This window comes from Quercus lobata, chromosome 11, assembly GCF_001633185.2.
Source record: "Quercus lobata isolate SW786 chromosome 11, ValleyOak3.0 Primary Assembly, whole genome shotgun sequence".
Classification (NCBI taxonomy): Eukaryota; Viridiplantae; Streptophyta; class Magnoliopsida; order Fagales; family Fagaceae; genus Quercus; species Quercus lobata.
This window is the reverse complement of record NC_044914.1, coordinates 15,685,126-15,748,937: the sequence shown is the minus strand read 5'-3', so window position 1 is coordinate 15,748,937 and position 63,812 is coordinate 15,685,126. Positions and strand designations below refer to the sequence as shown.

Sequence of the window (63,812 nt, the reverse complement as noted above, 5' to 3'; positions counted from 1 at the left end):
TATACTAGCTTGTAACCCCATGCATATGCATGAATATACTTAAAAGATATACATTAAGATGCATAATATAATTCCTATATATAATTTAAATACTATTGATATATAGTCATTTTTATATTTTGTTAACTCTTTAAAAAAATCTTGTAAGAATATTATTAGGTAGAAAATGTAAATTGTTCATATTTTTTAAAATATTTTTTATTAATTCTTAATTTTTGATATTGTGAAGCACTTTTTATTTTTATTTTTATTTTTTACGGTTCATTAATTCTAGACTATTTGGTTTTTGTACTCAATCACTTACTTGGATGAATATTTATGATGTAACCCCACATTTGACTCAAAAATTAAGAAATAAAACTCTCTAAAAATAAATAATTAAGGACATGATACAAAATTGGTTTTTAATTATAAAATCTAATTGGATTTCCTCTAAGTTTTACCGATATATATATTTCCATCTTCTTTATCCATTCCTCAGCCTTAAATGGGTTAATTGTTCATCTTAACCCAGGTGGGCTAAGTTGACGGAATTTCTTGAACAAAACCTAGATTTGATCTCTAGGAGTAAGAGAAGCAGCAGGGCTAGCTCTACCCTGAGTTTGTCCTGGTTCAATAGCCTGTACCTGTTGCTCAAACACACACACACTTGATGTTTTTCTTCCATTTCTGTCAGAATAGCAAGCATTGGATGAAACTTTTTAAAACTGTCATCCTGAATCCGTACATCATGCTCTCCACCCCTCACTTGGTTAGGATTTCTTATCATGATCTCCTGAATCACCAAATAACTACTTATCTCCAAGAATATTAGATCATTAAGGTAACACAATGAAAATGGAGCTTAGCTTTTCAACTTGAAGTTACTTTCTTTCATCAAATTGTAACTGGATTTTGTGTAGTTGATGATATTCAAACACTTTTCAAGTTTAACATTTTTCTTTGAATTAAATTGTGAGCAGGTTTTGTGTTGCTAATGATATCGAAACAATTTCCAAATTAAGTCACAATTTAAGTGCATATAAGAATATATGTAATAGGGTGTGTGTACTAGTATTTTACCAATTGATTAGCGGTCACGGAACATTGGTGCACGTCATCCTCAATATAAGAATGATTTGGTCCATATTTATTTAAATCAAATGTTGTCTGGAAATGATTGAAAGTCCAAAATAGTCTCTTTATCGTAAGAATTGCTAGGTCCATATATATTCATGAAATTGAACTGGATTGATTCATTAGTAGGAGAAAAGATGAGGATTACATTTTTTCGGAGACGAGAGCCCAACTTTTTTTTTTCTTTGTCTTGATACCCTGCCGGGTGACTTGGTCTTGAAAAAAGTGAAAATGACCAAGCAATTGTCTCAGTGTTTGTTGCATTCTTGTAACTCAAATCTGAATCAGAACTCGATATTCACTGAAGGGAAATAAGACTGAGTAGGAGTTTTAGAAAAGTTAGGATTGCTACATCACTAAGAAAACTATCGGAATTAGACTTTCTTCCAGGAAAGAATGACTCTATAAGGCATGAAAATGTGGAACACTTAAGCTTATGACCAAATTGTTTGGCTGAGACTTGGTTTTAGTGAGAAAGCTCCTGAAGAAGCTGGCAAAGGTGGAGTTCTTTTCTCATTTTCCGAACTGTTTGTTTCGGACTTTGTTGGAGACTTGGAAGGAAGAGTGATGGAATAAAAGAAGAGAAACATCTTGATCGCTCAACTCGTCCACTGAACCAAGCGTTTTCCATAGCTGGTGAGATGCTGCACGATTTCCTCGATGCCCAGGATGAAGCCTCTACGACACCTCAAGTTTCAGTTCAGCCTCACTGGATTGCCCCGACACAGACTCGGTATAAGGCCAACTTTGATGGTGCTCTGTTTTCCTCCTGTGACGCTGCCGGCTTGGGTGTGATCATACGCGACAATGTAGGTGCAGTCATTGGTGCACTTTCTATGCGTATCCCGCTTCCTCAGTCAGTGGCAACAGTGAAGGCACTAGCTTGTAGACGTGCAGTCCAGTTCGCAGTCGAGATCGGCCTCCTTGAAGTGATATTTGAAGGAGATGCAGCAGTGGTCATCCAAGCAATTAAGAATAGAGAAGCAGACCAGTCAGCGCATGGTCACATAGTTGGTGACATCCAAGACCAAATTTCCCTTTAAGCATTTTCTGAATTTTGTTTTGTTCCTCGTTCATGTAATAGAGTAGCTGATGCCTTGGCAAAACGGGATAGAATAGGTCTTGAATTTCAAGTATGGTTGGAAGACTGCCCAGAGGACATAGACCATTTGGCTATGGCTGAAGTTTCCTGATTTTTTGGTTTCAATAAAGCCCAGCCCGGTTTTCGGGTCTGGTTTCTCAAAAAAAAAATAAAAATAAAAATAGAAGCTGAAATACCGGACCAAGAATTGGCTACTGGGAATAATGAGTGCACAAGTGGAGCTGAATGTGGAATTCTTTCTTCACTATGTTAAAGCATAAACAGAATTTCCACATAAATTTGGTAGAATAAACTTTATTAGCAAAGTTTGAACTTCTAATACATTGAGACTCCTAGAATGCCAGCTGAAGGAACTATAAAAACAATATCTTACGCTCTATTTCTTGGTCCTTTTACCTTTAAGCCTATCCCTGGAAGATTTGGTGCGAGCAAAATGGTTAGTTTGACCACACTGAAAACAAGCTCTTGTAATCAAGGGACATTTATGTGCTGGGTGGCTCCTCTTACAGAAGTGACAAGTGTCTCTAACCCCCTCAGTAGATCCATCACTACTATGTTGTCTCCCATTTTGGCCTCCTCTTTGCGCAAATCTCATCCTTTTCGACTCATGAACCTTATGAGTTTGATCATAATTTTTCTCTACCACCTTAGCTTGTTCAATTAGCATATTGAAATCCCTTAGCATTGAGGGAATAATTTGTGACCTAATGTCTTTCCTCAACCCCTCAAAAAACCTACGACATTTACTAGCCTCATCTTCTGCAACATGAGGGGCGTAATGTACTAGCTCTAAGAATTTCATCTCATATTCTGTAACTGTCTTGCTCCCTTGTATGAGTTTAAGAAATTTTGACTCTAATTGATCTCGAATACTATCAGGAAAGTAATGCTCATAAAATGCCTTTGAGAATGCCTCCCATGTTACTTGTGTCCCAGCCTCATGCAACAATCTTTGCTCATATGCCCACCAACGGTTAGCCTCTTCTCCCTCTAACATGAATGTAGCAAAAGTCACACGTTGATCACCTATGCACCCAATGGTAATGAAAATATTTTCCATCTTCTTTATCCATTCCTCAGCCTTGAATGGGTTAGTCGTTCGCCTAAACACAGGTGGAATAAGCTCACGGAATTGCTTTAACAAAACTGGGATTTGATCTTTAGGAATAAGAGGAAGGGCGGGGGAGGCTCCACTCTGATTTTGTCGTTGCTCAGTGTTCTGTACCTGTTGCTCAGACAGACAAGCTTGATGCTTCTCTGTCATTGTTTTCAGAGTAGCAAACATTTGACGAATCTCTTCAAAACTATCATCTTGAATAGGTACATCATGCAATCCAGCCCTCAGTTGTCTAGGTCTTCCCATCATGATCTCCTAAATCACCAAATAACTACTTAGAATCTCAAAGAATATTAGAACATTAAGGTAGCACAATGAAAATACAATGCCAAGAAAATATAAATCCAACATATATAAGGGTGAACTATAAATTTATATCCACAAACCGAGAAGCTGTGAGGGTTTGATTTGCAAAAATTTCAATAACTAAACCAAAATATAAATATCCAAAATAGGTACATTTAATCAATAAATTGAAATGTGTAATAATTCAACAACCTCCATGTAGTACACGGGCCAAATGCATCGTTGTCCCAAATCTAGAGATTTTTTTTATAGGAAAAATTCATTACCCTCTCCAAGTCTCTAAAGCAAAAAATTTCTTTTCCTTTTAGCTGCTTGCTTAAAAATCATCTGTGTGTCTGCTATTTGATCATGGCATGTCTTTTAGAGAGGAGACAAGGTGAGACCAATTGAGCTTCTTGTTAGAAGATGTTAAGATAGATCTAGTGAGACAAATCAGAATTGAGAGAAGTTGCTGGATAAAACAATTATGGTCAAAATTTAACCCAAATCCCAAATCTGATTATCCAAATTCCAGTCTGGCATCAAGTTCATTGAAGTCAACCTTGGATCATACTTTGGAAGAAAAAGAATAGTACATATGAATTCATGGATCTTGATTTGTACTGGGCTGCAACAAAAGATGATTGATGGTTTCATTGATGCCCTTGAACGAATTTCAAATATTGCTACTAGTGCTTGTGGGGTTATGACTGTATGTGAGAAGTGAATAAAGTGTACAGAGTTGTCATGACATTCAATCATCAGAATTTCTAAGGTGTGATTTGTCACTTATGTTTAATGGATTTAGCCAAATGTAAAGCTTAATTGATCCAACAGTCCTTTAAACTAAAGTGGGTCAAATCATATCTCAAATCAGAAGTATAAATTTGAGAGTTTGGTTACAAGTGCAGAAGATGAATGGCATAAAACCAAAACGTCAGTTTGATTAAAGATCAAAACTGATAGCAAATAGTGGCATGTCTGATTATTCTTCCTAGAATGATAAGTTAACATAAAATGGCATAATAACACTCCCCTTTCAGTATGGAATTTGGGACAGTCAGCTGATTTGACACGTTCCCAGATATATGCAAATACCCGCTTGTTCAATAACAAAGATAGATGATTTATCTTTCCCTTCTCATTTTACAGGCCAGTTGGGATCGAATCCACATCAAGGGGAGTAGATCCTCTTGGAAATGGTAGACCAAAAGGTGCCTATGGTCATCCACGACAATTTGTCTGTGTCTTCTCTATTCACACCACTAATGTGATTGGAGAGAGCATTACTTAGAGCATTCGCACTGGCACTTGGATATGCCAAATGTAAGCTCTAATTTCCAATTCATCCCAAAAGTAGCCCACAGCCGGACTGGTAAACATGGGATATGCCAAAGTTTTTTGGCATAGTGCTACAGTTCCATCGCAAATATAAGATGGCACTGTAGCAACTTTGCTATATCACAAATTATTATTTTAATGGTACTGTAGCTACTTTTTAAAAATATATGATGGTAGTGTAGCAATATTGGGTCCGTTTGGATATAGTTTATTTTGCTGAAACTGAAAACTGAAAACACTATAACAAAATAATTTTTAAAAATGTGAATAGTATTGTGGGACCCATTTTTAATGAAAAAGTTGCTAAAAAGTGGAATTTGTGGGTCCGTGAACAGTGCACGAGTGCACTGTTCATCGTGGAAAAGTTAACAAATGTGGGCTAAAAAAAAAAAAAAGAGGAAAACGCCCTAAATGAAAACGCAGACGCACAGACGTTGAAACCAAACGGGTACATTATATTATTTTAATGTGTAAATATATTATTTTAATGAGTAGAATATGAAAATAAAAGTTGGGATGTTGGGTATATTGTAAAATGGTATGGGATAATTGATAAAATAACTTTTTGAAATAATAAAATAGATTAGTCTGAAAATACCGGATGTGAATGCTCTTATAGAGTATTGAATAATTTTAGTCATAATCTGAAAAGTTACTGCGATAAGCACAACTCTTGTAATCTCACCTGATAGGGATAGAGTCTTAGACAGGTAATGTGAATGTTGTGAGAGTTGGAAGTTTAGAGTTCTATGTTCTCTTGCATAAAAGACAGCAACCTGATTCTTCTTTTGTGAGTGCGTGCTAAATCTTTCTTTACTTTTATGTCTATAATTAATAAAGTCTACACTCTTTTCTTGCGAGTGTTTACTAGTAGTTTTTCCATGGTACCCCTTTCAAGGCTTTGTTAAGTGAACAGAGCATCAGAGCTTACAGGAAAGACCAAAAAGGGAGGGGGAAGAGTGTAATCCCAACTCACTAGGCTAAGTCTATTAACAACAAACATGTATAAAAGTCGTTATCATAAAGAAACCCTTTTATGGTCTTAATACATATCTGATAATTCATTAATACATATTACCAAAGTCCATATTGTGAAATTCAAATTGTAAATCATCTAGTCACCAAAAAGAAAATTCTGTCGTCAAGCAAACCAATTTGAAACTCATCCCCCATAATTAGTACTAATCTCTTCACACCCACTATGCACATGTTCATTAAAGCAGAAAACTAACCTTGTTGATTAAATCCGTGCTCTGGAAAATCAGCTCTGTAGAGCCAAATTCCACAATGCCGTTTGCTGAGGGTATCCATACCATTGTTTGTAACCCGGAGACCTGCCCCATTCGTGCCCGGTTGCACGAGGAGCTCCCTAGACGCTCCAACCCGGCCACCCAGACCAATCTTGAAGTGACAAAAGCTTGGCCTGGGTGGCCACTGCCGTTCAAGAAGCACTGCATCTTCGACTTCAAAAAGAACCACTCAGTATTGCTGACATCTTTGTCATCAACATTAGATCTTGTGATCACTGAATTGAGCTCATTTTCTCCTTTGTAGTACCCATCAGCCCACCGCAACATTGAAGAGCCAGAATGGTCGTAAGATAAACCCCACATAATGGCATAGGTCCAGCTCTGGCGAGCCTCCTCTATAAGCTTTTTGAGTCCAGTTTGAAAATGATAACTATCTTCAGCTTGAATTGACAAAGGAGATCGAGCATTACCACGTTTAAAATTATGTTTGACTTCATTGAAATGAAGGTCTTGCAGTTCAGGCAATTGGGTTGAAGTAGACTGGTGTGTTGATTCATTGGTAGAAGAGTCTGACTGCTTTGAATGAGAACCAGAGGAACTGTTTGTTGAATCGGTTGGTGGGAAGATTAAAGGTATGGAATGAAAGCATTGTGGGAGTCTTTCATTGGATTCTGAACTCTCAGTAGACTTGTATGGTTGGAAGATTGATGATATAGAATGAGAGGACTGTGGAAGAGTCTCACTAGATGCTGATCCACCAGACCCAGAATTGTCTGGTGGGAAGATTAATGGAATGGAATGAGCAGAATGTGACATTCTTATTTGATCTTCACAAATTGGGCTATCTATGGGGTTGAGAAACTTAAAGATACAAACAACCAAACACTTTCTTTCAAATGATTAGCTCACGAATATGCTTCCAACATACAAGGTTTTTCAGACCAATTTTTGGATATAACAATGGTAGAAAAGATTGATGGAACTCAAGTAAGTGCCCGTTTGTTTCAGCTTTTAGGAGCTGAAACGCACGTTTTGAAGAAAGCTGGAGTCCAAAATGCGTTTGGTTCAGCTAAAAACGCAACTTTTTGGAAAAAGCTGCGTTTTGTGTCAAGACTGAAAACGCGCAAAACAATATGGAGCTCGAGAGGTCCATAAAACAAAAAGTTCATGCGCGTTTTGAACTATCCGTTGGGCTCTTCCTTCAATTACCAAATTACCCTTTTCTCTTCTCCCTCATATTTTTGCTCCTCTGTTACAGACCAACACCGGTCAAGAAAGTATCAACCAAATACAAACACAGCACCACCCAACAATCACTGGTCTACCACCACAACCCATTTCAACATTTGATAATCCAAACACAAAATCAATAAAATCAAACCGATTTTACACAATTTTACAAAGGAACCCAATAATGAAATCAGAACAAAAAAAAAAAAAAAACCGAGCTGACCCATTTCCTCCGCATGTCATTGGCAGAGGGGAAGAGATCAAGCAACAGTGGAGAGGAAGACAGGCAGCGGTGAAGGCAGAGATCAAGCACCGATCTGACCCATTCCTCCCTTTTGGATTTCCCCTCTATCTTCGTTTGATAAGAATCAAATGGTGTGGTATGTGTGACCTTTAAGTTTGTGTGTTTTGATGGGATAGAGGGAAAGAATCTTGCAGACGAAGAGCTTAGGAAAAAAAAGAGGAAGAAGGAGAGCTCTGTGGGACGTTCTGGAGCTTGGAGAAGTGATATGGAAAAAGTAAGGAAAGAAGGGAAAAATGGAAAAGAGTGGGTACGTGTGTGGACTGGAAAAAAAGAGGAAAAAGAAAAAAGAAAAAAAAGAAGGAAATGCGGTAAGTGAGTGGAGGAGAAAAAAAAGGAAAAATAAGGTAATGTTATCATAATATTTTCACAATAAATGTTAAGTAGTAGGTTCTTATTAGTTAATACTTATGAGAAAAAAATAATTTTTTTAGAAAGAAAAAAAATAATTTTAATAGTACATTCAAATTAAAATTAGTATCAATTTTTATCACAATATTTTCACAATACTTTTACAATAAATCTTAAGTGATAGGTTATTATTAGCTAATATTGGTGAGAAACAAATATTTTTTTTAGAAAGAGAAAAAAATAATTTTAATAGTACGTTCAAATTAAAATCAGTATCAATTTTTATCACAATATTTTCATAATACTTTCATAATAAATCTTAAGTGGTAAGTTATTATTTAGTTAATATTGGTGAGAAAAAAATAATTTGTTTAGAAAGAGAAAAAAAAATAATTGTAATAGTACGTATAAATTATCAAAATACTCTCACAATAAATTTTAAGTGGTAGGTTACTATTAGCTAATATTGGTAAGAAAAAAATAATTTCACAATATTGATTTAAGTATGAAATAAACTCCCTTGTATATACATTGCCCTTTTTGGTAATTTATCCCTCAAACTGCCACTTTTATAAGTGCTAGCCAAACACTTAACTTTTTCAAAAAGCACTTTTTAACAGCTTTTACCAAACACTCAACTTTTTGAATATGCACTTTTTCATTATGCACTTTTACAAAAAGCTGAACTAAACTCACCCTAAGAGGGACTAGTGTTAAGAGTTTTGAGTCACATGCGGATGGAATTTAGCCTAACAGTCAATTGGTCACATCTCTTCACGCGGGGAAATCAATAGGTCCATCTTTCTTGGGGCCACTCAGTGGGGTCCACACCACTAAAAGGATGGAGGAGTCCACGGGATATATTTTAATATAGTAATATACCTAATAATTTCTCCACCTCTGACGTGATATTGTTCCCTGTAATTTTATTTTCTTTTTTTGGGTCAACAAGTTCATTGAAGATGAAAGGAAAGGAAACTTAATGAATCCACAAAAGATTTATTAAATGACGAATCTCATGAGTCATGAATGCTCATCCAAAAAAAAAAAAAAAAAATTCCAGTCTATTTTTAATAAAAATAATAGTGTTCTCCCATGGCGACTGAACCTATAGGCCATTTAGGTCACCACCAAAGGTCCCAGGGCCCCAATAGTATTAATATATTATATTATGTTGCTTCCTCATTTGAAAAAATAATAATAACAATTAAGACCTGCCCAAAAAGATTTAAGGCCCGCCCAAATTATTTTAAGACTTTTTAATTAAAATTGAGAAGAAACAAGTTACTTTTAACCATTCTCTCGAAGTAAAAAAGTTGAAATGACATGAAGTCTAATCAAATCACCAAATCTTTAACTTTCTTAGAAAAAAAAAAAAAGTCACCAAATCTAACTATCCCCTGTATTAAACCTTTGTAGCACTAGTTCATTAAGAAAACCCACATTATTAAACCTTTGTAGCACTAGTTCATTAAGAAAACCCACATTTATTACTTGAGAGAGAGAGAGAGAGAGAGAGAGAGAGAGAGAGAGAGAGAGAGAGAGAGAGAGAGAGAGAGAGAGAGAGAGAGAGAGAGTAATGATTATCTCAGTATATAAATAACAAAAGGCAAAAAAAAAAGATTATAAAAAAAAAGCCAGAAAAAAGATTAAATAGACAAGTAACAAAAGGAAGAAAAAAGAAAAAGAAAAAAACACTCACTCTCTCCATCTGGATTATCAAAAAAAAAAACTCTTTTTAGTTGGCAAACTCATCAGTTGGTGTAGGCAATAGGCTTGGAGTGTTCACTCCTCTCCTTTGATTCTCAAATTTTCATTTCAGGTTCAATTTTTTTTTTTTTTCTCTTCTCTTTGCCTCTTTGGTCTTCTTTACTTTTCTTCATGTAATCATGTTTGCTTACTGCTAGGTTTCCTATTCCCCTTTTTGGCTTCTCTTTTGTTGTAAACTTTTTACTCTTGATTTGTCTTTACTCTTGAATCTTGATTGTCTTTAATATTTTCTAGAAGACTATGGAATGGAACCCACTTAGAGAATCCGCAACAATGGGTGTAAAAATGTGTATAATACATAAAGTGCCACCATTTACAGAATTTTCCTAAAAAACTACCCATATTACACTGTAACTGTGTATAACAATTTTTTTTTTTCTCTCACCATTCATATTCTCTCTCTTTCCCAATAGACACAACAACCCAACAAAAGAAACATAGCATCCCAACAGACACAGCAATCCAACAAAAGAAGAATAAAAGAAAAGGAGGGAAACACCTAACCACCAACCCAACACCACCTAACCACCACCACTGCAACCCATTTCAACAGTTGATGATCCATCACAAAATTGACCAAAAATCAACAGAAAATCAAACCAAACCATCAGAAATGCCAACTCAAAATCAAGCCAAACCCATTGGACTTGGCATCGTTTTTGTCGTCGGATCTGTCTTGATGCTACTGTCGCGGATCTGCCTTGCTGCTACCTGGATCTACTTGCTTCCACCACCAGATCTTCTGTCATGTGTGAGTTTTAGGTTTGATATATGAGAGAGGAAGAGAGTACCAGACGTTTTGGTTTGAGACATGAGAGAGGAAGAGAGTTGAGGGAGTCCCAAAGGCAGAGAAGAATTGAGAGAGAGAGAGAGAGAGAGACACGGTTGAGACGAGGTTAAGATGAAAAAGATATTAAAAAGATAGATATTAATAAAATAATAATAAAAAATATTAGTTAAATAGAATAGATTGTAAAATAGATAAACTGATGTGGATGCTTTGGAAAAGTGATAGTGTAAAATTGAAAAAGTAGGTTCTTAGTGTAAAATAGAAAGAAAAATTTGGCCGGACTGATGCAATTGCTTTAAGCATGGATCCTAGTCCTCCTACACGTATTTTACTTCTTCTTTTTTTCTTTTTTCTTTTTTTTTTTAAATCAAGTTTAGTGGATATGGATGGATAGTGGGCTGGCCATAGCATTCTTTTGGGAGTAGCTTATTTAGCTTTCTGCTAAAATTTTTTTGCTGAAATTGTGTTAAACTTAAATTATACTTGTACCTTATAAAATTTTGAAAAAGTGAGTAAAAACAAGAAAAAATGAGGTTTAAAAAAACTGTAGATAAAAGTTAAAAACTATAAGTTGAACTTATAAGCTAAATACCAAACTCACTCTCTGTAAATCAGGTTTAGTCCTACACGTTTTGCTAAAAAAAATAAAAAAATAAAAAGGTTTACTCCAACGGTCCTACACAGCACATGCTAATTCCTAATTTCGCTTGTCATTTAATTTTAATATTTTAATAATTGTTATCTTACTTCTTTTTATTAATAATAGTCAAATAAAAAAAGTATTGATAATAAAATTATAAATTTAGAATAATTTACTTTGTATTAATATTAATATTAATATTAATATTTATTTATGCAGGTTTAGATCTGTTTGAATTCTGCTTATTGTTAAAAACTGAAAATTTATTACTAAAAATACTGTAACAAAATAATTTTTAAACTATAAATAGTGCCCATGGAACCCAAATTTATTTCTTCTTGTTGTGTTTTCCGTATTTGTGGATTCATAAACAATACAAGAGACCTAAAAAAACACACAAAATGTCTGCTGCGTTAGCTACGCAAACTCACACTTAAAGTGTAAAGTGGACTGAATGGTTCTAACAAAAAGCGTAACAACAACAACAACAACAACAACCAAAAAAAAAAAAAAAAGGGTTGTGAATACGGAGCAGGCCTCTCATATGTGGTGTGTCTCATACACCACCTGTAGAGTGGAGCTCACAATTTGTGAAAAGCCCACTCCATAGAGTGAGTATAGGAGATAACCATCTCCCAAATAAGGAGTTATTCCAATGTTTTAAAAATCATTTGTACGTTCATGCCTGAATATTTGGTTCCGGTACATAAATTGGTGCACTAAAGCCTCTTATTATGTCTTCGTCAAAATTCCAACTTATACTGGTCATTCTAGTGGAATTCCGAAATTTTCAAATGGAATTTGCATTTAAGACTAAAACTGCTTCTATGGATTTTTTTTTTTAATATTTTTAAGAAAGAAGCTAGCTTTTGTTAGATTTTTTTTTTTGAATCCAACTACGCATGAGGTTTTACAAACACTAGTTTCAGACCTGTGATGCACAGAAAAATTTGATAATTTGTTTTCTTGTTAAGTGAAAAATGAAAATAGTAAATGAGACTTATAAGTGTTAGTTCCAAACATTTTTTAAAATGAGGTGATTGTGTTTTTAACAAAGAATATTTGATGCAATATATCATATTTTCTAAATTAAGTTATCTATATTTGTTACTTGAAACTATTTTAAATTTGTAAGTTTTCTTTTTCTTTTTAAAGAAAATATAATGCATTTTATATTCAATTATTATATATATAAGGCAAAATATTTTGTAAATAATGTAATGTGTGGTTGTAATTTTTTATAATATTTTTTACAAACGGTTCGTCCTCTATATGTCTTGAATAACTTCTTCTTCTTCTTCTTCTTCTTTTTTTTTTTTTTTTTGAGAAGGGTCTTGAATAACTTAAAGAGGAAGTAGATATAAGTAAATCCATCACTTATATTAGAAAAAAAAATACAACACATTAATAACATAAGAAAAATGTATTTATTAAAAGCCTATCAACATTACACTAAGAATGTGACATAATTTTCAATAAAGTATCTTCTCTTTTTACACAAACATCTCTCCCCAATGTATTACTGAAGTGGATTGAAATGGACCAAAGTAGACCGAAATGACCAAAATAGACTGAATAGGCAGAAGTGGACTAAAATGGACCAGTGTAAACTAAATTGGACCAAAGTGGACATAAATGGACTGAATAGACTAAAGTGTATCAAAATGGACAGTAATGGACCAAAGTGGACCGAAATGGATCGAACTAGACCGAATAGATCAATATGTAACATTGATGCGGCCAACAGGAGTATAGCAACAAAAAATTATATGCTTTACCTTTTAGATATTATATAGATTTTTATTTAAAAAATAAAATAAAATGACATGAATTATAAATTATGGACTTATATTGGAATTCTAAAATGGTACACCATTAAATACTCTACTACCAAAATATTAGGTCCCGTATACAATTTGAAATGGTCTCTAGAACAAAATTAAAAATTTTGGATTCTTTTGTTTAACCATGAGAGAAAACCCCTTTCAATTCATTTCCACCTAGGAGTATCCACAAATCAAAGAAGACACTGAGCCATAGTGTATAGGGCTTTTATTCTCCAACTTCACTTTTTTTACATTGATTATTTCACATCCACTTTTTTGTGTAAAATATGGACTTTTTAAAATGTGAACATTTTCAAATTTATTATGTATATGTGTGTGAAATAGTAGATATAAACAAGTGTGAAATGATATTTTATCTAGTGTCCTGAACGGTAATAAACAAACAACCAAAATGGTTTCATACTCAAGCTACAAGCCCGGCCGAAAGACCACATGACAAATATGTAGACAAATGTGTAATATACAAAAACACTATAACCATAATTCAACCTTTTTAGTCGTTGTGAGTCTCCTATATTGGCATTCACACTGTCACACATAATAACATTCGCCTTACCTTCCTTGAAAGAACTTGGAGTAAATGTTGAATCTAGCTTGTTGAAAATTCTTGCGCTAGTTGCTGCTGTACTTAAAACAGGATGATATAATAGGTTAAATATTCCACCTCTTGCCAGCTTCCTCAAGCAAAGGAGAGCTTTTATTTATAGGAGCAGGAAAGTGTAATTGATCATTAGACAGAAAACTGGTGCAAGTCATCTCCAACATAAGAACCATTTGGTTCATATTCATTTAAATCAAAGGTTTTGTCTGGAAATGATTGAAAGCCCGGAACATCTTCTTTATTCTAAGAATTTCCAGGCCAATCTTGAGGAAATTGAAGATGCATTGATTCATGCAGCTGTAGGAGAAAGTTGATTATTACCTTTCTTTGGAAATAAAAACCGGGAAATTTTAGCTTTGTCTTGATAACTAATAAGGATAATTCTGAAAGTTTGACAAACTTTCAAGGCAAAGCTGACGAACTTGATAAACCTGACGACCTTGCTGGTGCACCCGCAAACATCATAAAGCCGATGGATCCACTTCAAGGCCGACAGGTGTGCCTCGAGATCAATGACGCTTGAATGAGACGACTAGAAGGCATGGACGGGCTAAAAAGCTGACGGAAGGAAGCTGAAGGGGATGAGTAAACCTTTGATGGATCTGACGTGGCCTTGCTTGGCCTCCATGCATGAATATATAAGGAAATATCTTATGCTCCACGACTAACCCTAATCAAGGGGATTCCTACAAGGAAAGGATCCCGCAGGATGTGCGCATTCATGAAGATCTTCTCCATAAGGAAAAGCCCTCTATGCCAAGGAACAAATGTCAACCCTACCTACTATAAAAATCCCAAAACTCTCACAAATCAAGGTACACATAATTTCTCCCAGCTCTAGCATTCTAGAGTTGTGAAAATTCTCTAACTTGGCCTTTGGAGGGTATTTGGTCAGTACCACACTAGTACTCTCTTAAGGTTTTCTTTTTCTGTGTTATGCAAGTGTTGTCTCGAGCACGTAAGGACTATGTGACTTACTGACAATTTTCGACATCATCAGTTGGCACCTTCTATGGGAATGTGCGACTTGTAAGCCATATTATCGCTTTCCAGACAAAGAATTGCATGGTACTTACTCGCTCGATGGCGACCACCAACAATGGTTAAGGAGATGAACCACGCACCACCATTGCCCTTAAAAGACAGGTTCAAACCCTCGCCACTGCTATAGAGCGCCTGACCAAGAGGTTCAAACCCTCGCCACTGCTATAGAGCGCCTGACCAAGCAAAACCATGATCTAGAAGAACAACTGCGCTAAAAGAACGTGGGGCTTAACACTCAGGAGGAGGACTAAGAAGGCACCAACGTTGAGAGAAAGGACCAAGAAGGGTCGGAAGGTAGTAACGCTCCAAGCAGACCAGAGTGACAGGACACGAGCCATCCATCTGTCACGAATACGGCTCCACCCCACATAGTCTCAGAGATGCAGATGATGAAGGAATGGATGGACTTCATGATGAACGCCCTTAGAGGATGGGTGTTTAGCGATCTTGATGACCTGGTCCATCAAACTGATTCACCATTCATGACATCTGTCACTTCGTTCCCCCTTCCACCGAATTTTCGTATGCCATAGTTGGAGACCTACGAAGGATCTAAGGATCCACTGGACCACCTGGAGTCTTTCAAGACCCTGATGCACCTGCAAGGAGTGGCGAACGAGATTATGTGCAGAGCCTTCCCCACTATGCTGAAAGGACCCTTCTAGGATTTGGTTCAGCAGGTTGACGCCCAACTCCATTAGCACCTTCAAGGAGTTAAGCACCTAATTTGCCTCACACTTTATTGAGGGGCATAGGTATAAGAAGTCCACTGCATGCCTGATGAATATTAAGCAATGGGAGGATGAGACACTGAGATCTTACATAACCCTTTTCAACAAAGAGGCCCTCTTAATCAATGAAGCTGACAACAAGATACTCGTGGCTACATTCACAAATGGGCTACAGAAGGGTACCTATTTTCTTTATATATGAACAACCCAAAGACCATGTCGGATGTGCTTTACAGGGCTACTAAGTACATGAACGTGGAAGATGCACTATTGGCCAGAGAAGAGAAGCATAAGAAGAGGGAAAGACAAGAGGATGTACGGTAGGATAGGGGACGGAAGATGGTTAGGACCAGAGAACGGGGAGAGGACAGGCGCTCCAAGCCCCCCACAAGGAAATTCACAAACTTCACCCTACTGATTGCCTCGATTAACCAAGTCTTGACACAGATCAAAGACGAAGGAGCCTTAACATTTCCCGGCAAGTCGAAGAGAGATCCCAATAAGAGGTCTAGAGATAAGTACTGCCGCTTCCACCGTGACCACAGTCATGACACAGCCAACTGCTACGACTTGAAGCAACAAATAGAAGCTCTTATCAGACAAGGAAAGTTGCAAAGGTTCGTCAGCAAGGAAAAAGCGAACCCGCCACAAGAGCAAGTTCGTCGATGGGAGAACGATCGTCCTAGACCACCTATAGGAGATATAAGAATGATTGTAGGAGGCACTGTGACCTCTAGTTTGTCCAAAAAGGCCCATAAGACTTACCTCAGGATTGTTCAGAATGTCTAGCTAACATGATTCGTTCTAAAGATAGCGCGAATCGACAACCCTATCATCGAATTCTCAAAAGAAGATGCTCGACATCTCCACCACCGTATGACAACACACTCGTCGTTAGCATACGGGTAGGAGATTACAACACACCGGGTCCTGGTCGACAACAAGAGCTCTACTAACATCCTCTACTACCCGGCATTCCAGTAAATGAGGATCGGTAAAAAATGGCTAGTCCTGGCCAATGCCCCACTCGTTGGGTTCAGAAGAACTAAAGTATACCCCCTTGGTGTAGTCACGCTGCCTGTTACGGTTGGTGATTATCCTCAGCAAATCATTAAAGATGTTACATTCATCGTTGTCGATTGCTCATCCTCCTATAATGCGATCCTTGAACGACATACCCTCGACTCATGGAAGGCCGTAACTTCGACCTACCTCCTGATGATCAAGTTCCCCATCGAATATGGAGTAGGAGAAGTACGTGGAGATCAAGTGGCTGCACGCGAGTGTTATATAGCAATGTTGGAGATGGACGATCATATGCAGACAATGAACATAGAAGAGTAGCGAATGGCGGCAAAGCCCGTTGAAAGACTTGAAGAAATACTTCTCGACAACTCCAAGCTGGATCGAACAACAAGGATTGGCACCCTTAGCAGCTTGATGGTTTGCTAAGCACTCACAACTTTTCTCAAAGAGAGCCAAGATGTATTTGCTTGGAGCTATGAAGACATGCCGGGAATCGACCTTTCGGTCATGGTGCATAGGCTAAATGTGTCGCCTTCCTTTCCACCCGTCCGTCAAAAGAAGTGGGTGTTTGCCTAAGAACGAGATCGAATTATAGCGAAAGAAGTCCGCAAGTTACAAGAGGCAAGCTTTATCAGGGAAGTTTACTATCCCGACTGGTTGGCAAATGTGGTGATGCTCAAGAAAGCCAACGGGAAATGGAGAATGTGTGTAGACTTTACAGACCAGAACAAAGCACGCCTCAAGGATAGCTATCCCCTCCCGCAGGTTGATGTCCTAGGAGAAGACTTTGTTCGTTACCAGCCAGGGCCTTTTCTGCTACAAAGTGATGCCGTTCAGCCTTAAGAATGCGGGCGCGACATATTAGAGGCTCATGAATAAGATGGTCGCACATCAGATTGGAAGAAATGTCCAAGTCTACGTCAACGACATGTTGGTAAAAAGCCGAAGGGAGGACGATCATTTGGATGATCTCAAGGAAACCTTCGACACCCTTCGCTCTTACAACATGAAGCTCAACTAGGGCAAGTGTGCATTCGGGGTGACAGTAGGAAAGTTCTTAGGGTTCATGGTGTCTTAGAGAGGTATCGAGACCAACCCGGACAAGATCCGAGCCATAATAGAGATGGCACCCCTAAAGAACGTGAAAGACGTACAAAGCCTCAACGGTAAGGTAGCCATACTGAATAGGTTCGTATCAAGGGCGATGGATAAGTGTCTACCTTTCTTCTGTACACTGAAGAAATCTTTTGAGTGGATGGCCGAGTGTCAGCAAGAATTCGAGGATTTGAAGGCCTACCTCTCTTCCCTGCCGTTATTGAGTCCCTCAAAACCAGGGGAAGAATTTTTCCTCTACTTAACTGTATCCCCGGCCGCTATCAGTGCAGCCTTGATTAGAGAAGAAGATAAGGTGCAAAAACCCGTATACTACGCCAGTTAGGCACTTCGTGGTGCAGAAGAGAGGTACTCACCGATGGAGAAGCTCGCCTTCACTTTTGTTACAGCAGCCCGCAAGCTCAAGCCTACTTCCAAGCCCACACGGTGGTCGTCCTGATTGACAAGCCCTTATGACAAGCAATGAGCAATCTTAACGTCGCCGGACGAATGGCACTATGGGTAATAGAGTTAAGTGAGTTCGACATACAGTACCGCCTGCGTATTGCCATTAAGGGGCAGGTGGTCACTGACTTTATTGTAGAGTTCATTAACGTGGAAGACTAAGGGGCAGAAGAATATCCTCAGTGGAGTATACACATGGATGAATCGTCCAACAAATAGGCTAGAGGAGTAGGTATTGTACTTCATTCTCTAGAAGGGGACGAGATTGAATGCATGGTCTGTCACGACTTTCCTATGACTAACAATGAAGCAAAGTACGAAACTCTAGTAGCAGGACTAGATCTCACTAAAGTAGCCGGGACCACAAGTATGGTTATTCATTGCGACTCATAGGTTGTCACAAACCAAGTGAACGACGACTACAAATGTAAGAGTGAAAGGATGAAGAAGTACCTGGAGCAAGTAAGAAAAAGGGTGGAGGACCTACAGGCCAAGATTATTCAAATCCCAAGAAGAGAGAATAAGCGAGCCGACCGTCTTGCCAAGGCCGCATCAGTAGAGCACATAATCATCCTTGGCAAGGTACTTTCCTTTATTCAGTTTTCGCCATTGATAGATGTCATCAATGTGCTGGAAATAGGTTCTGAAAGCAACTGGACCACACCTTTAGTCTCCTACTTGAAAGACAGCACACTACCCGATAGTAAGGAGGTCGCAACAAAACTGAAGGTCTAAGCAGCACGATTCATCCTAATAAAGGACATCTTATACAAGAGAGACTTCTCCTGCCCTTTCCTAAGATGTTTAAGCCCTAAAGAAGTGGACTATGTCATGAGAGAAGTTCATGAAGGGATTTGCGGAAATCACTTGGGACTGCGATCATTGGTACACAAACTGATTCAAGCGGGATACTACTAGCCTATTATGCAGAAGGATGCCCAGGCATATGTCAAAGCTTGTGACAAATGTCAAAAGTTTAGCAACGTCATCAGACAGCTGGCAAAAGAGCTCACTCCAATGATGGCCCTATGGCCTTTCGCTCAATGGGGACTAGACATCATAGGCTCGTTCCCCATAGCAATATGACAACTGAAGTTCCTTATAGTCAGCACAGACAATTTCACCAAATGGGTCGAAGCCAAAGCTTTAGCTACCATAATAGAGAAGAACGTAAGAAGCTTTGTTTGGAAGAACATTATTTGTAGGTACGAGGTCCCTAGAGTCTTGGTCTCAAATAATGGGAAATAGTTTGACAACAACCCCTTTAGGGATTTTTGCTCACAATTGGGAATCAAGAACTATAAGGTTGAATTTAATCAACCATTATGTTGGCTTTATTTCATGCCAATTTTCTTGTAATTCAGCATTTAGAAACCCTATATTTAGGTGGGAATTATGTAAGGGTAGTGTGTGAGAGAGTGTGAAGAAAAGCTTAGAAGTGTGGATTCTGCAAAGACTAGCGATTAGATCTCGTGGCTGGCTCGAGATTGGCAAGTCACCAAAAGCAAGCACACGTGTGAAGCATGCAAAGGAGCTGAAGAGTCACACCAGCTGTTGCACTACAGGACAAAAGTCCCAGGCAGTTAGCTCACAACTTGAACTCGCGACTCAGTCCAATCGCGAGGCCAAGTCTTCAGACCACTTTGTTTGGGAAAATTGACTTTTCGCATTCCAAACACACATCAGTATATATACCCCTTATAGCAACGTATTGTAGAGAGCTCTCAGAGAGAATTTTGAGAGAGAAACCCTAGAGAAAAACAAGATTGACTCATCCATAATCTTAATCATTTGATTCTCCAAATTCCTCTACTCTCACCTTCTCCATTTTTACATCCTTGAGAGGTACATTGGCCAACTCCTTTTCTCACCATACTCATATCTGTGAGAAGGTTATTTGGTGCTTGGGAAGCAATTAGAAAAGGACCAATTGATATTGGTTGATGTTATGGGCTATAGCGGAATTCGGTAAGCTAAAGAAGGCAAAGGTTCGGCGTAACCTCGTTGGAGCAAAAAACTTGGAGGGCTTAAGTACACTGGGTAGATTAGGCTTGGAGGGTCTTCTGCTGTTCATGTATCCCAATTTCATTCTTTAGTGGATTATTGACTACTTGGAAGGCGGCGGAAAGGTTTTACGCCAAGGACTTCAGTTTCCTCTTTAATAACACATCGTTGTGTTGTCTTTGTGTTTGCATCTCTCTTCCTTAATCTTTGTCATTTAATTTTTGCTGTGGTTGTGATTTTATTTAGCTTAGATTGTTCTATCAATTTTGTTTTAGCCTTTTATCATATTCTGCACATATATTGTTTGATAATTAGCTTGAATTGGTAACTTCTAATTTGGGGGTCTAAACTTTCAAGGTGTTTTACACACTATTTGAACATTCAAGAACCATTACTCCTCCCCCATCCACCCACAAGCCAACGGACAGGTTGAGGTCATGAATCGATCCTTGCTTAAAATCATCAAGACTCGGCTCAATGCGACAAAAGGTATATGGCCAGAGGAGCTGCCAAGCATACTATGGGCATACAGAACAACAGCCAGAACACTTACAGGAGAGACACCGTTTCGATTAGCATACAGTAGCAAGACAGTTATCCCAACTAGAGATCCCACCCAAGGAAAGTTTGGTCCTAACTGGGAAGGACCCTACAAAATCACTTCATGGCAGAGGAAAGGTACTTACCACCTGGAGATGCTAGACGGACAGAAGCTGTACCATCCATGGAACACCGAGCATCTCAGGAAATACTATCAGTAGATGGCAGTAGGAAGAGCGACACTCCTCATTTCTAGTTTATTTCTTTTAGTTAAAATTTGCCTACAGTACTTTCTAATCCCAAAGGGCAGTTTTTTTTAATCCTTTTTAAGAACAATTTTATACTTATGGACGCATTTATCATAATAAGAGGAGTTATTCAATTATGGCCTCCGTATATATTTGTCTATACAAAACTACTTTTTCAAGTCCCTAAGTGGACGAATTCATTACTAAGTCCCTCAGTGGACGAGTTCATTACTAAGTCCTTAGGGGGATGAGTTCATTACGAAATCCTTAAGAGGACGAGTTCATTACTAAATGGACGAGTACAGAGGATGAGTTTATTATTAAAGTCCACAAGTGAATGAGTTCATCCCATTGGGATGCCTTAAATTTATTCAGGTCCACAAGAGGGCGGATCTATTACAATGTCCACAAGTGGACGAGTTCATCCTATAAGGATGCCTTCATATTCTTTAAGTCTACAAGTGGACAGGTTTATTACATAGTTTACAAGCCGACGGATTCCTCCTAGTTAGTTATCAAGTTCTTTAAAGGACAAATACATCCTAACATAGGCACAAGAATGGAGGAACATATGCATAAAGATCAAACACACACATGCTCAAAAGCGACGGATGTAAAATAATAAAAACATACCATAAACAAAGTAAAGTCTTTACAAACAAGGCCTAAAAGACAGAAGGGCACTAAAGCATTGTCTAAAAGTTGGACGAAATGCATAACAAAATTTTCATTACAAACAAAAAAAAGTTAAGCTAAGGGGTCCTTGACGTCTTGAGCTGGAGGGTTCTCGTCACCTTTGGAATGAGGATCTTGAGCGTCCTGAGTGAAAAGATTTTCAGCATCTTGAGCCTCGAGTGATGGGATCAAAGGAGTGACAGTCTTCTCCACTGCAGGTTGAGCAAGAACGACACCATCATTCTTTGGATCTTGTTCATACTCGATGGAGTTGTCGGTATCCTCAAAGACGATGTCACCAGCAGGGGTTGATAGCAGCAGGTCATCCATGGAGACCTTGGATAAATCCAAGTGTGGGTAGACAAACTTGACCTGCTTAAGACAATCCCCAAACCCGTCGCCATAGTAGACGGCGCAAGCGTCAATGAAAGGCTGTGAAGCCTTCAATTTAGTGACACCATCAACCCTTGCTGTCTTTACCTGCCCAAGAAGAGCCGTCAGCTCCCTCTCCAACGCCTCCTTGGCCTATTGCTCCTTTTCCCTCTTGGCACCCTCCTCCTTCATCTTTTCGGTTAACTCTTACACCTCCTTATTGAGAGTATGAAGGGCTTCCTTGTACTGCTCTTGCTTATTAGTCAGGGTCTCGTTGTGCTTGCACAGACAGCTGGTAACCCTTTCCTGAGTGACGCTCCTATCTTCAAGGGCCTTCATACAGACCAATGCCTACAAATAGAACAACTGTTAGTTACTGAATAGAAAAGAAGAAAAAGAGAAGAGAAAAGAATGGAAGAGACGTACCCGTGAAAGGTTAAAAAGGCCCAACGCCCCCAACTCCTTCGTTGTCTGCTCGGCACAAGGATCCATGTTCGTGTCCTTGATGATGTACTTCATCACCTCGATGGCATAATCCTTATGAGTAAGAAAATGACAGACAGATTCCTGAGTGATCGGACCAGTCAATGTCATCAAACCTTTGCCAACTACATAGCTAGGTTTGAGAGGCGAAGACTTCTTTGGCTTATGGTCTACAAGAACAACCGATCCTTTCTTAAGTGGACGGTCATCCTTCCCCTTGTTTTTTCTCTTAGACATCACTTTAGTGACGTACTTGGGAGTTGACGAGGAGGCCCCGTCCTTCTCCTTCTTCTTCTTGCTCGTAGTGGTAGCCCCTACCAAAGCTCTTTGCCTTGCTACCTCCATTTCTACAAAGGACAATAGATGGGCATTGAGTAAAGCTGACGCAAATAAAGACAATAGAAAAAGAAAAAATATATAACACACGTCAACGGGAATATGTGTTTAGTCTATGTGTTACTAGTGTCAGCTTAGGACCTCCGCGATAAGCGTGCAAATTGTCGAGGGTAATCAGGTCCTGGCACCTCTGCTCGTCCAAAGGGATCTTAGTAAACTGACGGATAAAAGCCTCTTGCTCGTCTGTGATATGTGGACGAACACTAGCTGAAAAATGAAAAAAGTAGATGATGTTAAAAACTTGAAACAAATGAATAAAGAAAAGGGTGGATGTAGACGGTACTAAACCTGAATCCTTGGCAATGCTCTAAGTATTGTCAAAACCATGAGGCATTGTTACCCACTCTTCTTGACGGCACACCCAGTCCATCCCTTGGACAAAAAAGTATCTGCCTTTACAATTCCTATTGGAATCAGGCATGTCTGACACCAACTTAAGCTCCTTCTTCCTTACCGTGAAGTGGTATATCTCCTGGGACGAGATAATGTGTTGGGGTCTATAGCACCAAAAGAACTCGTCAAGAGTTAGCTGGCAGTTCCCACTGCTAAGACAACCCCACAAGATCTCAGCCCCAATGAATATCCTCCAGGTGTTGGGAGCAATTTGGCTGATGGACAACCATAAAAAATTGGCCAACTGACGATATAAGGCCGTTAGTGGCAACCTCAACCTTGCCGCAAACATAGCGTCGTACATGCTGATGTCCGTGGTCTTCTCGGAGTAACATTTCTCAAACTTCACTGGGAGATGAATTGGGATGTGGTCAGGGATTTGATAACGGTCTCGTAGATTATTGAAAATATTGGCCATCATCGTTGGCTTAAAGTCATTAACGATCCAAATTTTGGGGAGGATGAAGGGACGAGTATGACCGCCCCTTAGGCTCCCTGAGCTTCCCTCCATAGAAGCTCCCCCATCATTCTCACCCTCAACTTTGTCATCTTCCACTTCTAACCCCCCCTCATTCTCTCCTTCACCTTTGTCATCCTCATCTCCCTCTCCTTCCTCTACTTCATCTCCATCAATGTTTTCCTCCTCATCAACAGGTGATCTAGCGGACGGTTTCCTCTCTGACAACCAGGATAAGCCCTTCTCAGGCCTATGACCTGACGAGAATACTTTGTCGTAGCCCGCTCTCTCACAAATTGACAACTGCTTACTTGTTGCTTCACCATGTCCTGACATTTATTCACCTACAAGCGATGGAGGTATTCTAAGAACCTAAAATTGATGGGTCCCTTAACAACTAACTAGAAAAGTGAAGACAAAAGATAAAATGAAATAAAAGGAAAAAGGACTTACAAAGTTAGTAGACGGTTCCTTGAGAAATGACGGCCTCAGCAAGATGATGGCAGCAAAAGCAACGAGATCAATAAGTTGACGGAAGCAAGGTAGTCAGAGATGACGAGTTCTCTCTCTTAAGATTAGCAAGGTTGAAACAAGAGGAATGAGGGGAGGAGGTGAGATATATATAGGATGAAAAATGCACGGAAGACAAAGCGACACCCTCATCCAGAAATGAGGCCAACTAGCTTGTGCCACGTATTTTGGCATTTAATAATGGCTACTCGAGGAATCATCCATAAATGCCCTTTCCTTTTTCCTTAAAAAAAAAAAAAAAAAAAAAAAAAAAAAAAAAAAAAAACCTACAAATCACACTTCATAACCCGTCAGCTCTAGCTGACGGAGCTATGGAGTAGGGGGTAACTAATAAGGGTAATTCTGAAAGTTTGACAAACTTTCAGGGCAAAGCTGATGAACCTGATAAGCTTGACGACCTTGCTGGTGCACCTGCAAACATCATAAAGTTGACGGATCCACTTCAAGGCCGATGGGTGTGCCTCGAGATCAATGACGCTTGAATGAGACGACCAGAAGGCATGGACGGGCTAAAAAGCTGACAGAAGGAAGCTGAAGGGGATGTGTAAACCTCTGATGAATTTGACGTGGCCTTGCTTGGCCTTCATGCATGAATATATAAGGAGACAACTTGTGCTCCACGACTAACCCTAATCAAGGGGATTCCTACAAGGAAAGGATCCCGCAAGATGTGCGCATTAATGAACATCTTACCCACAAGGAAAAACCCTCTATTCCAAGGAACAAATATCAACCTTACCTACTATAAAAACCCTAAAACCCTCACAAACCAAGGTACTCATAATTTCTCCCAGATTTAGCACTCTAGAATTGTGAAAATTCTCTAACTTGACCTTCGGAGGGTATTTGGTCAGTACCACACCGATACTCTCTTAAGGTCTTCTTTTTCTGTGTTGTGCAGGTGTTATCTTGAGCACGTGAGAACCGTGTGACTTGCTGACAATTTTCGGCATCATTAATAACCGGCAAGGTGATGTGGTTGTGAGAAAAAGGAAAATTTCTTAGCACTTGTCTCAGTGTTTGCTACATTCATGTAACTCAAATCAGAATCAGAACCCGATCTAACTGAAGGGAAATATGATCGTGTAGTCAAAGGAGGTATAGAATATTTAGGATTGCTATCATCACTAAATAAACTATCAGAATCAGATCTTGCTGCTGGTAGATTGACTCTATGGAGGGATGAAAATTTGGAACAGTTTTGCTTGGATTTAGAGAGGAAGACACCCAAAGAAGATGAAAAAATTGTAGTTCTTTTTTCGTTTTCGGAACTGTTTGTTTCAGATTTTGTTGGTGGGAAGATTGATGGTATAAAAGAAGAGAAACGCTGATATGTTTCGTTAGAAGCTGAACTACCAGACCGAGAATTGGCTGCTGGGACTAATGAATGCACCGGCGGAGCTGAATGTGGAACTCTTTCTGGACTATGTGGACTACCTGGCGGAGACTTGGCTGGTGGGAATAAGGAGGACATGCAAAGAGAAAAGTGTGGAACTCTTTCTTCACTAGCTAAACTACCTGACTGAGACTTGCTTGGTGGAGCAATTGTTTCCATCAAATATTTGACTGTTTGAATGTTGAAGAGTGTGCTTTATTGAAATTGTGTCACCATGAAGCTCATCAAGTTCTCAGCTTGTTTTCTTGCACCATATGAGAGGAACCATGATAGCCAATTTGTCTTCAAATCTGAAACAAAAAAATGTTTAACTTATTATTAGATCAAAGAACTGTGATGAGCAGATGTGCTTTGAATATTAATGTTCTACTTGAGGTTATTTTGGAAGGATCCTTTGGAAGATGAACTATTTATAATCACAGCTATCAGTCCAAAATGCTTTACAAGCTCGTGAGGAGTTGATGACTTGATGACCCTTTAGTTGGACTGGACATTGCTACTGATCCAATAGGAAACTTCCTTAAAATAACATGGTAAGTTAACTTGTATTATTGTTATTATTAGTATTATTTCAACCTTGTACATGAACATATATAATCTTGTCACGCGTTTGTACATTAATTAATTTTGAAGAACTAAAATAATTTCATTAGAATCTATCGTTTAATATTGAATCCTGAGTCATTCTTGACTAGGAATGGAAAGGTTTTAGAAAGAGTATCCAGTAACTTCTCAAACTTTCATTGCTTGTGTTAGGGTTTCGTAGTATAGGGAAGTCCACCAAATTTCGAAGCAACCTCTGTGCAACTTCTAAATTTTGAAGAAAATAGGGTGGAATATGAAGCAACATGTAAGTCAATAAAGAGTTTAGATTTTCCTTGAAGGAATTCTTTCCTTCAAGTTTTGTAACTTTTGTTTAGAAACAATGTACCGAGTTGCTATAAGACTTCATTAAATATTCATACTAAATATATGTAGAGATATTAAATTGCAACATAACAAAGATATAGTTTAAATAGTGGAAGTTTTTACACCAATTTTTTAAGTTTGATCCTAAAAAAAATGATGTTATAAGTGTAATCATAGCAGAGTTATGCAAAAAAGAAAAAGAAAAATATAATACATAATCACATAGAGAGTAAAATGATTTATATAGTTAAGCCTTATGCCTACATGCATCTATGGATAGCATTTAGAGCAACCACATCAATGGGTGCATAATAGAAAAAAGTGGTTAAATTTACACAATATTGCTCAAAACTCATCCATATCAGTGCTTGCATACCTTTGCATATATCCACACTTGCTACAATAACCTTGCATATATATACGGTTACTGTAACTTTGCAAATCATTATTTTATTATATTCTCTCACACACAGTCAGACTCTATCCCTTTTTCTTCTCTCTTCTTTTTCTTCTTCATCTCACACGCTTTCTTTTCATCTGCACAATCGATCGACCATCTGCCCACCACCACTCAATTGATGCAACCCACCACCACTTAACCAACGCAACCCACCACCACCATTTTACAACACATAAAAATCCAACCACAAATTCAATAGAAAATCAAAGTCAAAATCAACAAAAAATCCAAACCCACCTAATAGAAAAGTAAAAGAAAAAAAAAATCAAATAAAAAATCATTAGAGATCAAACCTAAAACCAACCCCAACATATCAAACGGAAAACCCAAACCCACCCGAAGTCCTCTCTGATCTCACTCTCACCGAAACCCTCTCCGAACCTAAGTCGAAGCCCTCTCCCATCTCACCCTTGCCGAAGCACTCTCTGAACCTAAGCCACTTGTTGCTTGCCACTACCACTGCCACCTCTATGGTGGTTTCACTTCTTCTATTTTTTCTTTGTTTGATCAATGGGTTTTGGGATTTTGATTTGGCTTGCCTGTTAAGATCTGATGTTGCTTGTATGTGCTTGGGATTTTGCTTGATTTCATATGTATTTTGGCCGGTTTGAGATTTCTTTGGATTTGGGTCTTTGGAGGCTAGTTGTTTGATGAAAGGTGGGTTGATGATGGTGGTTGGGTGGGTGTGGATTGATCATTGATTGTGACTAAGTGTTGGTGATTCTGGGTAGCATTGGGTCTGAGAGAGAGAGAGAGAGAGAGAGGTAGCGAGTGAGGAAATGATAAAAAATGTAAAAGAATGAATATTGTATTGAATAAATGTGTAGATTAGATAAACTGATGTGGGTGTTTTGTAAAAATGAGTGTGTAAAATAGAAAAAGTAGGTTTTTTTTTGCAAAATAGACAAAAAATTTTGCATTGACCGATGCAATTGGTCTTTAGAGAATGTTTTACCCATAAATTAAATAGGACGATAACAAAGGTTATATACATTTTTTCAAAATTCAAGAATGAGGTTACACCAAAAAAAAAAAAATGTTGCTTACCAATGAAGTAGTCATTGCAGGTTCAATTAATTGGCCTCTCTTTATATACATTTTTTTTTTCTAAAAAAAAAAAAAAAAGTTTTCAGCCAAAATTAAGGGGATATGAGTCTCTTTTTGGACATGTTATACCACGTGAAGTATGACACGTGGCATTATAAAGCTTCACTAATTATACATGCATTCAAATTCAAAATACGTATAGTTATTAAATTACATTAACAAATTTGAGGTATGATGTAAATAGATTTATTCTCGATTTTAAAGAAATTACACTTCACCTCTATTTAAAAATTATTTTGGGGGCACCACCGCACACTCTTGGTGTGATGGTCACTCTACAAGTATAAGTGTTTGTAGGGTATGGGGGGCAAGGGCAGAGGGGTTCAAGTCTCTAGGAGGGAGTTTCACACACACACACACACACACACACATATATATATATATATATACTTAGATTAGACTAGAGTAAAATTTCTATCTTGTATAAAATATATATATATATATATATATTTTGGGGGCTTAGTATCAATTATTTTATTTTGATCATTTAGGGGGTGGAGTATTATTTTATGAAAATTGAATACAACGAATTTAACTTTGTTGTAACAAGAGTGTAAAATGTCTCTTCGGCCCTCCAATTCACTTCTCCTAATTTATCCTTCTTAATTTATCCTTTTACTATGCGTCGGCCTGGCCTGCATAATAAAAGAAGAAAAGAGGTACCTTGGATCTAGGCCCATCAGAGGACCTTCAATTTGCTTGTGCTGGACTTTGTTGGCCCAGGTTGGTGAGTTTGGTGAGGGTAGCTCCTGTTGTAGATGTGAGCATTGGGCATGGTCCATCAGTGTGTGATTTTTTGTTGGGCCTTTGGTCTCTTTTAATTTATTGCCAAATTGCCCTTATCGCTATATATTATTCACTTGTCTTTGCTGTTGCTATGATGACTGATTCATCATGTACGTGAATCTGAATCAGTTTGCTGTTTATCCTAGATGGAATAAGAGAAAGCAGCCTTTTGATGTTGAACATATACTTGCGTTGGCTTAATGAGTAATATTGGCATAAATTACTGGAATTTGATTTTTATTTGGGGAATGGGATTCTAAAAATTGGGGAATCTGATACTTGAACTCTCTTTTCTCTCTCAAAGGCTCAGTTGTGTGAGTCCACATCTTGACTTCGGTTAAGAGACTTGAAAGTAGGAATCATACTGTTGTTGAAAAGTATGAGTAGAGATTGTGTGCATTTTTATTTATAAAAAAAATTCCTTCTTCAACTGCAGCTATGTCAACAAAGAAACTGGCACGATTAGTAGGCATTTTTTTTTTAATATATATATTTTTTGGACCTATTTGGTTCGGAACTCGACTGATCACTACTTCTTTCGTGGACTAAGAGTATTCTCTCTTGTGTTAAGTTGTAATTATGTTGGCTTTATTTGGTGCCAAAATTTTCTATATAATTTTTTGCTTAAATTTATTGTATTTGGGGACTATTTTGAATTAAATAATTTAAGAGTCTTCTCAAGGTGTTATCTCTCCAAAAGTAACTATCTATACATAGTGGATCGGTTCAACTTTGGAGTCGTAGAGAAATTTTTACAACAAGTACTCCAATTTTTCTTTTTAATAAGATATCATATGTTATTTTAAGTTTGTTTCTCTTTACTTACTTTCAATTACTCATTTAAATTGCTTTAATATGTTTATCTATGCAGTTGTTAGTATCCATGCTTAGTTAATTTACTCAATCACATATATTCCACATTAATTGTTAAATTAGCCTTAATTAACTTAATAGCTTATAACCCCATGCATATGCATGAATATACTTAAAAGATACACATTAAGATGCATAGTATAATTCCTATATATATATATATAATTTAAATACTGGTGATATATAGTCATTCTTATATTTTGTTAACTCTTTAAAAAATCTTGTAAGAATATCAAAAGGTAGTAAATGTAAATTGTCTATATATTTTAAAATTTTTTTTTATTAATTCTTAATTTTTGATATTGTGAAACACTTTTTTCTTTTTCTTTTTTTACAGTTTATTAATTCTAGACTCTTTGGTTTTTGTAATCAATAACTCACTTGGATGAATATTTATGATGTGGTATCACATTTGGCTCCAAAATTAAGAAATAAAACTCTGTAAAAATAAATAATTTAGGACACATGACACAAAATTGGAATTCAATTATAGAATCTAATTAGATTTTCTCTAAGTTTTACCTATATATATATATATATATATATATTTATATAGATTAGTTGCATGCCAACAATAACAAAGTTTTGACTCCAAGAGGAAAGTTTGTGAACACCTTGTATGAGAAAACTAATTTGGTGAAAACTGATTTGCTCAAATTCATTCATTGAATAAAATTCCTATATATACAAGCTAAGAAGGTAAGCAATTGCTCTATTCTATAACTAACTTAACAGACTCATACACATGTGAACAATAAATAACAGACTTAACAAACTAAAACACGTGTGTGACTAAACTAACTAACTCTATTAACAAAAACTATAAGTCGTTTACTGTACAAACATGAGCTAAACTACATTGTCGTTTAGATAGACTTAGATTCATCATTGATTCCTTTATCTCTAGAGCTCAAAGCTTGATCTCTTGATGACTGAGTTGTTAGTTCTTCACCAATTGAGTCTTCAAGTTCTGCACTAGCTGTTGCACTGTATGAATCTCCGAGCTTCTCTGGTGCAGTAGCTTGACTTGCTTCATTCTTTTGCCTTTGATACTCCCCCTCAAGATGGACCGAGGAAGGATATATATTGATTAGTCCCTCTTGGATATTAACTTAGAAAACTATTTGTAACTCAAAGCTTTAGTTAATAAGTCTGCCAATTGACAGTGAGTTCTCACATAATTCAACTTGATCACTTTAACTAGAACTTTATCTCTCACAATGTGGCAATCAATCTCAATGTGTTTGGTCCTCTCATGAAACATTGGATTGGATCCTATATTCAAGGCGGATTGGCTGTCACAAAATAGCAATGCTTCTCTATCATAACTAACTTGTAAGTCTCTTAACAAGTAAAGAATCCACACAATTTCACATGTTGACATAGCCATAGCCTATATTCCGCCTCAGCTAAAGATCTTGATATAGTGGATTGCTTCTTTGACTTCCAAGAGACTAATGAATCCCCAATAAAGATGCAATACCCTGTTATTGACCTCCTTGTATCTAGACAAGATGTCCAATCTAAATCACTGAACCCTTTGACATGAAGTGCTGAACTTGCAGAGAAGAAAACTCCTTTCCTTGGTTCATTCTTTAGGTAATGCAAGACCTTTAGAGCAGCTGCATAATAAGTCTTCCTTGGCTTTGCTATAAATTGGCTCAATCTGTGCACTACAAAAGTGATGTCAAGTCTTATGATGGTCAAGTAAAGGAACCTGCCTACAAGCCTTCTATACTGACTTGGATCATCAAGCAACTCACCCTCATACTTGCTGAGTTTCAAGGTATGATCCATAGGGACTTTAGCAAGCTTACATCCAAGTAAACCAACATCCTCTAATATTTCCAGAGCATATTTCCTTTGACACAAGGAAATTCCCTTTGCTATTTTAACCACCTCAAAACCAAGAAAGTATTTTAATTCCCCTAATCCTTCAACTTAAATTTCTAATCTAACAAGACCTTAAATTCCTTAACCTGCTTCTTGTCATTGCTTGCAATTAGGACATCATTAACATAAACTAACAGCAAAAAGAAAGACTCACCTTGTTGTCTGGTGAATAAGGAGTAATCTGCCTTGGATTGAACAAAGCCAAAACCAATTAAAGCAGCAGAAAATTTGGAAAACCACATTCTAGATGTCTATTTAAGACCATAGAGTAACTTGTTGAGCTTGCAAACCACTTGCTTTGACTGCACCCCCCCCACCCCCCCCTGTTGTGAAAGCTTAATGGAAGAGACATAAAGACTTTCTCATGCAAATCTCCATGGAGAAATGTATTATTGACATCAAGTTTGCTGAGAAACCAGCCTTTCACAATAGCAATAGCAAGCACACATTTGACAGATACCATTTTGGTCATAGGGGAGAAAGTATCAATGTAATCCAACCCCTTCTTTTAGGTGAAACCCTTAGCAATCAACCTGGCCTTATACCTCTCAACTGAGCCATCTGACTTGTACTTCACCCTAAACACCCATTTACAACCTATAGGTTTCTTACCAGGTGGAAGGGAAGTGAGTGTCCAAGTATTGTTAGCTTCCAATGCTTTGATCTCAGCATCCATGGCTTTTTGCCATTTGGGATTACCAACTTCTTGGTGATAGTAAGTGGGTTTTGTGATTAAGGTAATGGAACAACAAAAGGTTTTGTATGTAGGAGAAAGGTTATCATAAGAGAGATAAGCTTGAAGGGGGTGAGATGTACCTGAGGTTAAATTGGAGTGAATTGGAATGGAAGCTGATGTTACCTAGTTACAATGATAGGCCTCAAGGTATGAAGGTGGCCTAGAAAGTCTTGTAGATCTTCTAGGGGCAACATAAGGCTGATTAGATGCACTAGAAAGGGAATTAGGTGCATCAAATGCAGGCAATGGAACAGGAATATCAATAGCATTAGGAAAGACCTGAATATCCTTATCAAAATCATGATGAATTTGGATAATAGTCTTATCAAAAAGGGATGAGGATGATGAAGTAGTAATGGATAAAGGAAAAAAAAATAAAAAAATAAAAAAACTAAGGAAGGGACAGTAGGAATAGCAGGCAAGGGAATCAGATCAGTGGACTGAGGAGATATACCTGTGGAGAAAGGAAAAGTGTTATCATAAAACACTACATCCCTACAGATGAAAACAGAATGAGAATCAAGATCAAAAAGTTTGTGAGCACCTTGTATGAGAAAACTAATTTGGTGAAAACTGATTTGCTTAGATTTATTCATTAAATAAAATCCCTATATATACAAGCTAAGAAGGTAAGCAATTGCTCTATTCTATAACTAACTTAACAGACTCATACACGTGTGAACAGTAAATAATAGACTTAACAAACTAAAACATGTGCGTGACTAAACTAACTCTATTAACAAAAACTATAGCTCGTTTACTATATAAATATGAGATAAACTACATTGTTGTTTAGATAGACTTAGATTCATCATTGATTCCTTTATCTCTAGAGCTCGAAGCTTGATCCCTTGATGATTGAGTTGTTAGTTCTTCACCAATTGAGTCTTCAAGTTCTGCACTAGCTACTGCACTCTGTGAATCTCTGAGTTGCTCTGGTGCAGTGACTTGACTTGCTTCATTCTTTTGCCTTTGATACCTTGTGGAAATTAGATGATTTAATCATTTAAATCCTTAAATTCTCTCAAATTTAATTTTTAGCTAGATGTGAAATAAGTTGCATTTGATTATTAATTTTGTTTGGCTAACATGAATTTTTCAAATATCACATGCCTTACATTTGGATTAAAATTGAAAAATTGGAAGATTTAATTAAGAGGGGATCCTTTCTAACCTTGTGATGCTTGGGGTTTCCAAAGATAAAACTCAACAACCTTGCCATTGAATTCTTTGACTCCTAATACTGAGGCTGCTCAACCCCGCTAAAATGGTACTTAACTAGTTATTTTGTAATTGAATCGTTGACTAGCAGTAATTTCATTGTTATTATTGACTTTGACCATCCTTGACCTTTTTCATCTAGACCTACATTGCTCCATGTTTTGAGTAAGTGCTAATTTAGCTATTGTTTTTCTACATGAGGTATCTAAATCACTCAAATTTCTCAATCTCTCTCTTTTGGGTTCACCATGGACAGAAAATTCCCCAACTCTCATGTAGATCCATTCCAAATTGTACGTGATCCATCATCAATTCAATCTGGCCACTGTCAAAACATCATTCAAAGGCATCTTCTAGGGTTCTTCAAATGCTTATATGCCAAACTCAAGACAACATCAAGTTTTGATCTTGAGTTTTAGAGGAGTCTTAAAGATATAGACTAGTTTATTATGTGTTGATGTGTATTGACATAAGAGACACAATTCTATTGTAAAGCCCATGTAGCATTAGCTGTAGATTATATAGTTAATATGTACTCTACTTAGGGTTTATTTTAACACATGGTGAACCACATAATTTTCTTGTGTCCTCTCCTTCTCTTTCATGTTCCTACTCTTATCTTCAATCTCTACCATAGTTTCTCTTTAATTTCAACAGTACGCAAAGCCGGGCGGTTGAGGTCATGATACTAAATAAAATAAGAGAAAGTTGTTGAACATATATTGTCACGTCCCAAACCTTTAAAAAAAAAAAAAAAAGTAAAGTAGCATTTTTTTTTTAAGCCCACGTGACTCCCTACCTACCCCTTATTTCCTCAGCACCCATTCACAAATATCTCCCTCCTTCATTGATCGGCCATCTCTCCCTTTCACCTTATTCTCTTTTCAAGTTTTATGCTTATTGTGATAGTTTGCTTGATATTGTTTAGGTTCTACCTAATCTCCTTTGGAGCTTGGAGAATTAGGCTTTTGTGGGTTGCAAGGTAAGTAGCTTTTAATGAGATTTTTTTGGAAAATAATCATGTTGCATAAACGTTATTTTTGGGTTAAACACATTTTGGAAAATTATTTGTAGAACTATATTTTCTTAAAATTATTGTGTTGTGACCCTAATATATATCACTATTTATGTATAGTGCATCATATTTGGTAATGTGAATGAGGAAATGCATGATTTGATAGTATGGAAGAGATAAGCATCTTTGATATAATTCTTGGGAATGGATTTTATGGATTTATTGCATTATTTGCAAATTCTAAAGATGTTTTATCTTGACTTGTGATATTTGGAAAATTGATAGAAAATCTTATTGATAAGAAATGATTTTGGAAAATTTGAGAACCTTGTGAATATTTTGGGTATTTCAAAGGTTTTTGTGAAACTACTCGAAATTGAACCATGTTTTGATTTCATGTAAATTGTGAGCTCTTCATGCTTTTAGCCTTGGGCTGTGACATGTGATTATTCAGTGATTACCCACCCAGATACCATAGTCTTTGTGGCAAATTGCTGTCTTTGTGGCATAATTGATGTCCTCGTGGCATAACTGATGTCTTCGTGGCATAACTGATGTCTTCATGGCATAATTTGATGTCTTTGTGGCATACCTAACGTCTTTATAACAAATTGTCATATGGCCTTGGGTTGGATTTTTAGGTTTTAAAAGGGTGTTTTGATAGCCCACAGTAAATAGTATGTAGTTTCTTGTTGAAATTTTTTGAGAAAGCTTGGTGCTATTCTTGTCAATTTATTAAGAAAAGTGGATTTGCATGATCCTACTGGAAATTCCCAAATTATAACACGTTTTGTAAATTGCTAATCATCATGAAACTTGCATTTCCACCACCCCCATTAATTATGCTACTTACTGGGCTCTATCTCATCCCATTCTTTTACAAACTTTTTCAGAATAGGCAACGATCATTTTGAGACGGGTTTTGTGGCTAGTAGTAGTTAGACTAACTACTGGTGGAGGTTGAACTTTTGTGATAGAGATATTTAGATGATGTATATCCTAGAGTAGGCTCAACTCATTCTTTTGTATATTATAATGGTTATGACTTTTATTCCCACTGATGGGACAAGCTGATGATATGTAATTATATTTATTCAGATCTCCGTTCTTTTGTGGCCAATGATCCTTATAATTATTGCATAGAGTTTTGACTCACTTTGAGAGTATATTTAATGAAATTATTATGAATATCTTTGATGTTGGTACTTGGTATGGATTATTTGGATTGATTTATCAAAAAGGAAAAATACACAGGTACCGTTGAGTTTTCTGTAAAGTTGTGATTTACAACTATATTTTATGTTGGCTTTATTCCATGACAAAAAGTGTTGTAAGTGTATTAAATTATTTCCTTGTATTTTGTGGGATTTTATTGTATTGGGTTTAGTATTAAGTTGGTGAAGAATCGAGCATGAAATGAAGATCAGTGTAGTTTCGCGACTAGCTCTCAAGAAGTTCGTGAGAAAGGTTTCCTCAAAAAGGGCACGTGAGAAACACATGCTAGAAGCTGAAGAGTCAAGTACAAAGCTGTATTTTGCAAGTACTTCGTGAGATAGGCCATCTCGCGAGGTACCCGCGAAACTCTTTGCTTGGTAGATTTTTAGTGTGACTTTCTTACCTTTCACCCATATCATATATATTCTCATTACCCACAAAAGTAAGGAGAGACTATTCAGAAAGAAAACCCTAGATAGGTTTCTACAACACAACACACCCATCATTTTAGAGAGAGCTACTCATCCTTCAGTGAGAAATCATAGTAGTATTTTCTTCTTCCCTTTCCCATTGTCATACATTGAGAGAAAATTTGTACCCAAACACAATCCATACCTATTCAGAGTGTAGAGAGTGTTTTGGATCTTGGGAAGTTTTGGGGATTTGCTAAAAGAAGCCGGTGAAGCTTGGTAGATGCAATTGGGCAATATTGTGGGATCCAGAAAGTTAGAGAAGATATAACTCTGAGAAGTCCGTTGGTAACAGGAGTTTGGAGGGCTCAAGTACATTGGGTATGTTAGAGGGACCACAATTTGATTCCCTACAACCACTCTAAAAATAGGCCCGCGTGGTGTGATGTCGAAAGTTATAAAAGATTTGAATGTGTCTTCCTCATCACCAATTGGTTTTAAGGTGGAATGACACAACTCACGGTCCGATAAATGGTATCAGAGTTAAGATTACGGGTTCAAGTCATGGGAGTGTCATTGTGAGGGAGAGATTGTTGAGGGGACCACAATTTGACTCCCTACAATCACTCTAAAAACAGACCTGCGTGGTGTGATGTTGAAAGCCATAAAAGATTTGAGTGTGTCTTCTTCATCACCAATTAGTTTTGAGGTGAAATGACACACCTCACGGTTTGACAAGGTAGACTAGGCTTAGAGGGTTTCTTGTTATTTGTGTACTATAACTTTATTATCTAGTGGATCGATTTCGACTTGAAGGGTCGTGGAGAGGTTTTTCGTCGAGTTCTTCGGTTTCCTCTTCGATACTACGTCTTAATTTTATCTTATATTTGCATCTCTCTTCCTTACTCTTTAAACTTTCATTTTATTGTCAATTGTGGATGGATATGAATTAGAATAGTGTTATCGGTTCATTGCACATATTTACTCTTGTTCCGAACTTTGATTAAGTAAGAGTAAAAGCAATCTAGCCGTAATTTTTAATTTGGGGTCTGAACAAGCTCTCGTGTGTTTCACACAAATCTGAACTTTCAATTTCTTTTCTCATGTTTTGGACCCTTTTGAGTTTGGGGCGTAACATGTACTTTAATTAGTTGGCTTGATGAGTAAGACTAGCATAAAGTTGATTTTTAATTAGTGAATGGAATTCGAAAAATTGCCAAAGTTGATGCTCCACCGAGAGATGTAATTGGGATCGATTCTCTCTGTTCTTGGATGGTTTGAATAGAGATTCCCTAATCTGCTTTTGCGATAATGAAGCACAAATTGTCACACAGTTCATACTATACCGACATTTTCTCTCGTTTCGTAGCTACCTCAAGCCCTTTATACTCTCTTTCAGCCTCATAAGCTCCGAAATATTTTTGGAAAATTTGAGGTGAGTCCACAACTTGACCTCGGTTACCAAGAGACAAGTGTGCATTTTTTACTTATACAAAGTTCCTTCTTCAAATGCAGCTGTGTCAACAGAGAAACTGACACAATTAGAAGACATTGTTGTGGAACCGAGTTTGCAAAACCCAGACCATTTTCCTCAAGTTGAATGTCGTCCCACTTCCAAGACAGTTTTGCCACTTGACAGTAATTCTTTTTCCTCTGTTCTCTACATAAATTTCATCAAGATAGTTTTTTTTTTTTTGGCTTGGCCTGAAAATGTACTATCAGGGTTAAATTGTTATTAACAGTTAATCATGAAATAAATTTAAAAAAATTATATAACACAGTAGTATATGTATATATGTTTATAATTATATATACCTAGCAAATTATATATATTTATAACAATCTGCTTCCAGCGATTTATTTGACTCTGGATTCTGAGCTGCTCGGCGCTGCTCCACTATGAGTCTATGAGGAAAAATGTTAAGGTGGTACTTACTAGTTTGGTTCTTGATTTTCGCAGTTGGACTGCTGGTTTTTTATTTTTCTTCAAATTTTTTTTTTTAATTTTTTTTTTTTTTTTTTATGAATTTTCAGTTTTATATGATAACCAGATTGAAATAGAGACCAGTTCCCGATTTGTTTTGATGTTTGACAATTGGAGAATATTATAACTAAATAAATAAATTTTCAGTTCGTGATTCTTTGATAATTGAACCCCGCAGGAAAAAAGGGAAATGACTACCATGCCTTGCTTATTGCCACTCTTAAGGGTGAATGGGAAATTGCAAAGCAGTTCCTCGATAAAGATCGTGGACTGGTTCATGCTAGATTGACGAAAGGAGGGGACACAGTGATTCACGTAGCGGCTTTAGGACAATGCACATCTTTTGTGAAAGAACTAGTGGATTACTTGACCGTGGAAGAATTAGCCGTAGAAAATGCATCTAATGATGTAGCCCTTGGCAATGTTGCTGCATCTGGAATGGTTGAGCTTGCAAAGTTAATGGTAGCAAAGAATAATGAACTACCGATGTATCGCGGCGATCATGGATTGATACCATTTGGCACGGCAGCTGAAATTGGACACAAAGAAATGGCAAGATATCTCTACGGGGTGACTGGTTTCGATCATCTAGATGGAAAGGAACGCACTAGGCTCTTTTTTATCTGCCTTTCCAACGATCTGTACGGTATGACTAATGACTACACTCTTTAATGCTTCCAAATTTGTCTTTACAAAGTAAAACATGCTTCTTCTTATCTTGCTAGTGTTAATAATTTAAACTGATATAATGAGTCAAAATTTGATGACATTTTTAGAATTTGATTTAGGTCAACACATGACTAGGGGTTTTTTGTTGTGATAGGGAAATTCTTGATAAAATTTTTTCGTGAAAAACATGTACATTAATAAAAGGTAAGCAATAAACCTTATGGGTTTCGACAAAAACTATGTCTATATCCATGAAAAAAAAAAAAAAAAAAAAAAAAAAAAAAAAAAAAAAACCTCCTATCTACTAAATAAGATTTATATATAACCACACCCACAAACTCTACAAAGGCCATCAAATATAAGTTAACCAAAAGTCCCAATACATCGAAAGATGTATTGACACTAATACACTAGACAAAACTTAGTCTTCCAACCTTCTCACTAGATACCAAGATTTGTAATTTAACTTTTTTATATTTCTAATAGAGATGTCTATGGTTTAACAAAGGTTTTTTTTTTTTTTTTTTTTTTTTTCCCCTTTCTTTTTTCTTTTCGTATACAATATTACATGCAAGTGGTTTTCATAATATCTTCTTTTTTGTGGTGTACCAAGTTCGGTCCATCTCAGTCTATTTGGGTTTACTTCGGTCCATTTAGTCCACTTCTGTTTTATTTGGTCCATTTAGGCCCACTGCGGTCCATTTGGGGTCTAATTTGACCTTTTTAGTCCAATTTGTCCATTCGGTCCCTTCCATCCTATTGGAATACATTACTTATCACAAGTTATGGCTTTACATCACTTTATTATTACAATTTTTATTAATTTTTTTGAGTTATGTTTAATAATTATGGATTGGCATTCAGTTCATTTTGTTCCATTTGGTCCATTTCAGTCCATTTTGGTACACTTATCTAAAAGTGAGAAAAAAAAAAAAAAAGCTTTGGGTTGAGAGTACTAGCAATTATTTAAGTAATATCAATTGTAATTATATGATAAGTTTTAACTATCATGATAATCTCTTTAAGAAAATTAGAAATTTGAATAAATTTGAAAGTTAAAAATTATGTATTTGTAAAATTAAATAGAGAGATGAGAATTACATTTAGATTTTTTTTTTTTAATTTATAGGGAGTGCAAATTAATTTCAATAAAAAAAAGTAAATAATAAATTATACATTATACCACATTTTATAATGATTATAAATTCTCACGTATTGTGTGGATTTGTGACTAATTGGTATGAAATTAAACTAATACTATCATAACATTTTTAGATGTACTAGGGAAAAAACTTAGATACTGTTTCTTAAGTGCATCAAATTGGATCTTCCAATTAAAATAAAAGACACATGTGTTCATTGACCAATGTAGTATAATCAATATTATCTTTTCAATTGGGTTTCAGTATTTAATTCAATTAATAAAATTTCTTCTCATTAAATAAGAGATCTTGGGTCCGAACTCTTCATACACCAAAAATAAATTGATGTCGTTACCTGATAATAAATAACAATCATCATAAAACAACTGTCATAAATTAAAAAAACTATTATATATATAATATATTATCTTTCTAAGGAAGACCAAATTCAATATAATTATGTTTCTGAATTTAATATTGAAACGTAATACATTACATCTAACAAACTATACCTACGTTTTTTCCCACTCAATATATGGTCATATATTCCCATTCCCATAGTGATCACTTACAAGGATAAATTAGGGCTGAAACAACTCGTACTAAATTTGTAATAATGATTATATGAAATTTTGTTGGAAGTCAACAATTTTTGGATCACTCTGTCATTCTCTCTCCAGTGCATTTCTTATTTGGCTTGCTAGAAGTTTCATGCAACTTCACTTTAACATTTGGTACAATGATCTTTCCTTAATAAAAAAATTACCTGTCTATATATAGACTTAGCATTAGAGATACTGAAGAGATACCCCACAATGGCATATGAACGAGACGAGGAAGATAAGAAAACAGCTTTGCATGTGTTGGCTCAAAAGGACATTACTTTCAGCAATGGAAAAAACATTATGGAAGGATGCACCACCTCAAGTACGTTTTCGAAACCCAGTTCAATTCTCAGTGTATGTTTTGGTCTTTTATTTTTATTTTTATTGATTATAACCCAGATTCTAGATTTCAGATTTCAGAGCCTTCTTTAACCAAGATTCGAGTCCAAATTACTCGGCGCGTGAATTACTGGAAAGCCTCTGGAAGCAAATTCTGCAGTGTTCAAATGCTGAGGAGATTTCAGACCTAATAAGGATGCCTTCAGGAGTACTTTTTGATGCTGCAAAGTCAGGAAATGTTGAGTTTTTAGCTGTGCTTCTCCGCTCTTGTCCTGAACTTTTCTGGGAATGGGATGAAAAAAACCGAACCTTATTTCATGTTGCTATAATCTATAGACAAGTACATGTATTTAATTTAATATATAACTTAGGAACAGTTAGGGATTACATTATAGGATTTATTGTTAATGAGCGTAACAGCATGCTGCACTTAGCGGGAATGTTGCCAGCCACGGAAAGACTCGGTGCACTGCGAGCAAACCTTCAGATGCAGCGAGAGATACTGTGGTTTAAGGTATTTTAACCACTAAATCTGTCCTTTTCTATTTTTTTTCATGGAAAAATATTGTTTCACACTCTATAATATATATTTTGTAGAATAATCTAAATGTCCACTTCACAAAAACTTATGCTTACAGGTAATCATCGCACTAACAGTATGCAATAATAATTTAAATATAGTTCTAACATACACATAATGTGAAACAATCATATATAACCCACTTTCAGTACTCCTTTTTCATTTTCAATTCACAATGGCTTGTGGAAATAGATTTTCTTATTCATCAGTGTGAATGAATTATATTAACTTATTAAGTAGTAAATATTCTTAATGTTTAAGCAATTAGGCCATGTAAATCCATCGTATCTAGATGCGTTACTGAATATTCATTTTCTAGTTTCAATAAAATTCTCTGCTAACTTTGTCCCCCCTATCATTCTAGGAAGTGGAAAAGATTTCCCGGCCTTCTCATTTGAACATGAGAAATGGAAAGGGAATGACACCTAGAGAAGTTTTCAATGCTGAACATAAAGAACTCCTTAAAGTAGGTGAAAAAGCAATGAAGGAGACAGCCAATTCATGTATGCTTGTAGCAACTCTCATTTCTACAGTGGTGTTCGCAGCAGCTTTGTGTGTTCCTGGTGCCAGCAATCAGCTAAACACTCCATTTTTAACCAAAGAGGAGTGGTTTATGATTTTTGTTCTGTCAAATGCGTTATCGCTCTTTACATCTACAGCATCGATAGTACTTTCCATTCTTACTTCAAGCTATGCAGAAAGTGAATTTGTCAAGTCATTGCATGCAAGGTTGATGTTCGGACTCACAACACTCTTCATCTCAATAACAACTATGGTCTTGGCCTTTATTGCTGCAATCTTTTTGATCTTTGACTACAACTTGACAGGAGTTCCCTATGCCATTGTTTTGTTACATTTTAATCTTTGGGCTGATTTGATTCGCTCATATTACTGGTCTAAGTTTTTATTCCAGCCAAGCAAGTACAAAATTTTCGAGTGAGAATTTTGAATTGTACGAATGCTTTTAGTACGAATTAGTATATAGTATACATATATTTCATGGATCGCAACTGTATCATCCCATTAGTTGTATAATACTTGTATTGAGCAATATGCATGGACCACGAGAATTTCTTTGCTCTATGTATCTTATCATTAATAATGAAATAAAATCTAAAAACCTAAAATTCTAAAATATATAAAAATTTCAAAAAATAATAAACGACAAAATTAACCTCTATAACTTGTTCTGAATCCTCTAAAACTCATCTAGGAGTTTTCTATTCTATATTAAAAACTTCAAGGCCAAATTATAAAAAAAAAAAATACTAAAAATTTCGTTTATGGATTTCTTATAATATTTTTAAGAAAGAAGCTTGCTTTTATTAGATTAATTTTTTTATTTGTTTAATTATATATGAGATTTTATTTTATATATATATATATATATATATATTTATATGAATGAAATTTTACAAATACTGGTCGCAGACCTACATAATGCATCAAAAGATTTGTGATTTGTTTTTTAGTTGAGTGAAAAATGAAAATAGTATATGAAACTTATAAGTGTTAGTTCAAAAACTGTCTTAATTTTTTTTTTTTTGATTATTTTTAAATAAAGTATAGCTGATGCAATATATTAGATTTTATAAAGTAAGCTATCTATATTTGTTATTTGAAAGTGTTTTAAATTTTGTATTTTTTTTTCTTCAAAAAAACGCAATGCATTTTACATTCAATTACTCTATAAGGCAAGATATTTTGTAAATAATATAATGTGTTGTTGAAATTTGTTTATAGTGTTCCTTATCAATGTTTTATTTTCTATACATCTTGAATAACTTAAAGAGGAAGTAAATATAAGTAAATCCATCACTTGTATTAAAAAGAATAAAATAAAATGCATTAATAATGTGGGGTTATTTCCTGCCATTAGCAGTTTGTCCGCTTTGAGGAGCCAAGTCCGCACGGTTTTGTTCTTGGCCCTGAGTGTGGTGTTTGGGATTTTTGGGGTGCTTTGACCCTGTGACACCCTAGTCCCACATCCGTTGGAGATACGCCCCACCAATGCCTTATAAGCTCTTGGAGCATCAGCATGGTGTACCACTATCAGCACTGCAAATATTCATACTTGCAGAGGGCAAAGGCACAATCACATAGAGAGAAAAGAGTAGAGGGCAGAGGCAGAGAAAAGCTGAAAGGGAAGAGCCGGAGGCGCAACTCAAGCTTTGTGTGAAAGTTAAAGTGAAACTGAAAAAGTGTGGTATGTGTTTGTCACGTGAGGAACTGAGGAAGTTAAGGATATGTTTGGTAACTGTTTTTTCCCCTTATTTTCTATTTCCAAAAATAACTTTCTATTTTTGAGATTAAAAAACTTGTTTGGCAACCCAAAAAGGACAGAAAACAAAAGCTGTTCTCAAAATTCAATTTATAAAAGAAACTAAAAACATGTAAAAGACTGTTTTTAGTTTGTAATTTTCAAAAGTCAATGAATAAAGACATTTGATTTAATGAATCTATCTCATTTAATGAGTTAGTATTAGAGTTTAAATCCTAATAACAACATATTTTAGTATTTTCTTTTTTTTTTCAAAAAATTATCTTTTTAATTCCAACTAACTAAACATGTTTTTTATTTCAAAAATACAAAAAAAATTGTTTTTCTTTATATTCTCAAAAGAAAGTTTTTAAAAATAAAAAATAAAAATTATTACCAAACATAACCTAAACTTTGGCCTTTTTGTGGTTGGTCAATAGGGGTGTCCAACCAGACCCGTCAACCGACCCACCCGCCCAACCCGGCCGACCCGGACCGAGAACCGGCCGACCCGACGCCGGTGACGGTCGGCGGCGGATCTCTGCTCCCAAAACCCGAGACCGGCGGGTCGGTTGACGGGTTAAAGCATGGAAAACCGATTTTCAACCGACCCGACCAGAAAACGCACCAGAAATTGCTTTCTCCGTCGATTGAAGTAGTTCGCCGGTCTATTTCGTTCGATCTGTCGAGATCTCGTCGAGATCTGGCCTGATCTCTTCGAGATCTCGCTTGATCTCTTCGAGATCCACCGAGACCTCGTCGAGATCTCGCCGGATCTCTTCGAGATCGGGCCTGATCTAGTTGAGATCTGCTGAGATCTCTTCAAGATTCGGCCTAATCTCGTTGAGATCCGCCGAGATCTCTTCGAAATCCGGTCAATCAAGCAAAAATAAGCAGATTTTGGCAAAATCTGGTGACGATTCCCACAGTCCGAGCCCGACCGAAAACCGACCGGAAAACGACGACATCCGACCATCCGAACCTTTGCCTCGGCCGGGTCGGCGGCGGATCCAAATTTAGGAGACCCGAAATTACCGGGTCGGTTCCGGGTTGGGCACAAACCCGACCCGGACCGACCCGTGGACAGTCCTATTGGTCAATTGTCACATTTCACACTTTCACACGTATGTGAGTCTGTGACTTTGGCTTTGGAGTTGCACTACGGTTGGTCAAATGACTCAAATTGTATGAGTTGCACTACACGTTTGTGGTTTTTTTTTTTTTTAAATGGTTGTCTTGTCTGAGTTGTCTCATTCTCATGATGTCTGTGAAGCTTAGCTCTTTGTGAAGCTCAAATAGTGCCATTGACTTGTCTTGGCAATTGTTTATATAATTATATTAATAATCTATTGACTATAAGTTCTTTTACTTTGTGCTCCATGCACCTGGTATTATGAGTATTGAAATGGTCTTAGCTCTTGAATATTCAGACAATAAAAATAAAGATAAAAAAAGTAAAAATAAAAATAAAAAACATTGAAACAGTAATAAATTCCATAGGTTGTAATTTAAATATTTTTTTAATAAGTTTTTTTTAACAGGTTGGGATATGGGCTATCCGGGTAGAGTTGGATTGACCCGTAAAAATTCAGGTTAGATCATGAGTTAACTCATTTTTACTTCGAGTCAAAAAAAATTGAGTTCTGATAATGTATTTTTCGGATCGGATCGGATCAAAAAATTATCACCCATTTTACTATGTTTACCTTTATGTGGGACCAATTGACTGAGCATTGTGTCCGCTCACAGTTAGGCTACTCGCGTGATGGAAGAACCCTAGATCCATTTCACCTCTTTTATTCCCTGCGTCCATCTAATTTTTTTTTCACCCCATTTTTTTGTGCACCATGGATGATCCAGATATAAATGGCATTAAACACTCATATGTTCACCTTTTTTTAAAATCTATTTTGTCAATTTGTAAAACATTTCCCCAAATTGCTATATATTTTATACAGTTCAAACCAATCGGTTCCCACCCTTCTTGTGCAAAAACTTGACAAACAATGGTTCGAGTTTAAACATACCAAACATATCTGCACTTCTAGATTTTGGGAATAAAGCTACCCGGCCAAACATCCACATAAGTAACTCAGAAAACAGAAATAAAATAAAATAAAATAAAATAAATAAATGGAAACCCAGCACCCAAACCGACACATCAAGGAAGAGAACATCCACATAAGAAACTGAGAATAAGAGAACAAAAGGGAAAAAAAGAAAAAAGAAAAAAAAAAAAAAGGAACCCAGCACCCAAACCGACAGATCAAGGAAGAGAGGGTGTGGATCTACTTTGTGGACCACCGTTGGTGCTTGACCTGTACTCCTGCTTGACCGCCGTTCAACTGGCCCACCGTTCGATGAAGGAGATCAACAGTGATGAGGGAGCAGTGGGTACGGATCACATGCTCGAGGGTTATGGTCAAAATCTCGTCGTCGTCGTCGCCAGTCTGAGCTGTGGCCGAAGAGGTCTCTGTGCGCTGCTCTAGGAATGGAGAAAAGCAATGGGAAGGAAGAGTTCCTCTGTTGCTTTTTGGTGTGAAGGGAAAAGGAGACCCAGATTTGACAAAGGTCTGACCGTGGGCCCGTGTTGTGAGTTAATTTACAAAAATATCACTATCACACCGTTTTCATAACTCAAAAATACCTTTTAGTTTCCAATTTTTTAACTCATTGCTTATTTGGTGAGAATTTAGCTGTGGAAACATGTTCTGATAACACATTCTAACAAATCTTACCTTCGTGGGGTTTATTATTTTTGAGTGATGAGTGATAAAAATAAAGTTATGAGTGATAGATTCCAAAATCACCCATTATTCTCCCAAATCACTGTTTTTATCTTAGACTTTTTAAATTGTGAATATTTTCGCATTCATTATGAATATGTGTATAAAATAATTGATATAAACAAGTGTGTAATGATGTTTTATCTAGTGTATATACAGAACGGTAACAAACGAACAAACAAAATAGTTGCATAAACGCTGGTCATGATTCAACTTTCTTCCCTATAAAAAAAAATAAAAAATAAAAAATTCAACTTTTTTAGTCGTTGCGAGTCTCCTATATTGTCGATCACACTGACACATAATCACCTTCACCATACCTTCCTTCAGAGAACTCGGTGTAAATGTTGAATCTAGCCTGTTGATATGCTTGCGCTATAGCTGCTGCTTTACTTAAAACTGGATGATATAATAAGTTAAATACTCCACCTCTTGTCTGCCTCCTCAAGCAAAGGAGGGCTTTGATTTACAGAAGGAGCAGGAAAGTGATATTTATCTTTGGACACAGAAAATTGGTGCAAGTAATCTCCATCATAAGAACCATTTGGTTCATATTCGTTTAAATCAAAGGTTCTGTCTGGAAATGATTGAAAGCCCGGAACATCCTCCTTATTATAAGAATTTCCAGGCCAATCTTGAGGAAATTGAAGATGCATTGATTCAGCTGTAGGAGAAAGTTGATTATTACCTTTCTTTGGAAATAAGAGCCGGGAAATTTTTTCTTTGTCTTGATAACTGGCTGGGTGATGTGGTCGTGAGAAAAGGGAAAATTTCTCGGCACTTGTTTCAGTGTTTGTTGAATTCATGTAACTCAAATCAGAATCAGAACTGGATCTAACTGAAGGGAAATATGATTGTATAGTTGAAGGAGGTATAGAATATTTAGGATTGCTATCATCACTAAATAAACTATCAGAATCAGATCTTGTTGGTGGGAAGATTGACTCTATGGAGGGATGAAAATTTGGAACAGTTTTGCTTATGACTAAATTATTAGGCTGATCAGACTGCTTGGTTTTAGAGTGGAAGACACCCAAAGAAGATGAAAAATCTGTAGTTCTTTTATCATTTTCGGAACTGTTTGTTTCGGACTTTGTTGGTGGGAAGATTGATGGTATAAGAGAAGAGAAACGCTGATATGTTTCATTAGAAGCTGAACTACCAGACCGAGAATTGGCTGCTGGGAATAATGAATGCACTGGCGGAGCTGAATGTGGAACTCTTTCTGGACTATGTGGTCTACTAGGCGGAGACCTGGCTGGTGGGAATAAGGAGGATATGCAAAGAGAAAAGTGTGGAACTCTCTCTTCACTAGCTAAACTACCTGACTGAGACTTGCTTGGTGGAGCAATTGTTTCCATCAAATATTTGACCGTTTGAATGTTGAAGAGTGTGCTTTATTGAAATTGTGTCACCATGAAGCTCATCAAGTTCTCAGCTTATTTTCTTGCACTCCAATTCTCCACCATATAAGAGGAACCATGATAGACAAGTCTTCAAATCTGAAACAAAAATGTTTAACTTATTTGAATATTAATGTTCTACTTGAGGTTTTGGAAGGATCCATTGGAAGATGAACTATTTATAATTAATCACACCTAACTGTCCAAACGCTTCACAAGTTAGTTGATCTAATAGGAAACTTCCTTAATATAACATGGTAAGTTACCTTGTATTATCGTTATGATTAGTATTATTTTGACCTTGCAATCTTTTTGTTTTTTTTTTTTGTATAAGAATAATACTTTTAACCATGTAATTGACATAGTCGTCTGACGCGTTTGTACATTTATTAATTTAGAAGAACTAAAATAATTTCACTAGAATTCTGTCATTGAATATTGAATCCTGTCTAAGAAAGGAAAGGTTCTAGAAAGAGCGTCCAAGAACTTCTTAAAATATAAGTTCTTGTGTTAGGGTTTGGTAGAGAGAAAGTTGGAAAGGATTTCGAAGCAACCTCTGGGCAACTTCTAAATTTCGAAGAAAAGAGGATGGAATATGAAGCCATGTATAAAACGACAAAGACTATAGATTTTCTTTTTCTAATTTTCTTGAAGTTTTGTTTAGAAACAATGCATGACTCCCATGGGACCACCTGGGGTGGTGATAGGCTCATTGGCTAGGATGTAGCCAAATTCCGGAGGCTTCAGTTTATAGATTTTCTCAGTATTATGGATACAAAGTGGAATAGTCTGATAAAAGGGTGGGACACCACTTTCTTACATTTAAAGAAAAAGAGTATGATGAGTTGTTATGAGATTTTATGAATTATACATATATTCATAATAAATGTCTATTTAAAAATAGTTTATTGAGACTTTATGAATTATATATATATTCATATTAAATGTCTGTTTAGAAATAATTTATTTAATTTTTTTGTTGAAAATTTTTTGTTGAAAGTGTGCTAATTTATACTTGTACCTTGAAATTTTTGAAAAAAAGTGAGAAAATATGGAAAAAATTGAAATTTTAAAAAACTGTTTAAAGCTTTATGCCAAACTTATTCTAAATATATGCGCTGTTATTAAATTGTGACATAACATGGATAGAGTTGAAACAGGGGAAGCTTTGATATCAAATTCTTGTAAGTGCATTGCAGGAGCCACGTTGAGATAGAGACTGAGAGGAGCCATGGCCTCCCAAAATTTTCAAAATAATGCTACTTCTATAGTATTTTTACAATAATTTTATAACAAAATTTATATGATAATTTGTTATAAGTTCTTATTTATGCTCATCACTAACATTGTTTTCTATCAATCACTAACAGTTTACACTTATACTTAAAATTTATTGTGAAAATGTTACATTGCTATTTTAATTACTTTATGATAGGTAAGTAACACTTCTTGGAACTCTAAAACTTTTAGTGCCTGAATTGAATTTCTTACTTTTTAATATTGACTATTTAACTAATTTATAAAAAGAGACTAATATTTGTAAAGTTGAAGTACAATTGCAAAGACTCCAAGCATTCGTTTACGGAATAAACTAAATTAAAACGTAAAATTAATATTTTTCCTTTTTACTCTTTATATATATATATATAATCAACAGAATTTTTACTATTAAATTTTCAAGTTTGTATGTTTAGGGCCCGTTTAGTAAGAGATTTCTAGTAACGTTATTGTTGTTTTGTGGAAATATGTATGAGTAAAAAAGTATGTGAAAATACATGTAATATTGTTTAAACACTAAAAAATGTTGTTTAAATAACAATGATGAACACCCCTTAGAGTTAAAACAGAATCTCCTAACATTACACACTTTGATGTTGATCATTTTATAATAAGACCAATTTAAAAACTAATGTGTATCTAGCTAAAACGTCGATAAATTAGAGTTCTATCTTACCATTTCTTTGGGTACTTTCAAAACTAAATCACATCTTTAGATAACCCAAACAAAAAAAAAAAAAGAAAAAAGAAAAAAAAAGAGAGATCTCTCATCAAGACATGGTGGTTACCACCACACTTAAAGCACTTGACTCCTTGTAACTGTGGCTATTTATCACTCTTGCCCTTAAAATCCTTTTTGCCTTTAAATTTAGCATCTGTTTGGATAGTACTGAGAATGTGTATTTTTGCGTTTTGTTGAAAAATGGTGGGTCCTACGGCATTGTTCATGGACTCACAAAAGTCATCTAAACATAGATTTTAATATAAATTTGGATCCCACAGCATTATTCACATATTTAGAAATTATTTTGTTACAGTGTTTCAATTTTCAGTGATAAACGTTATCCAAACAGATCCTCAATAGAATCTTCTCTCAAAGAAAAGTGAATTTGGAGTGTGTAGAGGCAAGAAGGCAACAAAGATATCTCTCTCAAGGTTCTTAGTAGTCTCTCAATCATTTACCAAGATGAGGGTTATATTTTTCGTTCTTATTCTAGTAACAATTGTGGGTTAGTTGACTACAAGAATAATTAGGAATAACAGAAATTGATTTCTTGGGCAAACTTGCTTGACCAAGTTTCTGGTGAATTTTTCTATGTAACAAAAATTCAAATTCTGACTGCTTCGGTCATAATCGAGATTCATGTTTCAGCACTTTGAACTCTTTTGTTCTGAACTCGATACATTACAATTGAAATGAAACTCAATAAAATAAAATATGCAATTACAATTGAAAATATTTTGACACAGAATTTTGCTAACACAAAATATATTAACAGAAATAATGGATAACTAGGAGCGATGTGAAAAAGGAGAAAGGAGAAAGGTGTGTAAGGATGTGATGATATTATGCTTCTACTTAACAGAGTCTGTATGTCCCTCACGTTTGGGGTCTGCCTAATTCCTATGCTTATATAATGTTGTAAGAGCCACCATAAGACCTGTTGGCTAGTGAGGAAGATTTACTGTAGCTGCTGGATATTAACACAGATTTGCTTTGAGCGATGAACTCTCTCAAACTGTTTAGGACAACAAGTATTAAATGGTGATTGACTCTAATCTAACTTTCAGCAATAAAAATAAAAAATAACGGTGATTGTCTCTAATAATCTATATTATTAGAAAGTGGGATTGTGTTTGTGAGTTGTGACTTTGTGTTTGCTGAGCAGATATGTGAAATTCCTAAGGCTTCATGGGCATTACAAGTTGCACCCATCAAGGATTCATGGGTCTCACAAATTTTCCAAGCCCATTTGAGATAATTTCATGGAGCCCAAATTCAGTGTGAAATGTTTCTTTGCCCTTCAATCCACTTCTCCTAATTTCTCTTCTTAATTGATTCAAATCTTTTTACATGGGCTCGGTCCACTTTGTGAAAGGATAAAAGGGTAGCTTGGATCTAGGCCCAATTGAGGATCCTTAATTACCTTATGTTGGATTTTGTGAGCCCAGATTTGTCAGTTTTGTGAGGCTAGCTCTTGTTGATGTTGGACCATCTGTGAGTGATTTTTGTTGGGCCTTGGTTCTCTTCTAAGTTGTTGCGAAATTGCCCTTAACACTATTAATTCACTATTCACATGTCCTTGCTGTTGCGATAATGATTGATTCATCATACAGTTTTTTTGTTTTTTTAATTTTTTTAATGCTGAATTGATTCTTGAATCAATTTGCTTTATATCCTAAAATGGAATAAGAGAAAGTGTGCTTTTGATGTTGAACATATACTTGCGTTGGTTTAATTAGTAAAATCAGCATAAAGTGGAATCTGATTTTTATTTGAGGAATGGGATTCTAAAAATTGCGGAATCTGATACTTGACCAAGACTTTGGTGTAATTGGAATCCATACAATTGTTGGAAAGTTTTGAGAAGGCATTGCATTCCTTTTGCAGTGGTATAAAACACAAACAGTCACACTATTTCATACCAACCACCTTCCTAGTTTCTTAGCTCCTTATACTCTCTTTTCTATTCCAAATGCTCGGCGATATTTTTGAGAAATCTCAGCAGAGTAAGCCCACTCTTTGAGTTTGCTTGCCAAAGGCCGTTTAGTTGGAGGTAAACTGGAGAGATGGAAAATAGAAAAGAGAAAATGGCTTTTGGAATTGTTTGATAAAAGTGGAAAACATGAGGGATTTTGGTGGAGCCGATGCATTTTCTTTCTGAGCTCACCCAAAAAAAAAAAAAAAAAATCTCTTCGAATTAGAATGTTTTCAGAAGAGAAAATGGGAAGGGGAGGGGTAGATGAGAAATTACCAAATATGCCCCTCCTCCACTGTGTTTGTGTTATACAGTATACATTATGTTCCTTTTCCTTTATTTTTCTAATCAATGGTTTTTGTGTTTTCTTTCGTTTATCAAACAATAACTTTTTTTCCACCCCCTACAACATGTTTTCTTTCTTTTATCAACGAGAGGCTCTATTTTATTATTTTTTTTTTAATCAAGTCTGAACGGTGGTTTTTGTGTTTAATCAAGTCTCAAATGATGGCCAGCTCTGTAATTGTCATATAGAAACAATATAATATAATGTAATGTAATGTAATGTAATGATAAAAAAAATAAAAATTATTTTTTATATTATGTAATAGAGTTATAAGAGTAAATTTATATAAATTACATTTTCTATCCTCTTTTTTTTACTTTTTCCTAATCAAACATAAGAGTTTTTCATCCCACCATTTTTCCATCCCTCCAACCAAACACACATGAGGAAAACTAAATTTTTTCTATCCTCTCACTTTTCTATCATTTGTTATGGTCCTAGTGTCTCACATAGATTAAGTGTAAACTTAACCATGTGTTTATAAGTTCTTGAACACCCTCCCCTTGCAAGCAAGTTTTCAAGGATGAGTTCTACCCATGAGTTTGTAACATTTGGTATTAGAGTCAACCACCACGTCAAGTAATCAAACGTAGCTCATTGAGTATGAGATCAAATGAGTTGCGATTTTGTGGTCGGATCTCGGAGGGGGCAACCTAGAGGCTAGATTAAAATAACTAATAAGTGAGTGAGCCGCCAAAAAAAGAAAATGCTACAATCAAGTCAATGTTGTTAGAGTGAGTCGTCGTGGACGTCCGCTGCATAGCATAGTGGTATGTTACGATCCTAGTGTCCTGCATGGATTAAGTGTAAGTTTAACCATATATTTATAACCTTTTAAGCACCCTCCCCTTGCAAATCGATTTTCAAGGGTGAGTTCTACCTATGAGTTTGTAACATTCTCCCATCATTTTCTATCCTCCCAAGTGTGTATTTTTATTCATAATAATCCCTTCTTTAAATGTAGCTATGTCAATAGAGAAACTATCATGATTTGTTGGCATTTTTATTTTTTCTAGACATGTTTGCTTTGGAGCTTGACTGATAGTCTCTTAAGCTCCAAAACCTAGTTCTGATGTCTTGAATGCCAACAATGAAATTTTTTTAACTCCAACAGGGAAGTTTTTGAACATCTTGTGGGAATTAGATCTCCTCCCATTTAAATTCCCAAATTCTATCCAATATTTAGCTAGATGTAAAATAGGTGGAAATTTTTTTTAATTTTGTGTGTTTAATATGAATTTTTTAAATATCACATGTCTTACATCGGGATTAAGATTGAAAAAAATTGGAGAATTTAAGTAAGATGGATCCTTTCAAACTTTGTGAGGCTTGTGGGTTTCCAAAGATCAAACTCAACAACCTAGCCATTGAGTTCTTTGACTCAGGAGACCAAGGCTACTCGACTCCAAGGAACCTTACTAAACTAAGGAGCCCCATTAATTTGATTATTTTTATTGGAAGGGGAGAGGGGAGGTGACCCTAGCTCTTATTTTTCCAATATATATATGTCCATTTTAGAGTTCATTGTAACCAGGGTCAGCTTGATGCATTTGAAGGCTTTAGGTGAAAACTGAATTGTGACATTTTATATATTTAAAGATGACTTTTTAAAAAAAATAAATAAATATTATTTAAACTCTATTATCTTGTTTTAGATGCAAAATTACTAATTAACTACATTTTTTTTTATTAAGCTTATAGACACAAAAAAAAAAAAAAAAAAAATTGACAAACTTTTCACACCAGTTGATGTGATAGCTTGATAGTGATAACTGATAAATAAAAATGTGATGTTAGTTGTGAATCTATTGATTAAAATTCGGGAGACTTTTAATTTCTACTTCAGGGCCTTAGGCGACCGCCTTATTCGCCTATAGCATATAGCCGGCCGTAATTGTAACACAATTGAGAATGCCATCGGAAACGTAAAAAGGTCAAGCTGAATCATATAATTCTCGTGTCCTCTCCTTCTCTTTTATGTTCGCGCTTCTTCTCTTGATTCTCTACAATAATTTCTCTTTAATTTCATCATTAAAGAAACTTCACTTTCGTTGTTTTACATGCACTTTAGTTGGCTTGATGATTACGACTGGAATAAAGTTGAGCTTGATTTTTATTTAGTGAATGGGATTCAAAATTTTGCTGGAGTTGGTGCTCTACGGTGTGTAGAAATTTGGATCGATTCTCTGTTTTTTGGAATGAACGGTTTGGATAGATATTCCATAATTTCCTTTTACGATAATATAAACCACAAACTGTCACACTCTAGTCCATAACCATACCAACCATTTCTCTCGTTTCTTAGCTACCTCAAGCCCTTTTTGCTCTCTTTTCTGCCTCAAAAGCTCAGCAATATTTTTGGAAAATTTCGGGTGAGTCCACAACTTGACTTCAATTGTAGTTCAACTAGCACTTTATGATAATTTTAATGCAGATGTCAACAATTTAAACCCCCTTCCTCATTATTGTAACTATCAAATTATTAAAAACCTAAGTGTCCATTTTTAATTATATGGAGTTCATTCCTCAAATGCAGCCATGATGACAGAGAAAAAGGAACAATTAGTAGATATTGTTGTGCAACCAAGTCTGCCAACCTCAGATCGTTTTTCGCGGGATGAATTTCCCACATCCAAGACAGATTTGGAACTTGACAGTAATTCTTTCTCCTTTGTCTCAATATAAATTTCATCAATGTACTTTTCCCCCCTTTGTTTCTGGGCTGAAAATGTAATGTTTGGGTTAAACTATGAGTAGGGAACGAGCAAGGCAATAGCTTAGAACCCAACTGAAGACACGAGCAACAACAAAAAACGTCCGGGTTAAGTTGCAATATTATGCGTAACTTTTTAAAACTTCACATTTTTTTTTTTTCACCTTTTCAAAGTACGAGTATATTTTAGCATACTTTCAGTAATAAGTACTTAGCAAAAAGTTAAATAAACTGTTCCTAGATGTACAACCCAAATACAACAACAACAAAATACTCAACAAGAATAATAATTATAATAATCATAAAAATAAATTTTTTACAAATTCAGTTTTATAATAAAGTTCCATTCAAACAGGAAAATGCACAATCTAGAAACGATGAAATAAACTGTAAATGATTTTTCTTTGTGTTAATAAAGTTCCATTTAATGAAGAATTCATTTATATAACAATTGGAATTTTTTAGTTGTTCAATTATATATTTAAAATTTAAATTTATATCAAATAAAAATGATATTGATTTACATGGATTAAAGGGATTTTCCAATTCCCAAAACTTTGAGGATTGTCTCCATTGGTATGAATTCATTTCATGGTTTAGAGTAGATGAATGATTTAAATTGACACCCTTTTCCAAAATAAATGGATTCATATAATGTTTTCCAAATGACTCTCTCTCTCTCTCTCTCTCTCTCTCTCTCTCTCTCCATATATATATATATATATATATATGGACACCGTTGGATTATATATATATATTTTTTATCCTTTATACTTATAAAATTTTAAAAAAAAATTAAAGATCAATAATTATGTCATTAATAAGTTGTTTAAATTGCAAGTTATTATAATTTAAAATTATAATTTATACATAAAATATAAACTTATAGATTATATAGTAAATAACATCTTATTAACACAAAATTTCATACGTGTATTAAGAGTATAAAGAATATGTAATTCTTTTTTTTTTTTTTTGAGAAAGAAAGAATATGTAATTCAATGGTTAGATTTTCAAAATATGTAGTAGTATTTATTTTATTGAATAAGGTTGTAATTTAAGGCTATAATCAATTTTGTAATTAAACTTTGTTATATATATATATATATATATATATAGTTAATTTCCAAATAAATTTATATGCAATGATATTGACTTATGTGATTTATATGGATTAAACGGAAAACACCAATTGTAAATACTTTAATCTCTAATATCTTTAAAATTCTGCAGGGAAAAAAAGAGATGACTGCCGGGCCTTGTGTCTAGCTGCACTTAAGGGTGACTGGGAAATTGCAAGAAGCTTCTTGGATAAGGATCGTGGCATGCTTCATGCTAGATTAACAAAAGGGCAGGACACAGTGCTTCACATAGCCGTTACTGCCAAGAACAAAAATTTTATAAAAGCACTGGTGGAATATGTGACTGTGGAAGAACTTGCTATTGAAAATATAAATAAAGACACAGGCCTTAGTATTGCTGCTGTATCTGGAGAGGTTGATATTGCAGAGTTAATGATAGCAAAAAATAATACACTCACAATGATCCGTGGTACTAGGCAATTGATACCGTTTGGCATGGCAGCTGAAGCTGGACACAATGAAATGGCAGGATATCTCTACTCAAAAACTGAGTTTGACCGCCTAGATTGTTGTGAACGCATTAAGCTATTTTTTATTATCCTTAACAGCGATCTGTACGTTATGATACTTTCCTTCGTACTCCCAAATTTGAATTTACAAATTACAGTTCTGATAAACATGTTACGTACTTTCTATCTTGCTTTTGTATCAGATAGTAATTTTTAGTATAGAATATCCCAATATTTTCTGGAACTTTTAAAATTTTAGATACAATCTATGTTAGAATAAATTGCCAATCCCAGATTTGCTTCCAATGACAAATTAACTACGTCTGCACTAACTCATATACTAAATTTCAAAAATGATACTTGATCTTTCGTTGGAAGTCTTCAAGTCTGGACAAGCTCCTTGCTGCCTCTGTGTGTGTGTGGTAAGTGTAGGAGGTAAAGCATATTTTTTTCAAAAATTCAAAGCATGTTAATGTGACAAATTTTTAATGGTAAATAAAAAAGTAATGTCAATAAGAGATCCAGATGAAAACTTGTAAAAGCTTGCAAACTCAACAAATGTAACAAATGTAATCAAATTTTGTGTGTGTATTAATTACGCCTACAAATAATCAAAGTTTCTGACTATATATTGGAAATTACTTTTCCATTTATAGATATAGCATTGGATATACTGGAAAAATATCCAACAATGGCTTATGCACGAGATGAGAATAATGATGGGAAAACAGCTTTGCATGTGCTGGCTCAAAAGGCCCCAGACATTTCAAGCAGCAGTTGGCTAAGGATCAAGGCAAAAGACACCAGCTTAAGTACTTTTTTCTAAACCCTGTCTCACAATAGATACGTGTTCATTTAGATTGCAGCTTTTTATTGATAGTTTATTTGTTTAAAGTTGGCTAAAATATAATTGTTCTTTAAAAAAGTGAGAATTTAAAAAACTATATATATAAACAATTAAGCTTAAAAAAAAAAAAAAAAAGACTAAAAGAAAAGAGTAATACCAAATAATCATTAGTGTTTAGTATACCGTACTATAATATGTTCCCAAGGCAACATAACAATTTTTACTAGTTAGTGTTATATAGTTTTTATTTAGACAAATTGAAATTTTCATTAGCATTCGAACAAGTTTGTGGAAGAACCTGCTTATATGAATGATATCTGTAATTAAATGCTTTCATTATATGAAGAACAAGTTTGTTGCTTCCCGTTTCTCTTATATAGAGATCATTTTTTCCCCTGATTGATACTTTAATTCCCTACTTCTAGAGTTCCAAGGCTTCTATAAGGAAGGATCATTGCCAATATCGGCTTGTAAATTACTTGAAATGATTTGGAAGCAAGTTCTGGAGCGATCAGATGAGGAAATTTCAAACCTAATACGGAGGCCTTCAGGAGTACTTTTTGATGCTGCAATGTCAGGAAATGTTGAGTTTTTAGCTTTGCTTCTTTGCAAGTATCCTGATCTTTTATGGGAAGTTAATGACAAAGCGCAAAGCGTATTTCATGTTGCTGTTTTGCATCGTCAAGTACACGTGTTCAATCTAATAGAAAACATAGCAGCAGTTAAGGATTACATAGTAGGAAATATTGATGATGACGAAAACAACATGCTGCACTTAGCTGGACTGTTGCCACAAGTGGAAAGACTTGGTGCCCCACGAGCAAACCTTCAGATGCAACGAGAGCTATTGTGGTTTAAGGTATTCCGTACCACTAGATCTTCTTCTTTCCAAACATTAAAGATATCATTTTCAATTTACCATAACATGTGGAAGTTCAAGTTCTTGTTTTTTGAATCTAACAGTATAGAAAGCATCATGTCATGTAAACTTTTAAATGATACAAAATGCATTTTTAATTTTTTATAATTAAATTAGAACTATAAAATAGATCCATTTCAAATGGGAAATGTCTTTATATTATTTAAAACTTTCATCATAGATATGTCATGTAATATTCATTTTCCTGTTTTAATATAATTCCCTACGTAACTTTTCACAATGTGCATCATTCTAGGCAGTGGAAAAGATTTCCCGACCTTTTCATATGTCTATGAAAAATTCAGAAGGAATGACACCCAGAGAAGTATTCAATAAGACACATAGAGAATTACTTAAAGTAGGTGAAGAAGCAATGAAGGAGACAGCCAATTCATGTATGCTTGTGGCAACACTCATTTCTACAGTGGTCTTCGCTGCAGCTCTCACTGTTCCTGGTGCCAGCAATAACATATCAAATACTCCTTTTTTTAGCAAAGAGCAGTGGTTTATGATTTTTATCCTTTCAAATGCAGTTTCACTCTTCACCTCTGCAGCATCAATAGTGTTGTTACTGTCCATTCTCACTTCAAGCTATGCACAAAATGAGTTTGTGTATTCATTGCATGCAAGATTGATGTTCGGGCTCACAACACTCTTCATCTCTATTACGACCATGGTATTAGCCTTTATTGCTGCCATCTTTTTGATCTTTAACTACAAGTTGGAATGGGTTCCATATGCCATTGCTTCACTTGCCTGTGCTCCCGTGATTTTGTTTCTTGTGTTACATTCTAATCTTTGGGCTGATTTGATCCGCTCATATTACTGGTCCAAGTTTTTATTCCAGCCAAGCAAATACCGAATTTTCGAGTTAGAATTTTGAATTTTAAGAGTACTTATAGTACTATATTTTGTGATTCCCAATTGTATCATTCCATTAGTTGTGTAATACTTGTATTGAGCAATATGCATGGACTACGTTAAGTTCTTTCCTCAATCAATGCTTATCGTCGTTAGTTGTTGCTCAATGTGAAATACAAAACCAGTATAGCAAATAATGAAATAAAACCTAAAATTCTAAAATTTAAAAAAATTATCGAATAGTAATACTGAAAAAATTAACCTCGGTATTTTGTTCCGAATCATACAAAACTCATCCAGGATTTTTCAGTTGGAAATTAAAATCTTCTAGGCACAATAAAATGATATTTCTAATACTTCAATAACTTGATCCAGTCCTCAAAAATATATCATTCAAGGGCATAACTTGAAATTACTTTGTATGTTTTTAGACCCCTTAAAACACAACCAGATTAACTTAGTTAATTAGCCAAGTAATTACTTAGTCAAATTATTAAATCTAGGTTAACACAAATATATCATATCATTGTAAAGTGCGGAAAATAAATAACACAACGATATAATAACCTAGGAAAACCAAACGGGTAAAAAACCTGGGGAGGATTTAACCTAACTATCTTCAAGATAAAACAAATCCACTATGAAAGAATTGAAATTTACACAATAGCGACTTAGACTACTAACGTCCTATTGCTACCTCAAGTAGGAAACTTACTACCACGACCACGTGACAGCTCCAAGTCCACAGATTACTTCTTTCTTGGATTCACAACAAGTACAAGCACTCCCGCTTGTGTATCTTTAAGCTCTTGAAAATAGCAACTGAATTGATCACCAAACTCTTAACATCAATCTTGATATTGAAAACCCTAAGTGTGTATAAAGACAAACACCTCTAGATTTCACAAGAGATTCACACACACAACATAAAGAGCCACCTCAAAACGTGGTTAGGGTTTTTCCTTTTATACTTAAGGAAAAACATAAAACTCTACACGTCAAACAGGCTTAGGCTGAATTGGAAAATTCTGCAGAAAAACAATCTGCACGAGTTTCAATCAATCGAGTCTAATTTTCGATTGATCGAGCCAGACAGATTTACACAGTAAATCCTGCAGTACACTCGATTCCAACTTTACACAAAAACATACTTTGAGCAAGTCTAAAATAAGACTAAACGTTTTGATCATTGTTTGCCAACATTACAAAATGAAGTTCTAATACATTTAAACCTAAAATCTTAGAACCCAACATACTTATCTTTGGCCATCAACAAATATGCAAATTGCAATTGCCACAAATTGAGTTTGATACCAAAACAAAAACTAGAGGTTTTATTATTAAATGTTAAATAGTGCTTTAAATGGGGCTAAGGAATAAATTTTAAAATATTGAAATCCTAATATAAAATTATTTAACTCTTCAGATCAACTTCCTTTGGAGTTGCACGTTCAACCAAAAAAAAAGGAGATGTAAACAAATATAATGAAGAGATTAACCGTTTGAACTTTAAAGCAATGGCAGAGCCAAGAATATTTGGCTTTCATGAGGAGGGGATGGAGGGCAATTGCCCCCCTCAAACAAGGATTGTGCAGAATGAATGTGATGGAGAATTTGAATGGACATATTAATGATACAAATCAGTTTAAGAACAGCTTATTTAGTTGAAACTGAAATTTTTTTGCTGAAAGTACCATAGATAAAACTAAATGGTAGTTGAAATAGTACAGTGAAACCCATAAATAGTACCAAAAAATATAATAAGAGTTATGAGACCCATAAATAATAGAAAAAATAAGTTGAAGAGTAAAAAAAAATCTGAATAATTTTCATCAAAAAAAAAAAAAAATCTGAATAATAGTAAAAATAAGCTAAATCGTAAATAAAAAAATTAAAAAAAAAAAAAAAAAAGCCAGGTTTTTTAAGCTAATACCAAACACAACCGAAATGTCAATTTCTATTAACTAAGTCTACTAGAGCGAGCCTTAAGTAAAGACATGTGAGAGTTGAAGTGGGTACGAACAAGCTTATAGCTGGGTGCTCACTGGATGTTCGCTTGTCAGCGCCTCAAGTGAGCCCATAAAGCTTGTTGTAGTAAGGTCTGTACATGTTACGCTCGTGCTAGATTGTTACAGATCGAAATTGTAGATTCTAGAGAATTTTTCTGAAAATTGAGGGAACAATTTTTTGTCTCTAACGACTAGTACAGATTTTATAGTTAACCAAACTACTTTCCAAAAGAGTCTTGACAATGGTCATTCTTCATTGCCTCTATATATATATATATATATAGCCTCCATATTCAATTCGTTTCTTTTACAGATTTTTATACCATCAAAGAGAAATTAACATAATTCTACCATCGCTACTTGAAGAATTTTGACTTAGTTATATATATTATGAAGACAAATATGTCTGTAACCCTATAGAAAACTCTTTGAGGGGAAAATATTCTCTTAAGGATGGTGAATTTATTCATACTTCTAAGTCATTAAAGTTTTGTATACTTTCATTTTTTACAACTAAAAAGCACCTAGACGGATATGAGTATGTATATGATACGGCGTCACTATAATTTTTGAAAAAGTAGAACATGAGAGTATGTATGGGGATACTTATATTAATTAATTAATTGCTTAATTATATATATATTCAAAGCTTATAAATTTTTTTATAACAAAAATAATTGTTTTTAAATAACTATTAATTTTTTTTTTGAAGAATATTAAAGCCTAGCTACTTGACCATGAAAAAAAATTGTGAAAAGTTAACTAGGCTTGATGGGTGTTGAACTTTAATATATAAAAGACAAAAAAAAAAAAAAAAAAAAGACAAAATTTTGAAAAGAAGCATTTATTTACACATTAAAAGGCACGGCACACGGAACAAACATAACTTCTTTTTTTTTTTTGTTTTCTTTATCATTTTTTTTAACGACATTAAGAATAAATAACTTAATTGGAATTTAGAAATATATTCTAAATAAAAAATGTTTAATTAGATGCTAGTGGCCTAGCTTCTCAAAAAAAAGAAAAAAAAAAGATGCTGGCCTAAAAGTTAAAATACAAACCATTCTTAAAAAAAAAAAAAAAAAAAAAAAAAAAAAAAAAAAAAAAAAAAAAAAAAAAAAAAAAACTATGTTATGTATTTATTCTTTTATTAATCAATATTAAGATACACATGCATACACACTCAAAATTAAATAAATCAAAAATTGAAACACCTGGCTGCCATGTGTGGGTACAAGAGCTGTTATGATTTCTCGTGCGTCTTATGGTTATGTACAAATCTTCTTTCAGATCTACAAGCATTGATTGAAGAGCTTTGAAATAAGACAACAATTAAGTTGTTGTATTATTAGTTACATACTGGGATCTGTGCAAAAAGAAGTTTCTATAAGAACAAGTCCAATTGGATATTGGAGCTGATACAAGTATATGCCCGTAGGTTCAACTTTAGGTTGTTATTTTGGGATAGTCTAGTTTGGCCAAGATTCCTTATACTTGTAACTTCTTGATTTTTGATTAGAAGATTTTTTGGAAGTTGCAACTTGAAATTCACCCGACGAGGGTATTTGTCTGCAAAAGAAAATTCCTATTATGATCAACTCGTCATGTCAAATTTATTTTCTATTGTACTTAGTTTAGTTTGGTGATTTGATTGTTCCTCCACTAATTTGCATGTAATATGAATAATTAATCAACTTGGGTAATTGAATTAATTATTAACCGGGTTCAATCTATAAACAAACAAAATTAATTTTAGGTGTTAAGGATGCTCTCAAAATGTAGAGTTTCAGGTTAGGATTTTCACACTTTTTTTCCCTCTCCTAGCCATGTCTAGTCCATGTCCTCGTTGTGTCTTGGCCATGTTTGATTGTTAAAAAAAGGGAAAGGACATGTGTGTAACCGTGTCCTATGTGTATGTCGTGTCCTATACGTGTATGACAGGCAAATTGCAGTGTCCATACTTTCTTGGTTACCCTTTAATCCCCTACATATTGTAGTTAAAATTGAGTCTCTGTATGGTAGGGTATTGATTAAGTTATGTTTAAGATTTTTTTTTTTGTTGCAATTTTTCATATTGTTTTAGCATAATTTCATCCCAAACAAAAAATAGGGTTAACTTTTTTATTATCATAGATTAGTGGTTGTAGCCCCCTAAACAATTAGACTATTTCAGTAATGAAATTTCAAAGCCTATCTCTTATTTTTCTGGTGGATTCTTGAGAGCTTTTTATTTTGGATTTAGTAAGCCCCTTAAATATTAAGAGTTCATTCTTAAAATAGACTCTATCAAGAGATTTATAATTCAGTAACATTAACTACGTTTCCTTATAAAGAGAATCAAAGTTCAATTTCTCTCTCCCTCACTAATTGTAACATTTTTTTAAAAAAGGGTGCATTCCATTTCTTTTGAATATCCTATTACATCACTACGTGACTATGTCTAACACTCCATTTGTTTCACTGTAAAATGTTTTATGAAAACATTTTAAGCATTTTATTGCATTTGTTTCAACATAAAATTTGGTCAAACCTAAAAATGTTTTCCATTGAATGTAAATTATT

General features: G+C 35.4%; 3 protein-coding genes across 5 annotated transcripts; 2 read left to right on the top strand and 1 right to left on the bottom strand.

Annotated features, from left to right (window-relative positions):
- Nucleotides 1-2,405: 2,405 nt before the first annotated feature.
- On the bottom strand, nucleotides 2,406-7,595 carry LOC115967865. Its single transcript, XM_031087018.1, has 2 exons — nucleotides 6,194-7,595; nucleotides 2,406-3,590 (listed from the first exon to the last, which is right to left on the bottom strand). Exons 1-2 carry the CDS (start codon nucleotides 7,025-7,027, stop codon nucleotides 2,595-2,597), a joined length of 1,830 nt encoding a protein of 609 aa, XP_030942878.1. The 5' UTR covers nucleotides 7,028-7,595; the 3' UTR covers nucleotides 2,406-2,594.
- A 29,979-nt stretch (nucleotides 7,596-37,574) lies between these two features.
- On the top strand, nucleotides 37,575-42,542 carry LOC115967856 (ankyrin repeat-containing protein ITN1-like). 3 transcript variants are annotated; one of them, XM_031087011.1, is made up of 6 exons: nucleotides 37,575-37,654; nucleotides 37,735-37,857; nucleotides 38,382-38,849; nucleotides 40,795-40,941; nucleotides 41,033-41,472; nucleotides 41,903-42,542. In XM_031087011.1, exons 3-6 carry the CDS (start codon nucleotides 38,642-38,644, stop codon nucleotides 42,476-42,478), a joined length of 1,371 nt encoding a protein of 456 aa, XP_030942871.1. In that variant the 5' UTR covers nucleotides 37,575-37,654; nucleotides 37,735-37,857; nucleotides 38,382-38,641; the 3' UTR covers nucleotides 42,479-42,542. The 3 variants fall into 3 exon arrangements, with proteins under 3 accessions (XP_030942871.1, XP_030942869.1, XP_030942870.1); XM_031087009.1 differs by adding an exon at nucleotides 38,073-38,144 and having other exon boundaries at nucleotides 37,580-37,857; XM_031087010.1 differs by having other exon boundaries at nucleotides 37,580-37,857; nucleotides 38,429-38,849.
- A 12,059-nt stretch (nucleotides 42,543-54,601) lies between these two features.
- On the top strand, nucleotides 54,602-59,263 carry LOC115966453 (ankyrin repeat-containing protein ITN1-like). Its single transcript, XM_031085687.1, has 6 exons — nucleotides 54,602-54,682; nucleotides 54,847-54,966; nucleotides 56,257-56,820; nucleotides 57,271-57,426; nucleotides 57,887-58,320; nucleotides 58,637-59,263. Exons 2-6 carry the CDS (start codon nucleotides 54,849-54,851, stop codon nucleotides 59,261-59,263), a joined length of 1,899 nt encoding a protein of 632 aa, XP_030941547.1. The 5' UTR covers nucleotides 54,602-54,682; nucleotides 54,847-54,848.
- The last annotated feature ends 4,549 nt before the right edge of the window (nucleotides 59,264-63,812 follow it).

Coding starts and splice junctions, on each gene's coding strand:
- LOC115967865 (XM_031087018.1), bottom strand. CDS start 7,027: ATGTCACATTCTGCTCATTCCATTCCATTAATCTTCCCACCAGACAAT. Junction 3,591..6,193: donor GCACGGATTTAATCAACAAG/GTTAGTTTTCTG, acceptor TTGGTGATTTAG/GAGATCATGATGGGAAGACC.
- LOC115967856 (XM_031087011.1), top strand. CDS start 38,642: ATGGTTGAGCTTGCAAAGTTAATGGTAGCAAAGAATAATGAACTACCG. Junction 38,850..40,794: donor CCTTTCCAACGATCTGTACG/GTATGACTAATG, acceptor GTCTATATATAG/ACTTAGCATTAGAGATACTG. Junction 40,942..41,032: donor GGAAGGATGCACCACCTCAA/GTACGTTTTCGA, acceptor TCTAGATTTCAG/ATTTCAGAGCCTTCTTTAAC.
- LOC115966453 (XM_031085687.1), top strand. CDS start 54,849: ATGATGACAGAGAAAAAGGAACAATTAGTAGATATTGTTGTGCAACCA. Junction 54,967..56,256: donor GACAGATTTGGAACTTGACA/GTAATTCTTTCT, acceptor AAAATTCTGCAG/GGAAAAAAAGAGATGACTGC. Junction 58,321..58,636: donor GAGAGCTATTGTGGTTTAAG/GTATTCCGTACC, acceptor GCATCATTCTAG/GCAGTGGAAAAGATTTCCCG.